The 61,510-nt window shown below is 38.6% G+C and overlaps 2 protein-coding genes across 2 annotated transcripts; both read right to left on the bottom strand.

Annotated features, from left to right (window-relative positions):
- Positions 1 to 43,056: 43,056 nt before the first annotated feature.
- On the bottom strand, positions 43,057 to 44,022 carry LOC145683103 (uncharacterized). Its single transcript, XM_081754463.1, has one exon. The coding sequence runs from the start codon at positions 44,020 to 44,022 to the stop codon at positions 43,057 to 43,059; it is 966 nt and encodes a 321-aa protein (XP_081610589.1).
- An 87-nt stretch (positions 44,023 to 44,109) lies between these two features.
- LOC145683102 (uncharacterized) lies at positions 44,110 to 45,327 on the bottom strand. The gene has a single exon (XM_081754462.1). The coding sequence runs from the start codon at positions 45,325 to 45,327 to the stop codon at positions 44,110 to 44,112; it is 1,218 nt and encodes a 405-aa protein (XP_081610588.1).
- Between the last annotated feature and the right edge of the window lie 16,183 nt (positions 45,328 to 61,510).

The raw sequence follows: 61,510 nt of genomic DNA, 5'->3' as shown, positions 1-61,510 counted from the left end.
CCGTTTCAGATTTATTGCTTTCTGGTGGAGTACTATCCATGCGCAAAATTTGAGCATAATAGCCGACATGCATCTTCGGTGCCTCTTATCTTTAGTACAATTTTAACCAGAGATGGTGTGGGTCAATGAAAATTTGATCCACGACCCACCATGACCCACTATGACCCACCACCCAAATGACCCATTGGCCCACTCTGACCCATCAACCATCGTGATCCACTCTGACCCACCACCAACTATGAACCACTCTGAACCATTGCGACCAACTCCGACCTACCAAAACCCATCGACATCAACTCTGACCGATGACCCACGTCCTCCTCTCCATTGACTAAAGAGATTACACTTGTAATAAAACAAGACTGTGAAATTATCACTTATTGGAGTTTGAATTTCTACCGTCATTGGCTCAAGCACCTCTTTGTTACAATACTGGTGGGTCTGACCTTTACGATATATAATGGCAAAGTGTTTCTCATCTTCCGAATTAAAATGAATTTAAATTTATCATATGTAATTATTTCTTTGTTGCCTTACAGACACATTTCAGTAGAAAATAGGGTGAAATTTAAATGTTTCGAATCAAGGAAAAGTAGACCAACGTAAAAAAAAAAAAAAAAAAAAAGAGAGAGAGAGAGAGAGAAACTAATTTTCTATATAATTAAGCATGCCGTACTAATTGGAAATGCCCATGTAATTAAGTTTAGAATACACATTTTATAGCCATTTTTCTCTAACTTTATGGCTTGATTGCCTTATGCTCGGAACGCTCCATATATTAAACACCAGCTTCAGCAATTATAAATAGAAAGCAGTGGGTATAAAATTCAAAAAGAACTTTAGTTTGCATTACTCAATTTTTTTCTCAACTAATATCAATCGTTTTCGATTATTTTTACAAATCAACCCACTACCAATTTCCAATATATAGAAAATGCACCCCCGTCCCCCCGCTCATAAAAGACAATTTTAAAAAAATGCCAGGGCATATTCTCTTTATTTTTAATAAAGAGTTATATGCTGAATTTCAGCTCTCAGTTGAACGGCTTGTGAGATACTAAATTTTTCGCAAAAATTCGGACTTCTACTCCCCCTAAGGATATGTATTATCATGAAAGTGACACGCGTATGATAACTTCCCAGTTGGGATTGGAGCCTGATTATATACCAAACGTCAATTCATTTGCCTTTGCAATTTGACCGTGATGATTACGCAGACATAGTTACTTTCAATTTTTTATGATACATATCCTTATTTCATATGTTACAGATGATTCAAAAATACTTTTTCAAGCAGTTAGCTCCTCTAGAATCTCACAGGCTGCATCCCAAAATCCAACTCCTACTATCCTATGACAATCCAAAAGTGACTGAACTTTTTTTATTAGGAACAAATGACAAAAGAAAAATGGAGATCTTGAAAATAAAATGTAGAAAAGCTCGGTGCCCCCAATAACTCCATATTTCTCCGCCCCTTCATTCCAAACTGAAAAATAAAACTTAATTCGAATATGGTTAATTAGTGAATTAATTACAGTTAAATTCCACTCACTACATGCTACAGCTACAACTATGTAAGAAAAAATAACAACTGTGAAACATGTTCTGAATTACTATTACATTTCTTACGCTATTATTAAACATATTAGAATAGTAAAAGAGGATTGCTCGTGAAATAGTATATTTGCTCATGATTTTTAACTTTTTCATACGGAAAAAATTAAAATATTATTCAAGTTTTAAAATTTGCACTCTGCAAATATTTTGCCCTCTAGGCAATGGGACTAATGTGGACTAATGGGAAATGCTGCACTGTTAGCGGCGCTGAAAACTTATGATTCGATTCTAATATCGGTTGATTTCGATATCTTTATGTCGCTACGTAACCACCCTGGGTGCTAATGGGAGCTTAATTGGACTTGAATTGAAAGTAGAGCTATTCACCTAAGCGACCACGAAACTATGGATTCAATAATAATATCGACCCGTTTCTAGCATTTTTTATATGTATCCCGACAGTACTCTTTTTCCAGACTGTAAGAAATATAGTTAAAATTGCTCTAGATATATCAGAATTATGTTGAAACACACACATAAATCCACTTTTATATTCTGTATAAATAGAGAGAGAGTGAGCGAGCGAGCGAGCGAGAGAGGGCGACTCAAGGCATCACCACTTCCACATTGCAAAAGCATATATCAGGAATTGAATTGAAAATCTATGTAAAGACTTTCTGCTGTGGCATGCTTCATAAGGACAATTCCAGTCTGCTCACGTGACCTTTGGGGTTCATGAATTTTTTTGCGAGCGTTCCGACTTTGGATTCTCTGTTTATACCCTCTGTTTATGCATCGAATAACTTTTCAAGAACATAAATGACATTCTATATTATGAATGTTGAGAATTACTCTCTATATGACAAATAGCTGCAAATAAATACACTACATGATTTATTTATTGCTATTGAACGAGTTTCTTAACTTGTATTTACATCCCCATATATAATACCGACCTACTGTGAAAATTATCTCAGATGTTATATTTTAAACATAATAATTACTATGTTCTGCAATTATTATGCTATATATAAACAACTTATGTATTTTAATATAATTATTTTATATAATTTTTCATGCATTGCGGAAAATATAATTTCAAAAAAAGTATTGACTCAGATTGGATTCGAACTCACAACCTTATGATTTGAAATCCGACAGCTTACCAATGAGCCAACACAACGACTTCTAGAACTAAGCTTCTAGCGATGTATAACGTATCTCAAGATAATTATGACATTCATATCCATTACAAACGCTGTTTCTGTTCTACTTTGACTTTTATTTTAGTACTCAGGCGATAATTACGTTCTATTTCTTAACTTTGAGCATTCTTTTACATATGGAAAGATTCTTTAACGTATTTAAATGTTCCATTACGTATAGAAAGCTAAATGACAAACAAGCATGTGCTCATATTAATAAAAGATTTCGAAATATTGTATCATTAAGTATTTCAATCAATGTTGCTTTTTTAAACACTTGGTAACAAGTCTTATTATATTTAAAAGAAGAAAAACACATCTGCAAACTTTTTCCCGATTGCAAAGGCTGGCTTGGAGGTTCGAACCTGGCTTACTTTTTCCCGAAGATACCCGAAGCTGGACTTAGAAAATTTTTGCCTCAAAACACCAATAAAGAATGCGCTCAACCTTTTTGAGACAAGGTGTACATGCTGCGCCGAGTGTGGGAAGAACTTGAATTTCGGCTTGATGTCTGTCGAATCACTAAGGATGCACATATCGAACATTTGTAATTGTTAGCAAAAACTTTTTGAGTTTTTCTATGTGTGATAAATCGCAATACATACATTAATAAAGCTATTACAGAGCTGTGAAATCTCTCATCATTTATAATAACCTTGTTCTTGAGTGTCGGCAAGTAGGAAGTAGTTACTAGTGGTCGACAATAGGACCTGTCAAATTTGATTTATGACCTTGTTGTGGTTAGATGGTTGACTAGGTGATGTAGCGTTTATTGCAAGACCGTTAGGTAGTCGGACTGGTTCCTGGAAGGTTGACCGTTAGGAGGGTCCGGGTTGGAGTGGTTCCTTGAAAGGTTGAATGACCTATATCACGTGATTTTTTATTTTTCTCGTAATTACTCGATGAACAATCTTTGGTTGTGATTATATTAATTATTTGTTCTTTCGCTTCGATATGAAGCTCGTTTACATAATGTAGAATGTAATGCTATGCTGAGATCATAATTAAATATTTAATTCTATAACATAATTTATATTAAAACTATGATCTCTGTAACCATGTAAAGAAGTCCCTGTAGAAACAGAGACTGGCCCCTGTAGCCCTTGCAGAAACAGAGAATGGTCTCCAGAAAAAGAGAATGTCCCTATAGAAGTTTCAATTTTTGCGTATTACTTTTTAAATTTAATTGCATTCTTTTAAATTTAATTCCATAATATTATTTATAATAATATTCATTGTTAAATATGATTGTGATCAAATTAAAATTTAAAAAAATGGGAGGGAATAAACTTTATTCATACGGGACATATCTTTTTAGTTCGATCATTTTTTAGCAACTTGTATTTTGATGGATTGTATGCCAAAGCATACTATAGCCTGACCAGCGAACGAGTGCGGGCGGCCGGTTTTGGAACTAAAATGCAAGCAGCAGTGTTCCTAACCGGATTACTTGTAATTAATCCATCACAGTTCTTTTTGTCCTGTTCGTAATAAACTACTTCACGTATATGCTCAAGTGAAGACAGTTTCAAAAGTTATTGAAGTTATAACACTAGGCTCCCAAGTTTCAAAATTATATTGTGTGTGAAAGCAGTTAGTAGATTAATTCTTTGTCACATGATAGCTAGAACCTGAGAGAAATTCAGAGGGAGTCCAGGAGAAATTTCTTTCCTCATAAATAAAAGTTGTGAACTCTACCAAAGGGCTGGATTTCTATAATGATCCTAAAAGAAGGATGCACTGAATCAAATTTTACAAATTAATCCCGAAAGGCAAGCTATCCAATCTCATAAATATTTAAAAAATGAAGGAAAAAATTTTCACCTCTTTTTTCCCCTAAAGGATTCACATTTCTCTAAAAAAAAAAAAAATCTTTATTTTAGCGTCCCATGATTGTTGTTTATGCTAAAGGACACAGGTGATTAATGAAAGTGAAGGATCGTAAATTAAATTTTGGTCTCTCACTGGGAGTCAAACCCAGAACCACGTACAGTATAAGTACATGCACTAGCCAATAGACCAACTGAGAGGACTTTCACAGTTCTCGAGAGGAAACGTATCGGAATTCCTCCCTGGCTAAAACTCGAAAAAAAATAATTTGTCAACCTATAATCACACACTTAGACAAACACAAGTATCGTGAGCCTTAACCTTAACTTGATTGAAACTTAGTTACAAGATATTTCGCAAATCTCCAAACTATCAACCTTAAATTAATCTTTTGGTCATTGACATTGTCATTCCTGCGTTCTACAGGCTGCTCCTGTTTTATAATGAAATCGAATCAATTTTTTCACAATTGCATAATACACGGTAAAAGCTCCCTGACTCGTCAATTATGCTATGTTGTTCTTAAATTGGTAATTTCCATTTATATATCACTATTCACAATACATCTGCATTACTGCAGGAATGGTTCACTACAACTACATAACTTATGGCTTTCTTTATTAAACGTAAACAGTTTAGGCTATGTATAACAAATAAACTGCAACTTTTAAAAACCGTTGGATACACTGCAGGGTGAAACTCTCCGTTCCCCTGTCCCACCGCGCTTGCCAAGGAACTGATGTAAACACAACAGCAGCGCCATCCTTCCAAAACCGCACTGCTATCCTGGTCAGGTATTAGATGTTAAGAACTGTGGAACTTCTCCTCCAGTATTACAAAGCAGCCCCTTAGAAGTAGGTGACAACTTCTTTGGAAGAAAGCCCCCTGGAGTGACATCTGTCGACGAGGCGGTGGACCTATTCACATCTGTTGTCCACTCAACTAATAAATACATCAAAATCGAAGAACTTTCCGGTCTGGTTTGACAGTGAGCTGCGTGATCTTAAAAACAAAAAGGTTGCCTAGAATCTATGGAAGTCACATCCGAGTGACTACACATACAAACAATTCGCTAAAATTAGAAGCTTTACGAAGTAGGTACAGCGACGTAAGTACTCTGAATACATGGACTCAATTGGTGATTTTACTGTTAGCAACCGTAAACTATTTTGGACTATAATTAAATCTCGATCGAAATCTCCCGACATACCAGCAACAATTCATGACGAGAATTTTGAAGCTAGTGATTGTCAGAGACCCGACCTTTTTAATAACTACTTCTGTAAAACATTTACCGCCTTTCCCCCGACAACCCATCTTCCCCCTCTCCGTCCCATTTGTACTAACTCCTTATCAGACGTCTTTACCACCACGCAGTTCAGTGAATCGGTAAAGAAGCCTCAGCATACGCTTTGATTTCTTAACTATTGAGGAGATGTGGTCAGAGAGCGAGAGTTTAGAATCAAGGATGACACCAAAATCATTATGACTGGCAGAATGTGTTATAGGGGAATTGTTAATATGGTATTTGGAGGGAACAGGAGACTTTCAGAGTAATTGTAATACTGTCACATTTCTTACTGTTAAGTTTCAATTGCCACATTTCACACCAGTCTACAAGATAATTTAGGGCAATTGTCTTCCTGTAGGGCAATTGTGTCATGGAAGCATGATATTTCTCTATATAATTTGCAACTGTCAGCAAAAAGCAAAAGACCACTAGGATTAACTGTTAGGTAAGAGTAGAGATCGTTCATATATAGGACAAATAGCAGGGGCCCTAGTACGCTTCCCTGAGGCACCCCCGAGATCACAGTTTGGGGGTTAGAAGTCGCCCCTGAAAGAACAACTTTCTGTTTACGGCCATTTAGATAGCTGGTGATTAAAGAGAGAAATTTACCACGTACATTAAACCTATTGGAAAGCTTGTGGGAAGAAGAATGTGACTGACAGAATCAAAGGCCTTTGAGACATCAAAATAAATGACATCTAATTGAGTATTGTTATTTATAAATTGAACTGCACAGGAAAGAAGAGTACTTAAGTTTGTGAGACTTGAGCTTTTCAGTAGAAAGCCATGCATTGAAGTGTGAATGTAAGGCGACGTGAATTTCAGAAGCCTGCCTTTGATTATTTTTCGAAGATAATAGATATTACAGAAAGAAGAGATATTGGCCTATAGGAGGATACTTGACTTTTTAGTCCTGATTTATATATTGGGGTCACGTGAGCTAGTTTCCAGCTGGCGGGATAACATCTTTCTCTGAAGCATCTATTGGATAGGATGGATAAAGGAACTAAAATAGCTGAAGCGGTTCTGTTTAGATAGACAGAAATGTTGTCGGGCCCAAGAGATCTATGTGGAGAAAGCGACTGAAAGAGAGCCAAAACCTCACCCGGGGCGGTAGAGGTCTGATAAGGTGTTAGCACAAATGGGACGGAGAGGGGGAAGATGGGTTGTCGGGGGAAAGGCTGTAAATGTTTTACAGAAGTAGTTATTAAAAAGGTCGGGTCTCTGACAATCACTAGCTTCAAAATTCTCGTCATGAGTTGTTGCTGGTATGCCGGGAGATTTCGATCGAGATTTAATTATAGTCCAAAATAGTTTACGGTTGCTAACAGTAAAATCACCAATTGAATCCATGTATTCAGAGTACTTACGTCGCCGTACCTACTTCGTAAAGCTTCTAATTTTAGCGAATTGTTTGTATGTGTAGTCACTCGGATGTGACTTCCATAGATTCTAGGCAACCTTTTTGTTTTTAAGATCACGCAGCTCACTGTCAAACCAGACCGGAAAGTTCTTCGATTTTGATGTATTTATTAGTTGAGTGGACAACAGATGTGAATAGGTCCACCGCCTCGTCGACAGATGTCACTCCAGGGGGCTTTCTTCCAAAGAAGTTGTCACCTACTTCTAAGGGGCTGCTTTGTAATACTGGAGGAGAAGTTCCACAGTTCTTAACATCTAGTATGCTTTGGCATACAATCCATCAAAATACAAGTTGCTAAAAATGATCGAATTAAAAAGATATGTCCCGTATGAATAAAGTTTATTCCCTCCCATTTTTTTAAATTTTAATTTGATCACAATCATATTTAACAATGAATATTATTATAAATAATATTATGGAATTAAATTAAAAAGAATGCAATTAAATTTAAAAAATAATACGCAAAAATTGAAACTTCTATAGGGACATTCTCTTTTTCTGGAGACCATTCTCTGTTTCTGCAAGGGCTACAGGGGCCAGTCTCTGTTTCTACAGGGACTTCTTTACATGGTTACAGAGATCATAGTTTTAATATAAATTATGTTATAGAATTAAATATTTAATTATGATCTCAGCATAGCATTACATTCTACATTATGTAAACGAGCTTCATATCGAAGCGAAAGAACAAATAATTAATATAATCACAACCAAAGATTGTTCATCGAGTAATTACGAGAAAAATAAAAAATCACGTGATATAGGTCATTCAACCTTTCAAGGAACCACTCCAACCCGGACCCTCCTAACGGTCAACCTTCCAGGAACCAGTCCGACTACCTAACGGTCTTGCAATAAACGCTACATCACCTAGTCAACCATCTAACCACAACAAGGTCATAAATCAAATTTGACAGGTCCTATTGTCGACCACTAGTAACTACTTCCTACTTGCCGACACTCAAGAACAAGGTTATTATAAATGATGAGAGATTTCACAGCTCTGTAATAGCTTTATTAATGTATGTATTGCGATTTATCACACATAGAAAAACTCAAAAAGTTTTTGCTAACAATTACAAATGTTCGATATGTGCATCCTTAGTGATTCGACAGACATCAAGCCGAAATTCAAGTTCTTCCCACACTCGGCGCAGCATGTACCTATCAATGAGTTCAAAAGCATTGTTGATGTGGGCTCGCAGTTCTGGTAGGTTTGCTAGTAGAGGAGGTGTGAACACTGAATCTTTCACATAACCGCACACAAAAAATCGCATGGGGTTAGGTCAGGAGTGCGTGGAGGCCATGGTATGAAATGCTTTCTCGGCACCTGTCGCCATCTTGCCTCACTGCTGACTGCTGGAATCTCGTGGCAGCAATTTAAAATATATCTGCAACAAACAAAACTTTTTGAGATTTTCTACGTTGCTGTTCAGTTTTGTTACAATATCTCAATTATTACAGCTACAGTGAATTTATGGAATCGCTTCAATCATTTATGATACCCCTGTATTGCCTTTTGAAATCGGGGCCTACGGTGGTTCTTTGGTAGAGAGCTCATTTTTGGTGCGTGAGATTCCTGGTTTGAGCCCAGCTTCCGCCAAGTGGTTCAGATTAGCCAAAGCGCTAGCTTTCTTCAAGCGTATTCTGTATTCAATTCCCAGTAGGGGTACTTGCCTCGAGCTAAAATAGTACGGAATCCTTCCTTGCAGCAGACCCGTCTGATATAGATATGGTGGTAAAGGGAAAAATGATACTTTAACCACAAATCAATCATTCAACCAGTGAGCGCAGGGTGGTAGAATGCTTGCCTCTGATGTGAGGGGTCACTGATTCGATCCCAGGTGATGTGAGTTTGTGGTGAACAACATCATGTTCGTGCATTTCCTTAAAAGTCTCCCGTTTCTTTCCACATGTTTAACCCACCAATTCTTTCATACTCATTTACTGTCATTAATCATCCGATTTCTTCATCCTACAGAACATAGCCATGAAACGTAAGATTCAAAGTTTCATTTAATTTCTTAACTGCTTATATTTAGACCACGAACACGAATTGCTTGGACAGATTTCAGTTAGGCGATGTACGTCAGCACACCAGCTTCATTATTGTTATTTCTGACATTGAAGTCTAATATATATATATATATATATATATATATATATATCGTGATAATTTTAGTGTGGCCCGGGTTAACTCCCTACGAGCTACGAAAGTCCGTTACTGCACCATACAACCGTTCATGCATGCATAAAGTAAGTTACAAGTATATTCGCAATACTTCTTTTTAGCCCCCTTCCACGGAGAGGAATCTGAAATCTGGGTCAATAGTTATCTAGTTATATTTCTTATTAGCCTTCTGAGTTGTTAAGTGTGAATATAACTGCAGTGTGTAATAAAATTCTAAAAGTACGGTTTCTTTGAAGGAAAGAAAAACTTATTTGTAGCTAGATGCTACCTTGGTTTGTTGTTTGAGCCAGTGGTAGGTAAATTGCAATTGAACTAACAATTAAAATTAATCTGTAAATTTAATTGTTAATTGCAATTAAGAATTGAAATAAGTAATGGTTAATTGTTAATTGCAGTTGGCCATTAATAATGGAGAATCAATTGCAATTAATCAATCGATTGAAAACAATTGCATTGGAAAGTAATTGCAATTGAATTCAGTCATTCAATTGCAATTGAAATTAATTGACAATTAATTCAATTGCAATTGATTTCCACAGCAATTACTTTCAATTGATTGATCAATTGCAATTGATTTTCACTCATTGATTTTCAATACTGTAGTTCAGAGAGGGCGTGGGGCAATGAAAACTTTAGCCACGACAAATTGACTCACCACCCATCGTGACCCAAGACCCACCATGACCCACTCTGACCCAACACCCACAAGAACTACTCTCACCCACTTTGACGCACAGACCCACAAAACCCATTGTCATCAACTCTGACCCATGATTGACGCCCTTTTCTCTACTGACTAAAAAGTTTAAACTTGTAATAAAACAAGCCTATGAAATTATCACTCTTCGGAATTTGAATTTCTACGATCAATCGCTCAAACAGCGCTCTACTACAATATCGGTGGATCTGACCTTTCTAATACAAATAAAATAAAGAGTTTGTTTGTGTCTGTCTGTCTATTTTTGTGCGGCTTGTGGACCAGACGAGTGGACCGAAAGTTTTCAAAATTTGGTCACGGGTAGTATGGTCTAGGCCCCAGATCAAGAGGAAGAGTTTTTTTTTTCAAATTTCGAACTAGGTGGGTCTCAATTGGGGACCAGATAAGGGACCGGTCTGGGGACCAGATAAGTCGACCGAGAGTTACTAAATTTTGGTCACGCATACCTTGGTCCAGGTCCCACACCAAGGCGAAGCGTTTTTGACAAAATTCGAACCAGGGGGTATCAGGGAGACGTTTGCCGAGATATGTAAAAGTAGTAGAAAATGATCGATATTAGTGTCGATTTCATAGTTTTTGCGGTTGCTGAGATCAATGGCGATACTTCCACAGGCGTTGACTTTCAAATACAGCCCCCATCGGCTGCGGGCCAGAGGCGTTGTTTTTTTCAAAATTGGAACCATTGGATCATAGGGGCTTTTACCGGGATATGTAAGAGGTAGTAGAAAATAGCAGATGTTAGTGTCACATCATAGTTTTCGCTGTATCGGCTGGGGGCCAGAGGAGATTTTTTCTTACAATTTGAAGCAAGGGGAATCTCAGGGGACGTTTGCTTGGACATGTAAAAGTAGTAGAAAATGACCAATATTTGTGTCGAATCCATATTTATCGTGGTTGCTCACATGTATATTGAAACTCCCAATAGCGTTTACGTCGAAATTCAGCCCCCATCGGCCTTCCCAATATGGCCCTAAAACGAAGGGCAAAAGTAAAAAATTACTGGGGGATTGTTGCCCGTAGTGCACAAACGGTTAATAGTCTTAAATTTAAACAAATAGAGCTTTAATTAAGCTCGAATTTAACTTATAATGCACAATGGGGAAGCCCCAGGAGTTCGATAGGATCGTTACAATATCGAACCCCGTGAAATGCACTGCAAACCTTTCCACAAGCACCCCGTAATGTTCAACAGATATTGTGTATTAATGCTCATTTCAATATAAACCTATATAATCATACGCACTTCAATACCCAATGAAGGTGCAGACTATTCATGAGTTGCAGTATTAAACTCTCTCACCCACTGTATTCTCCAAACATTTCTCCCAGCGATTACAACATTTTTTGTATCTCAATCACTTCCTAGTAGGATAGCTTTACCTAGAGACCACTGATTAACCTTGGATTGGATGTTTCGCTTTCTTACCTTTGGAGTTAACAGTCATCGGTTGGACAGTTCACACGCAAATATCTAATATTAACAACGTTTGTTCTATAATTTCGTAATATTGTATTATTTCTTTGTATTATTCATTAGCTTGGTTAGGCTTGTTTAAACACTTTTCTCTTTGCACTTACTTATTACCTATACCTTAACGTTGGATAAAGATACATTAGCTCTCACCGGAAATCAAGTCCAGAATCAATGCACTTGAACCATTTGGCCACAACAAGGCACATTTAAAAAGAAGTTTCGATTTTGTTAGGAAAATTGTGATTAGGTGTAACATTTAAAAATATATTTAAGGATGGGTACGGATGAAACGCACTGAATCTTCTTGCTCGAATTTCTTAATCTGACTCGTGTATGGCTGCAGCTATTACTGAAACATTTATTTGGGGAATGCGAATAAAATAGTGTGTTTTGGAAAACTTTGTTCGAAGCAACATAGTCCAAAACTAAAGTACCCATTGGCCATATTTCTATTAGAAATAACTTATGCCATATATTAGAATTATTAAGGAAATAATTGTATGTGAACTATGAGCAAAATACATCGCAAAGCATCTTAGTACTTTCTGAGAAAATCGTCAAAAAAAGACATCCACAAGAATAAAATATCCCTTGTATATCTTTTCAGGACAAACGAGTTATGCTATTTATGAAATACGAACAAAAATGCCTGAGTTGTTCTCGACAAAATCGTAGTGTAAAACTTGCTCCGAAAAGTAATATACCACTTCTAGCTTTTTAGGATGATGGAATTATACCATATCGTTAGGTTATTTATGTAACATTTATTTATGAAATAAGAACAATATTGCGTCAGGCGTTAATGGGAAAATCGTCGGAGAAGAGTAAACTACCCCTTCTGAATGTTTACAGGTCGAACGAGTTGTGTCATATGGTTACGTTATTAATGATACATTTTTTGTTGAAATGTGATTGAGAAAATTGTTCGAAAAAACGCTTCCCATACAGTAAATTACACCTTATGTATTTTTCAGAGCAATGATTCATACTGCGGTGAAGGGTTATTAATAAAATATAAACAAAATCTTTACAGCTGTTTTTCAGACAATTTAATTATTTTAAATTTTCATCCTTCAATAAACTACCATTGTTTTTAGGTGTCGGAAAATATAGAAATCGAAACGATAAAGTGTTATAAAAACTTTATGTCTTGAATTCGGCCCAGATACGTCGAACAGTATGGCCTCTATTTGAATGAATGTAAAAGCGGGACGAACCGACAGACGAACAGATGGACAGAAATCAAAATCACTTTTTCGATATGTGGGGGCGTGAAGCTTGAATTCATTGAAATCTCGAATTCGATTTTTATCACTATCACTAAAATTTCTTCTTTCGTCGCTCGAACGTGAAAACGAATAGGAATACAACGACACGTAAAGTGATAATTTGTAATCCCCAAAATTTAATGAGTTAGGTTTAATGTGTTGCCATGCTAGAAAAAAAGCTGATACCTGTTTGTTATATCATTTTTTCCCGCTGCTATATAATGTAGAAGTTTTTCCTTAAGATATGAATAGTCTACATCGCTTTCGTGCCAGGTAATGCCATATACATTCTAACTTAGATATTTGTTTGTAGTTATGATCGGTTCAGATAACTTATTTAAAGGAAAAGTGGTTTAAAATCCAGTTTTGGGAAAAGGAAACGTCAGGATTTACGATGGCTAGATCCTTTACAATAAACTCATTATCGTTATCGGGAAAAGCAGAGAAGTGTACAACAACCTTAATCATACTCAACTGAATAAATTATAAGGTGTTATGAGTATAAATACTTCTATCTTTGTCTACTTGTACTAAGAAATTAAATTGTGCATACACAATGCATGTAACAGGTTCAGTTAAGGTTTTTGAAAATAATACTTTTAAATTTACACGGGAATCATATACTACATCCCAAGTGTTACCATCTTAAGTTCCTGTCAAAGACAGAATAAAAGCATACAGAGCATATCCGTTTAGATATTCATCATGAGTAACAGTATATGAATAATTTTGATAATATATACCAGTACCTGAAATCAAAGTATAGTAACTTACAAGGTATAAATCGTTATTAAAATCAGGGGTGAGGGGGGTTGGGAGGAAATTATTTTGAGTTGACTTGTAATTGCAGTTTAACGTTAAAGTTTTGAAGGCATAAAGATGTGACTTCCCATTGAAGACTGTGTTGGAGATGAAACCAACAACCAGGCCTTAAGGAACATTACAACCAAGAAGAGATTATCAAGGTTGTAAGACTTTACTTGTGCAGGTATAGTATAAGAGTTTGTCTCTACTCTTGTTAGAGCTAACTTGGACGTTTTTGAAAGCATTTGCGTATTTCATTTCAAACCTCAATCTGCAGCTACATCAATGCGACGTACCCACATGCGTAAAAAATTGCGCGTATACTGCAACTCACGATTTTTCGCATTTATTCCATTTTCCTTACGTTTATGAGTAAAATTCAGTTATTAGTTATGTGGAGATAATAGAAAGCAATCATTTTAAGGAGATATTTCCAAAAAAATATAATAAAAGAATAAAAATGTAAGCAAAAAACAAAATTATGCTCGGTTTTGTGTATACTGGCAATCATGCTTTCGAGGGATTTTTCAGTAGCAGAGCGCGAAGGGAAATTGACAATAGGCAGTGAACGAGCTGGCGGAAGGTTCTGGAAAGTAAAGTAAAATATTTAATTTATTGGATGAAGCCTAGTGTCTAGATGGTTTGCCAAATATAAATTATCTCCTGTAACTAAGATATCGTACGAAAATTCAGAATTAAACAGAAAAGCTCTTATCTTAAGTTCCGAAGCGATACGCACCACGGTTATGAGCATTATTTAAGAAAAAGAAAGCAAACAAAACGTAGTATCTGTGGTTAGATGGATAGAGTGGCGGACTTGCAGTTATTTATTATTTTGACACAAGATCTAATCCCATCCCATCCCATATTCTTTTACAAAACATTATAGGAAGTGTATAATTTTGATGTTAATAAGAACCGAAACAATATTATAAGGAAATCACTTATTGATAGTATCCTTTAATGGAGGTATTTATTCAGTATTAAAATACGTGTCCTATTGGAAACAACCATTCTTTTCAGTTTGTGGTCTTGTATATTACACCTCCCCTGCCCGTTCTTGAACAGTAGACAACTCACTTCGGATTTGTGTGTCAGGAACAGGAAAAAGAACATACGCGAGCTTGACAGTCTTCCCAGTCTTACCCCTTGTTACATCGACATGACGTTATATCGAATGTTAGATTAGTTTGTTGTCATGAAAAAAAGGAAAGAGCTGATGTCAAATTATCGTTTGTGTTTGTATATATATGTGTGTACTTGACTTTTTTTCTTTTTAGAGCATTGACATTTAGAGCATTCTTTCTTTTTATGTCCATATGTGCAAGAATTGCAATAATAAGTCTTTGTAAGGTATAAAGAATGCTTTCGTTGAATGAAACTAAATTATACAGATCTATGTATGCGGAACACGAATATTTCCAAAAGATAGCATGAATATGAACGATAATTATACCATATTTCTACATTATATAGCAGCGGGAAAAAATGATATAACAAACAGGTATCAGCTTTTTTTCTAGTATGGCAACACATTAAACGTAACTCATTAAATTTTAGGGATTACAAATTATCACCTTACGTGTCGTTGTATTCCTATTCGTTTTCACGTTCGAGCGACGAAAGAAGAAATTTTAGTGATAGTGATAAAAATCGAATTCGAGATTTCAATGAATTCAAGCTTCACGCCCCCACATATCGAAAAAGTGATTTTGATCTCTGTCCATCTGTTCGTCTGTCGGTTCGTCCCGCTTTTACATTCATTCAAATAGAGGCCATACTGTTCGACGTATCTGGGCCGAATTCAAGACATAAAGTTTTTATAACACTTTATCGTTTCGATTTCTATATCTTCCGACACCTAAAAACAATGGTAGTTTATTGAAGGATGAAAATTTAAAATAATTAAATTGTCTGAAAAACAGTTGTAAAGATTTTGTTTATATTTTATTAATAACCCTTCACCGCAGTATGAATCATTGCTCTGAAAAATACATAAGGTGTAATTTACTGTATGGGAAGCGTTTTTTCGAACAATTTTCTCAATCACATTTCAACAAAAAATGTATCATTAATAACGTAACCATATGACACAACTCGTTCGACCTGTAAACATTCAGAAGGGGTAGTTTACTCTTCTCCGACGATTTTCCCATTAACGCCTGACGCAATATTGTTCTTATTTCATAAATAAATGTTACATAAATAACCTAACGATATGATATAATTTCATCATCCTAAAAAGCTAGAAGTGATATATTACTTTTCGGAGCAAGTTTTACGCTACGATTTTGTCGAGAACAACTCAGGCATTTATGTTCGTATTTCATAAATAGCATAACTCGTTTGTCCTGAAAAGATATACAAGGGATATTTTATTCTTGTGGATGTCTTTTTTTTGACGATTTTGTCAGAAAGTACTAAGATGCTTTTGCTCATAGTTCACATACAATTATTTCCTTAATAATTCTAATATATGGCATAAGTTATTTCTAACAGAAATATGGCCAATGGGTACTTTAGTTTTGGACTATGTTGCTTCGAACAAAGTTTTCCAAAACACACTATTTTATTCGCATTCCCCAAATAAATGTTTCAGTAATAGCTGCAGCCATACACGAGTCAGATTAAGAAATTCGAGCGAGAAGATTCAGTGTTTCATCCGTACCCATCCTTAAATATATTTTTAAATGTTACACCTAATCACAATTTTCCTAACAAAATCGAAACTTCTTTTTAAATGTGCCTTGTTGTGGCCAAATGGATCAAGTGCATTGATTCTGGACTTGATTTCCGGTAAGAGCTAATGTATCTTTATCCAACGTTAAGGTATAGGTAATAAGTAAGTGCAAAGAGAAAAGTGTTTAAACAAGCCTAACCAAGCTAATGAATAATACAAAGAAATAATAATACAATATTACGAAATTATAGAACAAACGTTGTTAATATTAGATATTTGCGTGTGAACTGTCCAACCGATGACTGTTAACTCCAAAGGTAAGAAAGCGAAACATCCAATCCCAGGTTAATCAGTGGTCTCTAGGTAAAGCTATCCAGTGTTGGGCAAATTTCAATTAAATTAACAATTAACAATTAATCTGTAAATTTAATTGTTAATTGCAATTAACAATTGAAATAAGTAATGGTTAATTGTTAATTGCAGTTGGCCATTAATAAAGGAGAATCAATTGCAATTGATCAATCGATTGAAAGTAATTGCAGTGGAAAGTAATTGCAATTGAATTCTGTAATTCAATTGCAATTGAAATTAATTGGCAATAGATTCAATTGCAGTTGATTTCCCCAGCAATTACTTTCAATTGATTGATCAATTGCAATTGATTTTCACTGATTAATTTTCAACACTGTAGTTAAGAGAGGGCGTGGGGCAATGAAAACTTTAGCCACGACCAATTGACTCACCACCTGTCGTGGCCCACGACCCACAGTGACCCACTGTGACCCACCACCCACCATAAACTACTCTTACCCACTGTGACCCACAGACCCACCAAAACCCATTGTCATCAACTCTGACCCATGATTTACGCCCTCTTCTCTACTGACTAAAGAGTTTAAACTTGTAATAAAACAAGCCTATGAAATTATCACTCATTGGAGTTTGAATTTCTACGATCAATCGCTCAAGCACCGCACTAATACAATAACGGCGGATCTGACCTTTCTAATATAAATAAAATAGAGTTTGTTCGTGTGTCTGTCTGTCTACCTTTGTGCGGCCTGTGGACGAGACGAGTGGACCGAAACTTTTCAAAATTTGGTCACGGGTAGCTTGGTCTAGCCACCAGACCAACATGAAGAGTTTTTTTTTAATTTCTTACTAGGGGGTCTCCAGGGGACGTTTACCGGGACCGGCCTGGGGACCAGAAAAGTCGACCGAGAGTTACCAAATTTTGGTCAAAGATACCTTGGTCCAGGTCCCACACCAAGGCAAAGCGTTTTTGACAAAATTCGAACCAGGGGGTCTCAGGGGGGCGTTTACCGGGACATGTAAAAGTAGTAGAAAATGAACGATATCAGTGTCGATTTCATAGTTTTCGCGGTCGCTGAGATCAATGGCGACACTACCATTAGCGATGATTTTCAAACTCATCCACCGTTGTATGCGGGCCTTGGGTCACAAGAGGGGGGAATTCCGAGACATGTGCAAATAATCGAAAATAACCTATATTAATGTCAAATCCATAGTTTTTGGGATAGCTGAGCTCAATGGTGAAACTCAAGACCGCGTTTACTTTCATATTTAGCCCCCATCAGCTAAGAAAGGGGGACATTATAAAGGGGATCACGAGACATGTAAAAATAATCCACAATAACCGATGTCAAAACCGTAGTTTTCGCGGTGGCTGAGATAAATGGTGGTACTTTCATTAGCGATGATTTTCAAATTTAGCCACCATTGTATGCGGGCCGGAAGTCACCGGGGGTGGGGAATTGCGAGACATGTAAAAATAATGGAAAGTGACCGATATTAGTGTCAAATCCATAGTTTTCGCTGTCGCTGAGATGAATGGTAATACCTCTACAGGCGTTGACTTCCAAATATAGCCCCCATCGGCTGTGGGCCAGAGGCATTGTTTTTTTTCAAAATTGAAACCAGAGGATTATAGGGACTTTTACCGGCACATGTAAAAAGTGGTAGAAAATAGCAGATTTTAGTGTCACATTCATAGTTTTCGCGGTATTGGTTGGGGGTTGGTGCGGGCCAGAGGAGATTTTTTCACAATACGAACCAAGGGGGTCTGAGGAGGGGTTCACCGGGACATGTAAAAGAAGTAGAATTTGTGTCGGATCCATATTTATTGGGGTTGCTCAGACGTATAGTGACACCCCCGATAGTGTTTACATTGAAATTCAGCCCCCATCGGCCTTCCCAATGAAAACACATGTACGTTGTTGGACATATATTCACACAAAATATATCCAATTTTAGAAATGTTTCTTAATTGTTCTCCCGTTGTTCAGTTTGTTTACATTGATATTTTATCTGATCCGTGCGAAGAACGGGCATAACAGCTAGTACGAAATGGTAAAGTGTTTGTTATGGAACAAATTACAATGATTCAATTATATAGGTAATAATTATAATTATAATTAATAATTATTTCCTTGTTGAATTATAGATACTTTTCAGTGGAAAACTGAATAAAATTTAAAAGTCCCAAATCAACGTAAAGTAGACCAACGTAAAGGAAAAATGTATAAAATTTTCCATATAATTAAGCTTACAAACTTAAATGGAAATTTAGCTTAATTACATGGAAATTTTTTGTGTCGTTTTGTGCGCCTATTTCCTCGTTTTCTGCGTCACCGGAAATGGGTCACGTTATCCTACAAATATGGCGGAACAAGTTAATGCTGTTCTGTCAGGAACGATTTCAAGATCATTTCCTTCACATCGTCTTGTGCGTGTTTTCTACCGTTTAGTAAGCCTATTTCCACGTTTTGTGAATCAATGGTAGTGGGTCAAAATGGGCATTCAATGTGGGAAGAAAAATGATCCACTCTCCCACCAGTATCGAATTTCAAGGTCGCTTTTTCGCATTGTTTAGTGCATGTTTTTACCGTTTCTGCGCATATTTTCACGTTTTGTAGGCCAACGAAAGTGGTTCAAAGACGACCTACAAATATGGCAGAAAAAGACATATTCATTTCACTTACAAGGTCCATTTTGACCCTCTCCCACTGATGCACAAAGCGACACAAATCATGCATAAAAAATGTGAAGGAAACGACCTCGACATTCGATGGTAACGGAACAGCATTAAGTTATTCCGCTATACTTGTAGGCCATTTTGACCCATTTTCGTTGTCGCACTAAAGTGGAAATAGGAGCACAAAACAGTACAAAGCAGGCACTATACGATGCGAAAGAAACGACCTCCAAATTCGATAGTGGAGGAACAATGGCTCTATTTCCTCACACATTGATGGACCATTTTCACGTATTTCTGGTGATGCTCAAAACATGGAAGTAGGCGAACAGAACGGTACAAAATACACACTAAACGATGCTAAAGATCCAACCCCGAAATTCGATAGTGGCGGAACAGTGAGCCATTTAACTCCCACTTTAAAGCCCCGTTTAACTCACCTCGCACAAGACGAGAAATAGGTGCAGAAAACTTTAAAAAAAGGCACTAAACGATGCGAAAGTAACGATCTAGAAATTCGATAGTGTCGGAACAGTGGGTCATTTTCGTCACACCTTGTAGGCTCATCTTGACACACTTCTGGCGACGAACAAAACGTGGAAATAGGGGCACAAAACGTAACAAAACAGGTACTAGTCAATGCGAAAAGAAGGACCTCGAAATTCGGTAGTGGCGGAGGAGTGAGTCATTTTCGTCACACTTTGGTGGTCAATTTTGACACACTTCTGGTGACGCGCAAAACGTCGAAATAAGGGCACGAAACGGCACGAAACATTCACTAGTCGATGCGAAAGGAAGGACCACGAAATTCGGTAGTGACGGAGAAGTGGGACATTTTCGTCACACTTTGGAAGCCCATTTTGACACACTTCTGGTGACGCACAAAACGTAAAAAAAAAACAGGCACTAAACGATGCGAAAGAACCGACCCCGAAATTCGATAGTGGCGGAACAGTGAGCCATTAACTCCCACTTTAAAGGCCTGTTTAACTCACTTCCGGTGACGCACAAGACGAGGAAGTAGGTACAGAAAACTTTTTTAAAAATAGGCACTAAACGATGCGAAAAAAACGACCTAGAAATTCGATATGTCGGAACAATGGGTCATTTTGGTCACACTTTGGAGGCCCATTTTGACATACTTCTGGTGACGCGCAAAACGTGGAAATAGACGCACAAATGGGTACGAAATGTGAAATTAACGACCTCGAAATTCGATAGTAGCCGAACTCTTGGTCATTTTCGTCCCATCTTAGAAGCCCATTTTGACCCACTTCCGATGACGCACAAAACGTGGAAATAAGGGCACGAAACGGCACGAAACATTCACTAGTCGATGCGAAAGGAAGGACTACGAAATTTGGTAGTGGCGGAGCAGTGGGTCATTTTCGTCCCACATTCGAGGCCCATTTTGACCGTCTTCCAGTGACGCACAAAACGTCGAAATAGACGCACAAAAGGGTACGCGATGTGAAATTAACGACCTCGAAATTCGATAGTAGCGGAACTCTTGGTCATTTTCGTCCCGTCTTAGAAGCCCATTTTGACCCACTTCCGATGACGCACAAAACGTGGAAATAAGGGTACGAAACGGCACGAAACATTCACTAGTCGATGCGAAAGGAAGAACCTCAAAATTCGGTAGTGGCGGAGCAGTGGGTCAATTTCGTCCCACCGTTGAGGCCCATTTTGACCGTCTTCCAGTGACGCACAAAACGTCGAAATAGACGCACAAAAGGGTACGCGATGTGAAATTAACGACCTCGAGATTCAATAGTGGCGGAACTCTTGGTCATTTTCGTCTCACCTTGGGGACTCATTTTAACCCACTTCCCATGACACAAAAAACGGAAGTAGACGCACAAAACGGAACAAAACGATGTGAAGGAAACGATCTCGAAATTCATTGGTGGTGGAAGAGCAATATAATTGTTACGCCATATTTGTAGGCCCATTTTGACCCACTTCCGGTGATGCACAAAATGTGGGAATAGGCACACAAATCAACACAAAACACGCACAAAACAAAGTACCTCGAAATTCGTTGGTGGTGGAACAAGTTAATGACGCCGTGAGCACCAATATAAGTATATACTGTAGTTCTTACCAGAGGGCGCGATGGGTCAGCGGTAGAGCGTTCACCTCCGGTGCTTGAGGTCCCTGGTTCGATCCCAGCTCGCGCAGTTTGGACTTTGTGGTGGACAAACACCGTGCTCGTGGATTTTCTCAGGGTTCTCCCGTTTCCTCCCACTTTCTTCATTTCATTCATTTCCCATCATCACCGTCTCCTTTAGCCTAACCGGCAAAAACGTGGGACGTAAAACTAAAGATTTCATATCATTTTTTGTAGTTCTTACCACCAAGGCTGAGAACTACACGGTCCAATTTTTTAGCCAAAGTAGAAGCCCAACCGGAATAGTGATGTTAGCCGGCCCGGCTCGGTTCAACTGAGCGTACAGCTTGAGCTGGCTTGGTTGGGATTACCCATCGACTGGGCTCAATTGAGCCAATTGCTTGAACCGGCTCGGTAAAGACGAGTTATCGACTCGGCTCGATTGGAGCCAATGGCTCGAACCAGCTCCGTTAAAACGAGTCCATAGGCTGGGTTCGAGTCAGCTTAACTGAGCCAATGGCTCGAACCGGCTCGGTTGGGGTAAGCAATCAGCTCGGTTCGGTTCGGCTCGTGTGAGCCATCGACTCGAGCTGGCTCGGTTGGATGAGCTGTTGGCTCGGCTCACTTCTCGGTTCGGCTCGATAAGTGAATGAGCTGTGAGCGAGCCGCTTGAGTCGTTGACAACCCTAAATCCGGGTCGAGCAGTTTTAAACATGTTTGGCTGGAGTCCCATAACTTCTAACTAGAGACCGGATGTTAGGCAAAATGCCTATTCTTTATTATTAAAGATATGATCAAAAATAACGTTTTAAAGTTTATATGGGGGCTTATACTTTCGATTTAAGTCAATTTTATTTTGCCTATTTTGCCTATTTTGACCTTTAGTGCCTAAATAATTGTTTTAGTGCCTAATATTGCCTATTCTATGCATTTTCTTCAAAATAAGCCTTCATTGGGAAAATTTATAATTTATATAAATAATACACACATATTAAGTGCTTGTAAACACAAGCGCGTGGTACGTTACGATATATATATATATATATATATATATATATATATATATATATATATATATATATATATATATATATATATATATATATATATATATATATATACATGGTGAACTTCAAAGAAGTTCACATGCTTCGGGAGGTGATTAGTAATATCAAAAGAAGACAAAATGTTTTCTTGTATTTTGTCGAATTTCGTGCCTTGTACGACTGACAGAGTGCCAATTTGGTGTTGAAAATTGAATCCTGACAATTGGAACGGAACCGAAAGATGTACACATACTTTGAGAGGTGATTCGTGACATGAAAAGAAGACAAAAAGTCCTCTTGGATGTCATGAATCACCTCCCGAAGTATGTGAACACCTTTATGTCTCATTAAAATTGTCAGGATTCGATTTTGGATTCCAAGTTGGCCCCCCTGTTACTCGTACACGGTGCAGAATTCGACAACATGCAACAGCACTTTTTGTCTTCTTTTGATGTCATGTCAGCTCCCAAAGTATGTGCACATCTTTCAGGTTCACCCAGTATGTATTTTATGAAATGCATAACAAGCTTCGTTTCTATATATACAATAAAAGAAGATATTAACAAACAAGTATGTTTCTATATTCTTTGAACATTATCTATGATTTGAATCTATTTTTTAATGGTATTGAGTATTTATCTTTAATATTTCGAGTTACATTTTAGTGCCTATTTTACTGCCTATTTTTAAAATTTTTAGTGCCTATTTGCCTGCCTATTTTCCAGGTTTTTAGTGCCTAAACATCCGGTCTCTACTTCTAACAATTTTTGGCTCGAGCCCGAATACTTGCTCCTCCTGAACTCAAACCAAGAACCTCGTGACCGATGTCCTTGCCTCCTGAAGATTTCTTGACGACCGAGATCGACAGTCAACTGATTTTTTGTATTCAGATACAAACCGCCTATATTCCATGTTTATACAGGTACACGGTGTTATAATAATAATTAGTTATAGTAGTAGTAGTAGTATCATTGATAATTATATTGTCTATGTAGGATAGTTGAAGATAGTAGTAGTTGGAACTACACAAAGGATTTAGCTCGAATTGGCTCGACTCGACTGGAAACTCGATCCGATTTCGAGTCGAGTTGGGGGAATTTTTTCGAGCCGAGGTCTCGAGTCGAACTCAAAAATGTCTGCTTCGAGTCGAGTCGAGTTTTAAAGAAAACTCGCTCTAACTCGCTCGTGCTCATTCCTATTGTATGCATGACGGGCATATAGAGTTCTTTTGAGGGGGATAGAACCATAAACATAATATATTTAAAAAATACTTAGTTTCACGGCTTTCTTCCCAGGGGGGGAACGGATGGTAGGTATCCAGCATTTCTTATAAGTACCTTATTTGAAATATGTAAAACAGTAACAAGTGGACAATACAATATACACACATCTTCTTATCTTCAGTTTTAATTGCTGATTTCAATTGCAATTAACAATTACAATTAACAATTACAAGTTTCAATTGCCAATTGCAATTAATAATTGAATGTTTCAATTGCACCCTTTGCAATTGACAATTAACAATTAAAAGTTTCAATTGCCTGGTGACCAATTAACAATTAACAATTGACGAAAATTTAATTGCAAATTTTATGATTGAATTCAATTGCAATTGAAATTAATTGTCAATTACAAATTGAAATCAATTGCAATTGATTTTCAGAGCAATTACTTTCAATTGATTGATCAATTGCAATTGATTTCAATTGATTTTGCCCAACACTGAAGCTATCCTCCTAAAAAGTGATTGAGATACCAAAAAATGTTGTAATCGCTGAGAGAAATGTTTGGAGAATATAGTGGGTGAGAGAGTTTAATACTGCAGCTCATGAATAGTCTGCACCTTCATTGGGTATTGAAGTGCGTATGATTATATAGGTTTACATTGAAATGAGCATTAATACACAATATCTGTTGAACATTACGGGGTGCTTGTGGAAAGGTTTGCAGTGCATTTCACGGGGTTCGATATTGTAACGATCCTATCGAACTCCTGAGACTTCCCCATTGTATAGACGATTCCAAAAGTGCATTACCACCTGCAATTCTACTTTTCCTGCAATAGTAGGCAACCCAAAAAGCTCGGCGGTTGGGTTGGTTGCAAATTAGAAAGGTGTTGGACTAAACCTCATTTTTTTCACAAATATATCAGTGTGGCAAACTCCAAATAAGAGAATAAAACAAACTGTTAAGAATGACAATTTTATTATTGTGACGGAGTTGGATGACATCAAAAGTTACAAAATGACTTACTTAAGCAGTTCAAACAAGATGAATGGTAAGCAACAGATATAAGAAGAAACCATTTCTCTCTTTCCCCCACCCCACCCAAAAAAGAAACTCATAGAAAGAAAAAGTTAGATAATAAAAAGGTTTCATATAAAAGCCTAACAACACAAAAACAAGTAGCTAAACGAAACGAAAAAGAGACAAACACAGAATAGGGGGACACCAGTGGCGTAGCGGCCCTCCCATGCAAGAAATGGGGCCCTAGTTGTAAACCCCATTTTTATAATAATAATAATAATAACAATAATAATAATAATAATAATAATTATTATTATTATTATTATTATTATTATTATTATTATTAAAGAGTCGTTTCCTTTTTAAAATCTCTGACTCTGCCTAAGAGCACGAATGCATATAGCGATCATGTGTGAACGTTTTGTCAATGAGCGGTTCCAAAGGCCAAAAGAGGTGGAAATCTCCAAGAGAGAGAAATAAAAAACTTTCCTATGGTAAACTCTAGTTCAAAGTTCGAAGCACTTGCTTTTGCACGTGATTTTTTGTTTCCTTTTTCAGGGAACAGAAAAGTTCTGGCGCCTAAGAAATTATACCATATAATATTGCAAATTTGCAAGTGGATGTATTTACATTGGAATTTTTGGTAATAAAGATATTATGATTAGAAAACAATATTGTAAAAAGTAAGTTTAATTTCTTCATCCATCGCAAGTTTTAGGGGCCCTTATACCTCGCCACCCCCGAATATCGATATCGAAAATTTAGAATGATATATTCATGTCCATATATTCGCGATATCAAATGTGATATATGATAATATAGATATCGACGATAGCCATTTATCGACATATCACAGGCCAGGTCCGAGAAGTGATGCTTGAAATATAGTGGAATCAACAATCAAATTCTAAATAAGTTCTCCATTTCCGTATTCAATGTTGAGGGGAAAGGGTGTGAACCCGAATAGAAATTTTAAAATAAAAGTAAGTTTTCTGTCTCCCCTTGAATACAAAAATTAACAGAAAACTATTCCTGTAATTTACCTTTTACTTCTGTTTCTGATTGTTATCACAAATCAGCGACAGTACACATACTTTACATAGTATACCAAAACACTCTATAACTTTTCACAATCAAGCAAGCCGGAAGATGAATTTCCTGTGATATTAAAGTGGAATGTTCTACAAAATAGTCATAATTCATTGGCCATATTTCTATCAGTACTTTGGTACGGACTAAGAGCTACAAGACTAACAGAACTAGAAATTAGGGATTTCATTCCTTTTTTCTCTCAAACTAAAAGACTTCTGCATTTTCCTGAGATTTTCATTTTCTTAATATAAGTCCCCTGTCCTGGGCTAATTCTGGATACCGCGGTTTCGAGGTAATTGGTAAACGAAAGAGTAAAATTTGTCGACTCTCAACTCTCGACAGTTTGTGAGAAGATATTTCACAGTTCGTGTTGTTATTTCTTCGTTACAAAAACACTTCTAGTTGACTCTATTCATGGTGAATTACTGAACTTATAAACATTTACAATTATTGAAAAATGAATAATTATTTTTAAACATAAAAGTCGTTACAGTTCAGTAGAATGCAGAAGTGAATGAAAATATTGTTTATTTTTTGAGATGCGCAAACTGAATGTGAATAATAAGTGTTTCCCATTCTCTTGCCCAGAGGCGGATCTACGATGGACTTCTGGGGGCTTGGTGGTTGGTAATACTCCTACTTAAAGCTACTTTTAAGAGCTCAAAACTCTGCAATGGGTTTTATTTATATACGAAATAAGAAATGTTCCCTTTCTGGGGGGCAATCGCCATGATCGCTCACTGGATCCAAACCCGCTCTTGTGTAGCAGACTTTGAAGATATTTAGCTCGTATATGCTCCTGACGATGCTGATTAGGGATGGCCACATCTGGATAATTTTTTATACTGATATCGGATAGAAACTTAAGTGGATTTGAAATATCCGGTTGACGGATAACAAAACGGATGACGGATAACGGATAATATCAGGATAACGGATGACGGATAATATCCGGCTGACGGATAATATCCGGATAACGAATGAAGGATAATATCCGGATAACGGATACTATCCGCATTGCCGATAACGGATAACATCCGGGTGACGCATAACGGATGATATCCGTGTGACGGATAACGGATATCCGGATAATGGATGACGGATAAGATCCGTATAACGGATGATATCCGGATGACGGATAACGGTTAATATCCGGATGTCGGATAATATTCGGATACTGGATTTATGCAGATAACTTATAATATTAAGATAACGGATAATATCTGGATAATTGAGCATTCGGATAATTAATTACATCCGGATGACGAATAAAGGATAATATCCGGATAACATATGTGGTTTGAAAAAGACAATATAGGAGAGGGACATATCAGTCCTTTCTGCTCATGGAGTTATTAGAAGACGATCATCGGGCAGTATTCTTTACCACTGAAAGATATTGCTTCCTAAAATGTTTCCTAGTAACTTCCAATTTTCTTATTCTTGTTGCGGGCCGCGGGTGCTCAATGATAAATCGCTTACTCTGGTGCGTGTGGCCTTAATTGTTTGGATCCCCGGCCAAGTAAGTTTGCGGTGGACAAGATCGTATCCGTAGGTTTTTTCAGGGTACTCCCGCTTCTTGCCACTTTTCTTTCTACCAATTCTTCTATTATCATTGACTTGCTGTAATGACTGGGCGCTGTGGTTGAGTGGAAGGGCGCTTTCTCTCGTTCTTGGGGACCTTATTGTTTCGTTCCCCAGCCAAGTAAGTTGTGTGGTGGGCAGGATCGTATCCGTGGGTTTTCTCAAGGTACTTCCGCTTTTTCTCACTTTTCATTCCACAAATTCCTCTATTATGATTGACTAGCCTTAATCGTTGGGAGCAGTGGGTCACTGGTAGAACACTTCCTCTGGTGTACCAAGTAAGTGTGTGCTGGACAAGTTCGTATCCGTGGGTTTTCTCAGGGTACTCCCGCTTCCTCCCACTTTTCATTCCACCAATTCTTCTATTCTCATTGACTTGCTTTAATCATTGGACGCAGTGGTTCAGTGGTAGACCGCTTCCTCTGCGGGGCCAAGTAAGTTTGTTGTGGACAATATCGCACCCGTGTGTTTTCTCTCGGTACTCTCGCTTCCTCCCACTTTCCATTAAACTAATTCTTCTATTCTCATTGACTTGCTTTAATCATTGGACGCATTGGCTCAGTGATAGAGCGCTTCCTCTGGTGCGTGGGTCCTTAATGTTTCTATCCCCATCCTGATAAGTTTGTGGTGGACAAGATTGTATCCGTGGGTTTTGTCAGGGTATTCCCGCTTCCTCCCACATTTCTTTCCACCAATTCTTCTATTATCGTTGACTTGCTTCAATCATTGCGCTCTGTGGCTCAGTGGTAGAGCGCTTCCTCTGGTGGGTGAAGTAAGTTTGTGGTGGACAAGATCGTATCCGTGGGTTTTGTCAGGGAACTTCCGCTTCCTCCCACATTTCACTCCACCAATTCTTCTATTATCATTGACTTGCTTCAATCAGTGGGTGCAGTGGCTCAGTGGTAGAGGGTTTCCTCTGGTGGTTCAGCTACATTTGCGGTTGACAAGATTGTATCCGTGGGTTTTCTCAGGATACTCCCGCTTCTTCCAACTTTTCATTCTACAAATTCATCTATTATCATTGACTTGATTCAATCATTGGGCATGGTGGCTCAATGGTAGAACGCTTCCTCTGGTGCGTGAGATCCTTACTGTTTCGATCCCCTGCGTGATAAATTTGTGGTGGACTAGATTGTATCCCTGGGTATTGTCAGGGTACTTCCTCTTCCTCCCACATTTCATTGCACCAATTCTTCTACTATGATTGACTCTCTTCAATCATGTGGCGCAGTGGCTCAATGGTAAAGCGTTTCCTGTGGTGAGGCAAGTAAGTTTGTGGTGGACAAGATCGTATCCGTGTGTTCTATGAGGGTACTTCCGCTTCCTCCCACATTTCATTACACCAATTCTTCTATTATCATTGACTTGCTTCAATCATTGGGCGCAGTGGCTCAATAGTAGAGCGTTTCCTCAGGTGGGCCAGCTACGTTTGCTGAGGACAAGATCGTATCCGTGGGTTTTCTCAGCGTACTCCCTCTTCCTCCCACACTTCATTCCACCAATTCTTCTATTATCAATGACACCTTAATTATTGGGAGCGGTGTCTCAATGGTAGAGCGCTTCCTCTGGTGGGCCAACTACGTTTGTGGTGGACAAGACCATATCCGTGGGTTTTCTCAGGGTACTCCTGCTTCTTCCCACTTTTCATTCCAGCAACTCCTCTATTATCATTGAATTGGTTTAATCATTTGGCGCGGTGGCTCAGTGGTTGAGCGCTTCTACTGCTGGGCCAAGTAAGTTTTTGGTGAACAAGATCGTATCCGTGTTTTTTTCAGGGTACTCGCGCTTCCTCCCACATTTCATTCAACCGATTCTTCTATTATCACTGACTTCCTTGAATCATTGGGCGCAGTGGTTCAGTGGTAGAGCGCTTCATCTGGTGGGCCAAGTAAGATTGTGGTGGACAAGATCGTATCCGTGAGTTCTCTCAGGGTACTCCTGCTTCTTCCCACTTTTCATTCCACAAAATCCTCCATTATCGTAGACTTGCTTCAATCATTGGGCACGGTGGCTCAGTAATAGAACGCTTCACCTGCTGCGTGGGGTCCTTACTTCCCGGCCTAGTAAGTTTGTGTTGGACAGGATCGTTATAGTGGGTTTTGTCAGGGTATTCCCGCTTCCTCCCACATATCATTCCACCATTTCGTCTATTATCACTGACTTACTTTAGTCATTGGTCGCACTGCCTCAGTGTAGAGCGCTTCTTCTGGTAGGCAAAGTAAGTTTGTGGTGGACAAGATCGTATACGTGTTTTTTGTCAGGGTACTCCTGCATCCTTCCACATTTCGTTTCACCAATTCCTCTTTTATCATTGACTTTCATTAATCATTGGGCGCAGTGCCTCAGTGGTGGAGCGCTTATTCTGGTGAGCCAAGTACGTTTGTGGTGGTCAAGATCATATCCGTGGATTTTCTAAGGTTACTCCCGCTTCTTCCCACTTATCATTCCATGAATTCTTCTTTGATCATTGAGCTACTTTAATGATTGGGCATAGTGGCTCAGTGGTAGAGCGATTCCTCTGGTGGGACAACGAAGTTTGTGGTGGACAAGATCGTATCCGTAGATTTTCTCATGGTACACCCCCTTCTTTCCACTTTTTATTCCAATAATTCCTGCTTTATCATTGATTTGCTTTAATCATTGGGCACGCTGGCTCAGTGGTAGAGTGCTTCCTCTGGTGGGCCAAGTAAGTTTGTGGTGGACAAGTTCGTATCCGTGGTTTATTTCACGTACTCCCGCTTCATCCCACATTTCATTCCATTAATTCCTCTACTATCGTTGACTTACTTTAACCATTACGGGGGGTTGCTCAGTGGTAGAGCGTTTCCTCTGGTGGTCCAAGTAAGTTTGTGACGGGCAAGATCGTATCCGTGGGTTTTCTAAGGGTACTCCCGTTACTTCCCACTTTTCATTTCACCAATTCCTCTATTATCATTTACTTGCTTTAATCATTGGGAGCGGTAGCTCAGTGGTAGAGAGCTTCCTCTGGAGCGTGGGTTCCTTATTTTTTCGATCCCCGGTCAAGTAAGTTTGTTGTGTACAATATCGTATTCGTGGGTTTTTTCAGGGTACTCCCGCTTCTTCCCACTTTTCTTTCCACCTAGTTCTGTATTATCATTGACCCTTTAATCATTGGCGCGGTAGCTTAGTGGTAGAGCCCTTCCTCTGGTGCATGAGGTCCTTATTGTTTCGATTCCCGGCCTAGTAAGTTTGTGGTGGACAAGGTCGTATACGTGGTTTTCTCATGGTACTCCCGCTTCCTCCCACATTTCATTCCACCAATTTTTCTATCATCATTGACTTGCTTTAATCATTGGAGAGGACTTGGTCCCTTGAGCATTGCGGTGATTTCAGAAATCAGATTCAGTCCCAAGCATTTGGGTTCTGATTTAGACCTATGCTGTGGTTCAATCTCAGTATTTAATTACGCGAGTTAAAGCCATACATACAGCTATAAATGTTGTTCTATCTTGCGCAACCAGGTATTAATATTGAGCCAATTTGGAACCTCACCTCTGGCGCTTTGAGACCAGGAACCGATTTCGGACATTACGCTGTCCTCAAACGACTAGGGTGTTTCCAATGTTACCATACGCGTCCAACAACCCCATGTTTAAAAGGGGAATAGAAAGGACTCGCGTCTAAAACTTCCGGGCCCAGTTTCTTGAGGTTCAAGGCTAGGGATCGATTGCTGACATCACAATTGTGTTCAAGGGATCAGAACCTTGAAAATGCCGCCAACGCCGTCCAACAACTTCATGTTTAATAGGTGAGTAGAAGGGACCCGAAGCCATAACGTCAGGACCCCATTCCTTGAGCTTCGTGGCCTAGGACAGACTTCTGACATTACTACTGCACTCAGGGGAACCGGACCTTTCCAACGCTACCACTCGCGTCCACCAATTCCATGTGTAACATGGTCGCTCTGACGTAGGAGAATCGGGCTCCATTCATTTTTCATAATTATTCTCCAAATGAATTTGTATAAAAGGTAGCTACGCAAGTTTAGCAGCAGGTCTAAAATAAGCCTCTTGATAGCGGCTCTTATTTGTTAAAGAATACATAACGATCGCTTTTCGCTGTTGCGAGGTCTGTCTAAGCGGCTTGGTAAAAAAAAACAGCGTAGCATAACAACAAAAAGCTGTTCCTCTTATGTGTTAAAAATAAAAGCACAGAAAGGAAAAGTCAAAGCTTGGTAAGGTGAGTGTCGGGGGACGCCGAATTCTACTTCGCCCCCGGCAACTAAATTTCTAGCTGCAGCTCTGAGCTCCAACACTTATCGGTCTTTCAGAGTCTCATCCTTTACCTACAACAACGTAGTTTGATTAACCTGTTATACCAAAACGTTTGGAAAGAACCTGTGAGTGTGACTTATTGATAGCTCTGCAATATATTGACAGAGTGCTAGTCTTCAGTTTAGCAACGAAGCCGCCCTTAGGTGAAATATCAAGTTGCTCTCTCCTTTGTCTGTGCCTTGTAAATCGTAACATTGTGTTTAAAGGCAAACAGAAACAAGGTCAGTTGTTTAGTTCTTTGTAGGACAACTGATAAGCTGTTTGTGCGCTTTTACACAAATACTTTTTGCCAGATTGCTGTTTGAAACCTTTTTGCATTATACAATATAAAACAACATATCCAGATTCAGAGAAGCCCACAGAAATTTTAAAGAAGAGTGAAAAATATCTTTATTATTAAGATGCTTTATTATTATTATTATTATTATTATTATTATTATTATTATTATTTTCTGGAGTACAGAGATACAAAGAACAAGAACTCCGTCACCATTAACATGGAAGCGAATATGACTTCGAATTGGAAATAATAGATCAATGCTTTTAATTTCGGGAGAGGCTATAGGGCAGACACGGATCCAGGGAGCGATCGGGGCAATGGCCCCTTCCTACGGAAGAGGAAACTTTCTTATTTTATATATAAATAAAACCATTCCATTGGATCTCTTAAAACTAGCTAAGTAGCAGTATTAGAATCCACGCACCCCCCCCAGAAATCCGTTCTGGATCCGCCCCTATTACAGGGGTACTTTAGGGTCCACTGCTTTTCCTTGCAATCCACGCACATTGTTGGATAAGTATTATATTTTATTATATTATTTGTCAAGTTGAGCGGAATAGTTTTACCACAGCGGCAAATTCAACTATTAGGTTTAGGAAAAACAACGCATTGGTTCAAACACACACAGAAAGAGAGAGTCCCTTTGTTCAGGATGTTTTTTAGCAAGGAAGGATGTTTTTTAGCAAGGAAGGATGTTTTTTAGCAAGGATTTAGCAAGGAACGTAAATGGGTATCCGGTATATCAGTACTTCAAATGAAAAGCAGAAAGAAAAAAGAGACAAAGATGAGTGTATTTTCCTATACTGTATTTTCTGCATTTAAGAATACCGTTACTGTTTTACTGATCTACTGTACGCACTTCTGCGTTTTACTAACCAAGCCCCAATCATGCTATATATACCATATATCGGCTAGGTCCAATCTGCTGCCAATGTGCCTTTTCTTCAAGGAAGTTTATTTTATTACTACACGCTCAGAAGCAAGGATAATGACCCGAAACCTGAGAAGATCTGGAGAATGACCCACTAACAATAAACTGACAAAAGGAAGGAAAGATAAGAGTGGATTGTAATCCAAAGTCGAGGCATTTTTTCTTGCAATAACCGACCCTTCAAGTCGGGAGAAGGTTCTTGAAATAATAGTAATATATTTTTAACTTGCTCCATATTTTAGCATACGTGGTAATTTAAGACACAAAGATGTATCGTAATTTGCAATAGATTTTCAATTTGCATTGCATTTCCATGTTTGCACTGCACTGCATTCCCATTAGCACTGTAAACTGCGATGCGATACTCCATTTAAAAAATGCAAGGTGATTCCTGACCAGTTGTTCTTTCATAAAAAAATGTTCCGGGGGGCATTGCTGGTACTATTCTATTTATTATTGTATTATAGACGTATTATTTTGGTCTCCTCCGGAGGGCACTCTCGGAGCTCCGGGGGGCAGTGCCCCAAAAACATATATGGAAGAAATACTGTTCCTGACACCAAGATAAGACAAAAGATATAGACCAACCTGGGTGCACAAATGCTTAATTTCGGAGTTATAGGCTGCCAAAAACATGAAGAAATGAACTTTAAAGGTCCATAGCTCCAAAACTAGGCGACCTACCGTAGTAGGATCAAGACTTTATTTAGGAACTAGTGCGTGCGCTATCCAAATATCCATGTTTGAATTCTGCCATACTTCTACAATTTTTATACAGGTATTTGGTGAGTACTTCAAATTATATGCACATAGCCAAAGTTCCTCTCTAAAAATTGTCGTGTGAGTGACTTTAGATTCTGAAACATTGTTTTTTTGGATAGCGCACATATTAGTCTCTAAGTGAAGTCTTAACCCGACTACGATAGGTCCCATAGTTTTAGAGCTATGGACCTTTAAAGCCGCGGATCCAGGATATGATCAAGGGAGCGACTAAATCACAGTTTGCCGCTTTATCCAGTGTAAAGCAGGATTGAAGCCCATTTTATCCAGTGTACACCTCAGTGTCAAGAGGGCTATAGCTCCTCTTGGATCCGCACCTGTACACACACACACACGCACACACACACACACACACACACATATATATATATATATATATATATATATATATATATCAACTGTGTCTGAGTAATTAGTTTCTTCAAAATTATTTTTAAAAATATGTGAAGAGTTTTGAGACATTCGAATCGAATCAAGACTTTTACGAGCAGTCTCGATTCGACTCGAATTTTACAAATTGTGTCTCGACTCGTGCGCATCCCTACTTCTTGGTTCGGCTTGATATTGAATAAGCTGTGAGACAAGTCGTTGACAACCCTAGACCCAGGCAGAGCAGTTTTAAACATGTTTGCCTGGCACGCTATAACTTTTAACAAATTTTGGCCCAAGCACGAATACTTGCTCCTCCGGAAATCAAACCCAGAACCTCGTGAACGATGTCCTTGTGTCCTAGATTTCACGACTACCGAAATCGGCAGTTAACTAGTTTTTAGTATTCAGACGCAAACCGCCTATCTTTCAACTTTTATTACAGAATTTAATAATAATAATGATAATAATAATAATAATAATAATAATAATAATAATAATAACAAGAAGTTGTAGTGGAAGTAGCAACATTGATAATAATTATATTGTCTATGTACAATAAGTGAAAAGGGAACTTGAAACTACACACAAGATTTGCCTCGATTTGGCTCGTTTTGGCTCGACCGATCCAAATTCGAGTCGAGTTTCGAATCGAGTTGGAAGAAATTTTTCGAGTCGAGTTGAGTTTCAAGGAAAACTACCTCGAACTCGCTCGTGCGCATCCCTAACCACTGCCCCTGAGTGCAGTAGTAATGTCAGAAATCTGGCCCAGGCAACGAAGCTCAAGGAATGGGGTCCTGACGTTATGGGTTCAGGTCCCTTATATTCACCTATTAAACATGAAGTTGTTGGACAGCGTTGGCGGCATTTGAGAGCTTTTGATCCGCTGAGCACAATTGTGATGTCAGAAATCGGTCCCTAGCATTGAACCTCTAGAAACTGGGTCCGGAAGTTTTAGACGGGGGTCCTTTCTATTCCCCTTTTAAACATGGGGTTGTTGGACGCGTATGGTAACATTGGAAAGATCCTAGTCGTTTGAGGACAGCGTAATGTCCGAAATGGGTTTCTGGTCTCAAAGCGCCAGAAATGAGGTTCCAAATTGGCTCAATATCAATACCTGGTTGCGCAAGATAGAACAACATTTATAGCTGTATGGATGGTTTTAACTAGGGATGCGCACGAGACAAGATTTGAGACTGTCTCGTCTCGAAAATATGCTGTAAAAGTGGTGTCTCGACTCGAAAAATGTATATTTTACTATTGGAAGGGCCGTGTCTCGGCTCGAATTTTGTCAGGAATATCCTGTCTCGACTCGTAGTGTGCGCATCCCAGGTTTTAACTCGCGTAATAAAATACTGAGATTGAACCACAGAAAAGGTTTACATCACAACCCAAATGCTTGGGACCGAATCTGATTTATGACATCACCGCAATGCTCAAGGGATCAAGACCTCTCCAATGATTAAAGCAAATCAATGATGATAGAAGAACTGGTTGAATGAAATGTGGGAGGAAGCGAGATAACCTGAGAAAATCCACAGATACGACCTTGTCCACCACACAACTTACTCGGCTGCGGATCGAAACAATAAAGACCCCACACAGAAAACGAAGCGATCTACCACAGAGCCACCGCGCCCAATGATTACAGCAAGTGAATGATAATACAAGAATTCATTAAATGAAACGTGGCAGGAAGCGGGACTACCCTGAGAAAACCCACGGATACAATATTCTCCACCACACACTTACTTTACCCACCAGAGGGAGTGCTCTACAACTTAACCATTGCGCCCAATGATTAAAGTGAGTCAATGATAATAGAGGTATTGGTGGAATGAAACGTGGGAGGAACCGGGAGCACCCTGACAAAACACACGGGTACAATCTTGTCCACTTCCAACTTACTTGGTCCAGAGGAAGCGCTCTACCACTGAGCCACTGCGCCCAAAGTTTGAACCAAGTCAATGATAATAGAAGAATTGGTGAAATGCAATCCTGGAGGAAGCGGGAGTACTCTGACAAAACCCAAGGATACGATCTTGTCCACCACAAATACACTAGCCCGGGAATCGAATGATAATAGAAGAATTCATTAAATGAAACGTGGCAAGAAGCGTGGCTACCCTGAGAAAACCCACGGATACGATATTCTCTACCACAAACTTACTTCACCCACCAGATGAAGCGTTCTACCACTGAGCTACCGTGCCCAATGATTGAAGCAAGTCAATGATAATTGAGGAATAGGTGGAATGAAATGTGGGAGGAAGCAGGAGTACCCTGAAAAAACCATGGATACTATCTTCTCCACTACAACCTTACTTGGTCCACTAGAGGAAGCGCTCTACCACTTAGCCACTGCGCCCAGTGTTTCAAGAAAGTGAATGGTAATAGAAGAATTGGTGGAATGAAATTTGGAGGCAGCGGGAGAACCCTGATAAAACCCACGGATACGATCTTGTACACCACAAACTTACTTAGCCCACCAGAGGAAGCGTTCTACCACTGACCCACTGCGCCCAATGATTGAACCAAGTCAATGATAATAGAAGAATTGGTAGAATGAAATGCTGGAGGAAGCAAGAGTACTCTGACAAAACCCACGGATACGATCATGTCCACTACAAATTCACTAGCCCGGGGATCGAAACAGTAAGGACACCACGCAGCAGATGAAGCGTTGTACCACTGAGCCACCGTGCCCAATGATTGAAGCAAATCAATGATAATAGAGGAATTGTTGGAATGAAAAGTGAGAAGAAACAGGAGTACCATGAGGAAACCCACGGATACGATCTTGTCCTCCACAAACTTACTTGACCCACCAGAGGAAGCGCTCTACCACTGAGCCACTACGCCCAATGATTGAAGCTTGTCAATGATTATAGAAGAATTGGTGGAATGAAATGTGGGAGGAAGCGGGAGTACCTTGACAAAAACCATGGATACGACCTTGTCCAACACAAACTTACTTGGCCCACCAGAGGAAGTGCTCTACCACTCAGCCAGCCAGCCCAATGATTAAAACAAGTCAATGAGAATAGAGGAGTTGTTCGAATGAATAGTGGGAAGAAGCTGAAGTACACTGAGAAAACCCACGAATACAATCTTGTTCACCACAAACTTACTTGGCCCACCAGAGGAAGCGCTCTACCACTGAGCCACTGCGATGAATGATTGAAGCAAGTTAATAATAATCGAAGAATTGGTGGATTGAAATGTGGGAGGAAGCAGGAGTACCTGACAAAACCCACGGATACGATCTTGTCCACCACAAACTTACTTGGGCCACTAGAGCAAGTACTCTACCACTGAGCCACTGAGCCCAATAATTCAAGCAAGACAATGAGAATAGAGGAGTTGCTGGAATGACTAGTGGGAAGAAGCTGAAGTACAGTGAGTAAACCCGCGAAAACGATCTTGTCCACCACAAACTTAATTATCCCGCCAGAGGAAGCGCTCTAGCACTGAGTCGCAGCGCCCAATGATTGCAGCAAGTCAATGATAATAGAAGAATTGTGGAATGAAATATGGGAGGCAGCGGGAGTACCGTGAAAATCCCATGGATACGATCTTGTTCACTACAAACTTAATTTGCCCATCAGAGGAACCACTCTACCACTGAGCCACCGCGCCCAATGATTAATGTAAGTCAATGATAATAGAGGAATTGGTGGAATGAAAAGTAGGAAGAAGCGGGAGTAACTACAGAAAACCCACGGATACGATCTTGTCCATCACTAACTTACTTGGCCCACCAGAGGAAGCGCCTTACTACTGACCCACTTCGCCCAATGATATAATCAAGTCAATGGTAAAAGAGGAATTAGTGGAGTGAAAAGTGGGAAGAAGCGGGAGTACCCTCAAAAAACACAGATATAATCTCATCCACCCAAAACTTAATTGGTCCACCAGAGGAAGCGCTTTACCACTGAGCCGCAGCGCCCAATGATTGCAGCAAGTCAATGATAATAGAAGAATTGTTGGAATGAAATATGGGAGGCAGCGGGAGTACCGTGAAAATCCCATGGATACGATCTTGTTCACTACAAACTTAATTTGCCCACCAGAGGAAGCACTCTACCACTGAGCCACCGCGCCCAATGATTAATGTAAGTCAATGATAATAGAGGAATTGGTGGAATGAAAAGTAGGAAGAAGCGGGAGTAACTACAGAAAACCCACGGATACGATCTTGTCCATCACTAACTTACTTGGCCCACCAGAGGAAGCGCCTTACTACTGACCCACTTCGCTCAATGATATAATCAAGTCAATGGTAAAAGAGGAATTAGTGGAGTGAAAAGTGGGAAGAAGCGGGAGTACCCTGAGAAAATACAGATATAATCTAATCCACCCAAAACTTAATTGGTCCACCACAGGAAGCGCTTTACCACTGAGCCAACGCGCCCAATGCTTAAAGCAATTCAATGATAATAGAGGAGTTGGTGGAATGAAAAGTGGGAAGAAGAGGGAGTACCCTAATAAAACAATTTTTTTGTTTTACGATTTTGTCCCCCACAAACTTACTTCGCCGGAGATCGAAACAATAAGAATCATCCGTTATCCGGATCATATCCATCATCCGTTATCCGGATATTATCCGTTATCCTTCATGCGATAGTATTCGTTATCTAAATATTATCCGTCATTCGTTATCCGGATATTATCCGTCAGCCGGATATCATCCGTCATCCGTTATCCTGATATTATCCGTTATCCGTCATCCGTTTTGTTATCCGTCAACCGGATATTGTTAATCCACTTAAGTTTCTATCCGATATCAGTATAAAAAATTATCCAGATGTGGCCATCCCTAATCAGCATCGTCAGGAGCATATACGAGCTAAATATCTTCAAAGTCTGTTACACAAGAGCGGGTTTGGATCCAGTGAGCGATCATGGCGATTGCCCCCCAGAAAGGGAACATTTCTTATTTCGTATATAAATAAAACCCATTGCAGAGTTTTGAGCTCTTAAAAGTAGCTTTAAGTAGGAGTATTACCAACCACCAAGCCCCCAGAAGTCCATCGTAGATCCGCCTCTGGGCAAGAGAATGGGAAACACTTATTATTCACATTCAGTTTGCGCATCTCAAAAAATAAACAATATTTTCATTCACTTCTGCATTCTACTGAACTGTAACGACTTTTTATGTTTAAAAATAATTATTCATTTTTCAATAATTGTAAATGTTTATAAGTTCAGTAATTCACCATGAAGAGAGTCAACTAGAAGTGTTTTTGTAACGAAGAAATAACAACACGAACTGTGAAATATCTTCTCACAAACTGTCGAGAGTTGAGAGTCGACAAATTTTACTCTTTCGTTTACCAATTACCTCGAAACCGCGGTATCCAGAATTAGCCCAGGACAGGGGACTTATATTAAGAAAATGAAAATCTCAGGAAAATGCAGAAGTCTTTTAGTTTGAGAGAAAAAAGAAATGAAATCTCTAATTTCTAGTTCTGTTAGTCTTGTAGCTCTTAGTCCGTACCAAAGTACTGATAGAAATATGGCCAATGAATTATGACTATTTTGTAGAACATTCCACTTTAATATCACAGGAAATTCATCTTCCGGCTTGCTTGATTGTGAAAAGTTATAGAGTGTTTTGGTATACTATGTAAAGTATGTGTACTGTCGCTGATTTGTGATAACAATCAGAAACAGAAGTAAAAGGTAAATTACAGGAATAGTTTTCTGTTAATTTTTGTATTCAAGGGGAGACAGAAAACTTACTTTTATTTTAAAATTTCTATTCGGGTTCACACCCTTTCCCCTCAACATTGAATACGGAAATGGAGAACTTATTTAGAATTTGATTGTTGATTCCACTATATTTCAAGCATCACTTCTCGGACCTGGCCTGTGATATGTCGATAAATGGCTATCGTCGATATCTATATTATCATATATCACATTTGATATCGCGAATATATGGACATAAATATATCATTCTAAATTTTCGATATCGATATTCGGGGGCGGTGAGGTATAAGGGGCCCCTAAAACTTGCGATGGATGAAGAAATTAAACTTACTTTTTACAATATTGTTTTCTAATCATAGTATCTTTATTACCACAAATTGCAATGTAAATACATCCCCTTGCAAATTTACAATATTATATGGTATAATTTCTTAGGCGCCAGAACTTTTCTGTTCCCTGAAAAAAGAAACAAAAAATCACGTGCAAAAGCAAGTGCTTCGAACTCTGAACTAGAGTTTACCATAGGAAAGTTTTTTATTTCTCTCTCTTGGAGATTTCCACCCCTTTTGGCCTGTGGGACTGCTCATTGACAAAACGTGCACACATGATCGCTATATGCATTCGTGCTCTTAGGCAGAGTCAGAGATTTTAAAAAGGAAACGACTTTTTAATAATAATAATAATAATAATAATAATAATAATAATAATAATAATTATTATTATTATTATTATTATTATTATTATTATTATTATTATTATTATTATTATTATTATTATTATAACAATGGGGTTTATAACTAGGTTTTCATTTCTTTATCTTGCATGGGAGGGCCGCTACGCCACTGGTGTCCCCTATTCTGTGTTTGTCTCTTTTTCGTTTCTTTTAGCTATTTGTTTTTGTGATGTTAGGCTTTTATATGAAATTTTTATATTATATAACTTTTTCTTTTTATGAGTTTCTTTTTTGGGTGGGATGGAGGAAAGAGAGAAATGCTTTCTTCTTATATCTGTTTCTTGCCATCTTGTTTGAACTGCTTAATAAGTCATTTGGTAACTTCTGATGTCATCCAACTCCGTCACAATAATAAAATTGTCATTCTTAACAATTTGTTTTATTATCTTATTTGCAGTTTGCCACACTGATATATTTGTGACAAAATTGAGGTTTAGTCCAACGCCTTTCGAATTTGCAACCAACCCAACCGCCGAGCTTTTTGGTTTGCCTGCTATTGCAGGAAAAGGAGAATTGCAGGTGGTAATGCACTTTTGGAGTCATGTATACATTCCAACACTACATAATTGTATTTAGGGGTTGCATATCTCCTAGACGTTTGTTCCATGTCCCAATTATAATGAAAAAAGGAGGATAACCATTTCTCCAGACTAAGTTGGATCTTTATTGTTCGAAGTGATTTGCCCAATGAACACCATATATCACTGACATTATAATTGTTGTATGTGTAATGTATTAGCTTATTTTAAAATATATAAAACGATAGTCATGCCTGTTGTTCTGTATGGTTGCGAAACATGGTCGCTTACTCGGAAGGAAGAACATAGATTGAAAGTATTTGAAAACAAGATCCTGAGACGAATATTCGGACCCAAGAGAAACGGGAATAGGGAATGGCGGAAACTTCATAACGAGGAAGTACATAATTTATACAGTTTACCCAACATTTGTTAGGGTCATCAAATCTAGGAGGCTCACGTGGGCAGGTCAGGTAACCGGGATGGAAGAAAGAATGAACGCTTTCAAAAGCTTAACAGGGAGATCAGCCGGAAAACGACCATTAGGAAGACCCAGGCGCTGATGGGAGGACAATATTAAGATGGATCTCGCAGAAATAAGAATAGAAAGTAGAAACTGGATCCAATTGGCTAAGGATAGAAGTCAGTGGAGAGCTTTTGTGAACGCGGCATTGAACCTCCGGGTTCCATAGACCATAGAGTTAGTTAATTTATGTGTTTGCTTATTATGTACTGTATGCAAGAAGAAAGAAAACACTGATTATACATGAATTAAAAACTCCAACGGGAGGAGGCTCAAATCTTGCAAACGGCGCGAGATATTGAAAAAGTAATCGAAAAAAGTCTCTCCTTTACGGTATCTCTTGCCGATATTTATCAAGATGTCTTTCACTTGTGTCTGCAAAGGGACATGTACAGGTGTGATGAATAACAAGATTCATGCTCATATATGAATGATGCGCTGTGTACAGAGCGCAGGCTCAGCTAGTCTATCTATTAAAGTGCTACAATAGCAATTAAAAGCGATTTTTTAAAACTGTTTTTCATTTCCATCTGACGATGGGCGGGCCGTAGAAGGTTACGCCTTCTCTTTGGCCAGTGATTTAGATGAATATTTGATAATTACTGTAGAGGTGATAGACAGGTTTCAATTATATGTGTAGAGCCTAGAATAAAAATATCAAATTTGATGCGCCACAGAAATCATAGGCTAAATTCGTGGCCTATGTGATCAAGTAATTATCGATATGGATATGAATGGGTTTGGTATATATTGAGCTCCGGGTTGTAGTCAGGTGAATTTGAATTTGTTGCTCTTCCGTAAATTGCGAGGAGATGGTCCAGAGGAGGATATCCAGAACGGGGGAGAACAGATGTCTGTTACAAGAGATCTGTGATTGTAATATGAAATGTAGCTATGTCTTTATGCTTATGTTCTTAAATGTTCGCGATTTACTAAACTGGTAATGGACTGTCTTCTAACAATGGAAACTTCCAATACTTGTTTTTAGTTTTTATTGTACCTTACTAATCGCTGGTTTTCAACTAATACTTCAAATAAACCACAAAGTACTACACAACAACCACAAGTTAATACATATAATAACTGCACTGTGTTCATTGCACTTAAATAACAAACTTAACTTTAAAATTCTGGAAGAAATGTTCGTGCCTCGTGCCTTATGCACCGTCTCTCTTCAACACTTTCCATCTTGAATAACAAATGAAATCTAAATTTCGTAGAAACAGTGTTTCCAGTTTTTAAAAAATATTACTACATAATATAAGACTTAACATGCCGCCCGCCAAAAAGTGCTAGCGACCTTTTTAAAAAAAACAAGAAAGAAAACAAACTTTACATTACAATAAATAAAATAGACTAAAACAGGAAATAAATATACATTAACATGAATGACATTACGTTTCATCATTATTTGGTAAAACACAAAGTCCTCTAATTGAGCGTTTATATAAACCATTGGAAGTTTTAACAGTAGCCACTCGTACCAAACCGTCAGGTCCAGAATGCACTTCAGTGATAACTCCCAATTTCCACGATAGAGGAGGTAGCTTATCTTCTTTGAGAACCACCAATTGACCTGGCTGTATGTTGGCACAGCTTCTTTTCCATTTATTTCTTCCTTGTAGTTGTGACAAATATTCCATATACCATCTTCTCCAAAACTGTTGAAATTGTTGATGGATCCTTTGCCATCTTTGAGTTGAACTAATCTTCTCCTGATATAAGTCACGTTCTGGTAGTGCTGTCAGTGGTTGACCAATAAGAAAATGACCAAGAGTTAATGCTACTGGATCATTAGGATCATTGGATAATACTACAAGAGGTCTCGAATTTAAGCAAGCTTCTATTTGTGTGATTAACGTTGTTAATTCTTCAAACGTGAGATATGACATTCCCATGACTCTTCTTAAGTGGTATTTAAAGGACTTAACTGCAGCCTCCCAAAGACCACCGAACTTGGGCAAATATGGCGGAATAAAATGGCATTGGATTCCTTCAGTAGTTGCAAAATTCTTAATCCTTTCTTGATTGTCAGCTGTATGCAAAAACTTTGCGACTTCTTGAAGTTCCTTGTTGGCACCAATGAACGTAGTTGCATTGTCGCTATAGATATGCTTGCATCTACCTCGACGAGATATGAATCTTCTCAAAGCAGCTAAAAATGCCTGACTAGTAAGATCACTCACAAGTTCGAGATGGATAGCCTTTGTTGCTAAACACACAAAAACTGCAATGTAGCACTTCGCCTTTGTTTTCGACTTTCTGGTACCAGATTTGATGTAAATAGGAACGGCAAAGTCAATTCCAGAATTTGTGAAAGGTCTTGTTAGTTCTACTCTATGTTTTGGTAGTTGTCCCATTAATTGTTTTGGTTCAGACGCCTTTAATCTTTGACATGTAAGACACCTTCTAATAATTTTCTTGATGGAATTTGTACCATTAAGTATTCAATACATTTGCCTTAGTGAGGCTAGCATTAACTGACATCCAGAATGTAGCAATCGCCTGTGTTCATGTTCTATAATTAGTCTTGTTAGGTGATGATCTGGTGGTAGAATAATTTGATGTTTAGCATCAAATTCAAGTTCAGACATCTTTAATCTTCCACCAACTTTTAGTAATTGTTGATCACATATGAAAGGATCGAGAGACAAGAGTTTGCTCTTATTGCTAACTCTTCCACTTTCTTTAAGATCAGCCATTTCCTTAGCATAAACTGAGTTTTGAACTTCTCGTATTAGTTTGATTAAAACTTCTTCAATTTCTTGCAAAGTAAGAGCGTCTGCATTTCTTGATGCTTTTACTTGAGCATTCTTGGAAAACCGCATGCAATAAGCCAAGACTCTCTGAATTTTGTTCAAAGTAGAGAATCTTCCGATCATACTATTATCTTGAGTTGTCACTAAGTGACTTGATTTTAGTTTCTTCTGTTCAGGAATCTCTCTGAGTGGGACAGGCTCCATCTTAGGCCAATCAAGTGAAGAGCACTGCAACCATTGAGGACCGTTCCACCACAAATTATTATGTATTAACTTGTCAGGACTTGTTCCCCTTGATATAATATCTGCAGGATTTTCACTTGAAGCGACGTGTCTCCATTCGGCTCTCACTTCTTGTACCTCAGCAACTCGATTGCCAACAAATGTTTTCCATCTATTTGGACTTGCTCTTAACCATGCTAAGACCACTATAGAACCTGTCCCCATATATACCTGGGATATTCGTTGTTTTAATGCCTTAGTTACCTTCTTGACAAGTTTTGATGATAACACTGCTGCACATAACTCTAAGCGATGCAGGGAAATCTTCTTTATGGACGCCACTTTGGACTTAGCACATAATAGCTTCGAAGTAACTTGACCATCCTTGTTGACGGATCTTAAATACACACATGTCCCATAAGCCTTTTCTGAAGCGTCTGAGAAAGCGTGAACTTGGATGTCTATCAAAGTACCCGACTGAAGAACCATTCTGTCTACACTGATATCTGATAATGAAGGAATGAATTCAAGTACTGTCTTGCATGTTTGCTGTAGTTTTTTAGGAAGTGTTTCATCCCACTCCAATCCTGCTTGCCACAGATCTTGAAGAATTATCTTACATACGATTGTTATTGGACTAACAATTCCCAACGGATCAAAGATTGAAGCAATTATACCCAACATTTTGCGTTTTGTTAAATTATTATTCGACGTTTGGTTTAGAGTGAATCCATTCATTACTTGAAGTTAATCAGTTGCTGGATGCCAAAGTAATCCTAATGTTTTCATTTGACCCTTATCGTCTAAGCGTAATGAAAGTTGTATTTCTCTCAATTCTTCAGAGATGGATTCCAATAACTCAGTAATGTTGGAACACCACTTTCTTAGCAAAAAAAAAAAAAAAAAAAAAAACACCCTTTTGTGTACATTCATTGTTTTCGTCCTTTAATTCAAGCTGTTTTTGCACTTCATCATATTCGTTGAATATATTGGGTAATCGTGCACACCTAACTTTAATTTGCATTACATCACCGCCTGCTCCAAATTGTTCAACAAATGTTTTCATTCTTGTAAGGGAAGCTTTCGCTAGGCCCCTGGCCTTTATAAGAGAATTTGTATTTGAATCCTTTGCTTGTGATATTTCTACCTGACGTCCTTGTAACAACAGACCTCTACATAAGTAAAAAGAAACTATATATCTATATATATATATATATATATATATATATATATATATATATATATATATATATATATATATATATATAGCTACGTGATTGGTATATATCGCCTTTGTTTTTCATTAGATTACAATGCACAGCTGAAGGCGTAGGCGCTTACGTGATAAATCCACTAGGTCAATTTTGCTTCTGATTCTTAACACTCACTGTCTTTACACACACATCGTCAATATGAATGTTTGAATGATTCATTTATTCTTTTTCTTGGCACAACACTTCCTCCATTGGGCACTGGGGGACCAAAAAACTGTTTATGCTTATTTCTTAAATGTTCGCGATTTACTTAACTGGTAATGGACTGTCTTCTAACAATGGAAACTTCCAATACTTGTTTTTAGTTTTTATTGTACCTTACTAACCGCTGGTTTTCAACTAACACTTCAAATAAATCACAAAGTACATATAATAACTGCACTGTGTTTATTGCACTTAAATAACAAACTTAACTTTAAAATTCTGGAAGAAATGTTCGTGCCTTGTGCCTTATGCAGCGTCTCTCAACTCTCTCTTCAACACTTTCCATCTTGAATAACAAATGAAATCTAAATTTCGTAGAAAGAGTGTTTCCAGTTCTTAAAAAATGTTACTACATAATATAAGACTTAACGCTATGTGATGTGTGTTATATCGGGTTCGGAGATTATATAGATGGTCCAAAATATGGGGCATGGTGGTATTTTGATAGAGTTCAGCGTTTGGGATTTGGTATGAAAGAGAGTAGGCGATGCGTAACGCCTTGCGCTCGAGACGTTGAAGGCGGTCATAAGAATGTGGTGATGTTGAAAGCCACACTAGATTGCCGTATGTCATATCTGGGCGGAAGGATGGTGGAAGCATGTTGTGTTGCGCCAGAAAGGATTTTTTTTAATTAGAATCCTTTCCAGTGTTTTGCTAAATACTGAAGCCAGGCTTATCGGTCTATATGAGGAAACGAAGCCGGATTCATTTGAGGTTTTAGAAAGACTACGAGTTTGGCAAACTTTCACAGGTTAGGGAAATATCCTGTTGAAAGGATGATGGTGCAAAGAAGAGCGAGTAATGTATGAAATATTGTGGTGCCTGTGAAAGTTGCTGGTAGCTGATAGAGTCTGGACCAGGCGCGGTATTAGGTCTTTTATGAAGAACATTCTCGATATCCTCTGGTGTAATTGGGGCTAGGAGGCCAGCGGCATCAGTAAGTGGAGCGCCAAACTGTGCTTGTATGGTATGCTGATTTGGATTACCCTCTGGTTCAATATGTCGGTGAGAAGGATGCGCAAATATTGGATCGGAGCGAGGGGTAAAGACGGTTTCAAAGTATGTTGCAAAGGCCGTTACCTTCTCGGTATCTGTAGTTGGAGCCGTATCATTTACGAGTAGAGACTATTGCGGATCATGTTTCTAAAAAGTCATGCGTTTAAATAGGTTCTAAAATTTTGTCGGATTGCGCTGTCTGGAGTTTGTCACAGGAATTCCGCCGAGAAAGACATTTTTTGGCTATGACAAAGGTTTATCATTCTCTGAAACTGCTTGTGGAGATAGAAAAAATATAGATCATGTGTTTTTCGGTACTCAGGGCCGCGGTGGCTCAGTGGTAGAGCGTTCACCTCTGGTGCTTGGGGTCCCGGGTTAGATCCCAGCCCCCGCCAAGTGAACTTTGTAGTGGACAAACGCCGTGTACTTGGGTTTTCTCGGGGTTCTCCCGTTTCCTCCCACTTTCTTCGTTCCACCATTTCATTCATTACTCATCATCACCGTCTCCTTTAGCCTAACCGGTATAATCGTCGGACGTAAAACAAAGATTTCATTTCAGTTTTTCTTCGATACTCAGTAAAGTAAGTGTGGGAGCGATTCAGAAGGGAAAGTGCATATGGAGGTAAATTAGGCCGGAGTAGGAGGGAAGTATGTTTAGGTATTGCATGTTCGGTGCCATCACTAATAGCTTCCGTGAGAGTCTCTGCTAATTAGTCTATAGATTCAAAAGTGGTAAGAGTGGGATTAGTTTCGCCGGGTCTGGTCGAGATGTGAGTTTGATACTTGGTCCAGTTGGCCTTATGGAAATTGTATTTCGGAGGTGGAGATACTAGAGTTTGGGTGCGAGCGGGTTGTTGTATCGTAAGTAGAATCGGAAGATGATCTCTTCCAATGGTGCCCTGAACTTCAATAGTAGAGGAAGTCAAAAGGTTATTTCAAAGTATTACTACACCGGGAGTGGTTCCACTTTCGGGGCGTGTGGGTTGCAGAGTGTTAATGAATGATGCATTGGTAGTTAGCAGGAAGTCTTGCAAGCGTTATTTTTGAGCTGCAGTACGATAATGGTAATTAAGGTCAGCCAGTAGAGCGTATGTCTTAAAATGGAGGTCCAGATATATAAGGAAACGATATGGCAATGGCTGGCTTGATCGGACATAAATAGTTGCGACTATGATAGCTCGGTTTGGAAAATAGACGTTGGCACAGACGTGTTCCGGATATTGTGCAGAGTCAGGTGGAATAATGGAACGTTTCGGTAGGGAGCACTTGAGACCTAATGCAGCATCGCCTCGAGCTACTACATTCTGCGGTAAATCGGCACGAAGTAAATGATAATTTGGTAGATAGAAGTGGTTGGATCTTTTCAGAAATGTTTCGTTAAGAACTATACAGTCAACATTGTGAGCTGCTGCCATTGTTTCCAAAAGTAATCGGTTTGTGGGTAGAGAGCATATGTTGTTGAACATAATGCGGATTGTACTTTTCCGCCGAGTTGGATAGTTCATACTGCTGTACCAGATGGAAATGAAAATAGGTATATAATCCGGAGTAAGTAGCTGTCAAATGTAGATGGAAAATATCAAAGGCCGCCTTCTGAATATGTTCGAGAATTCGCTGACGTTCAAATGGAAAGGGATTTTGTAGTACAAGAGTCGTAAAACGAAGTACGTTTTCGATAGTAGGTGGCTGAAGGATTGATGTTCGAGTACTGGTGGTTGTGGTTGTAGTAGTAGGATCATAATAAACACGGACTGGAACAACCGTTTCCGGTTTTGCAGGATTTGGTTTCGGTTTACTGGCGCATTTGTATGAATAAGTAGGGTGCGGGCCATCAGAAGTATTACAAGTAGGCTGTTGGTTGAGTACAGTTCTTAACTGCGTGAGGTCCTTTGCAGTGAGGACAAATAGCCTGGCTTGTACATCTATGTGTAGGGTGATCATTATATCGTAATCATTTTGCGCAGCGAAGAGATAGTGGAGGCGGTGTGTGAGAGGGTTGTACTCGGTGATAACGACGATAGATGCAAACCCCATTCTCCGAAAGATCATCTACCAATTCCGGATTGTCTGTCAGTAGTCGTATCATATATGAAGGACCAGCATTGTTCTTAATACGAAAGAGCTTCGTTGTATGGTTGTTATCAGCTTGCAGTTCTTCGAGAATTTCTTTCTCGGTATAAGCAGGATTGACGCCACGAATGACAGCTGATAGTAGAGGAGCTCGGCGTGGAGGCGGTTGCACTTTGGTTGTAGATGATTTTAACTTCTGCATTCGGGTAGTTGGACCAAAAGATGTCTCACCGACTTTAAAGCACAGATGGTTATACAAGGTTTGGTTTGTAGTTTTTAGTATGATGCCATTTTCTGTAGGAATAATATGATTGATATCCTCATCTTAGGATGTTTGAGATCTTGAGGTAAATTAGTGAAGAGTATGGCATCTATAGAAAGAGTCGTGTCGGTCGATTGGTAGTCCATAGCAGGATCAGCTGAAGTAGCCGGTGGAGCAGGACGGGTTTTGCCTGGAGATTTAATAGTATCGCAATATTTTGTTTTCTTGGGTTATCGGGAGCGATCACGAGAACCCTGCGAACTGGTCAAGGCTTTGGAATTACGACGTAATTGTGAGCGTGCTTTCATGTCACGTTCGGTAGAACTTCATGAGATGCCCGTGACAATTTTAGGATTTGTTTCCTGGCGGCCCGGGGGCCCTACATTCGGCGGTGGAGGCGGTTCCATCTCAACCCCTAAATGAGGTTGAACGTATAGATCAGTACTTTACCAGTTGTTAAGTTATACCAAACAAATTATAATTCTGATTTTTTGTTAGTAATAGTTCAGCGTACCGTTAACACTTAAGCGTTGCGCATCGCTTTACTTTTGAGCGGACCGACAAACCGTGTTAGTATGAAACAAAGCAAGATCACAAGGAATCATATGTAAACAATGTACAGATGATAAGCGCAAAATTTAAGTAACTCAATCCCTTTCGAAAGATGATCTTTCTCTGTCCTTGAAATAGAATGAGTGCATATGTCTCACAGATACGTATGCACTATCTGATCACTGTATTATGCACCGAAAGCTATAAGCAAAGCTAGGAATTGAAATAGTATCATTACAAGCGTTTTTTTAATAGTAAAAGGTTAGGGATTTAGGAAATTCTTTATTCATCATTTGTTGTCATGGGGACAATATTCCTAACCCTAGCCATTAGAGGGTTACGCCCTCTCTTTGGCACAGGTGTTATTACACACTAGTTTTATTGCATTGGTTAATGGACTATGTGCAATTGTGAAATTAAAAAGTTGAAAAAATATCTAAATGTGAAATCGCGTAGAAAAACATCAAATATGAGTGCAGAAATATATATATATATACAATAAACATACATATATAAGTGCTGCAAGTAGAAACACTTTTTTATGACTATTTAGAGAAAAGAGTGTATAAACAGAGAGTTGTGTTTTGAGGAATAAATATAATGCAGATGAAAGATGAAGTGCAGTGCATGCACGCCACAATCACAGACACAGTGTTAAGAAGACAAATGCAAATTAGTTCTTCTGTCTCGGGGCGGCTCGATACTGATGGTGACATGGGAAAAGCCCAGTGTTAGTGATGAAATTATACATGGTGCAAAGATGGAAACAAATGAGGAAGATGATCTAGTATATGATAAATATGGAAGATATCGCGCTCGTCGGCGGTAGGATGCTCAGTATTGAGATACAACATAAGGACATTTAATGGTGTGTGCAAGTACCTCTAGGGGACGTTAGTTTCAGCATTAGTCTGTAAAGTATCAAGAAAAATGGGTGTGAGACTCAGACGAGAGAGTATGTATTTCAAACGGATATCTGCGACATGTTGAGTCAGTTGAGAAAAATCGATATGCTCATAATTGAGAAAGTTGGGATATGGCACCCTTATGCGATGCGCAAGTCGAATGGCATGACGTTCGATTATTGACAACCGGTCATAGAATTTCGTAGGAGCGTTGCACCAAGTTACGTGTCCGAAAATTAAGATGGACCGAAGGAACATTTTTATATGTATTTAGTAGCAATGGCGCGTTTAGGCCCCATGTAGTTCCAGTTAGGCGACGTAGAAGATTGATAGTAGTCAGTATGTAGTAGTCTTTTGGGATAGTAGTCTTTTGGGATATTTTCTCAGGATGAGCCTTCCAATTTAGTTTCAAGTCGAATACAATCCCAAAATATGTAGCCGTTGAGGTAGGTTGAAGATTATGGTCATTAAGTGTGATTTGGAGGTTTCGCGGATTGCGATGAAGCTTGGAGCGGCGTTTCGGGGGTAAGAAGATCAATGCTTGTGTTTTCTCGCTATTGACAGTAAGCTTCCAAGTTTTGCACCACTGCATAAATTCGTTGAGAGTGGATTGCAATATCGTGCTGATCTGGTGCATAGTCTTGCCGAGAGCTAGAAAGGGCGTGTCATCGGCATATTTGAAATACAAACACGTTTTGTATTGGTTTAGGTATATCAGAGGCATACAGTATATATAAGAGCGCATTGAGGGCGGAACCCTGTGGAACGCCACAATATGGAAATATAGGGTGTGAAATAGCAGATCCTATGTAAATACATCCTATCAAATAGTTAAAAAGGAATATATAAAGCGTAAGTAGCAGATCGGGAGGTTTAGCTTCTGTAGCTTTTGAATAAGGCCATAATGCCATACTTTATCGAAAGCCTTTTCAAGATCCATTAAGAGGAGGCAAGATGGAAAAGCCTTGTTATATTGATTTGTGATGATTGTAGAGAGCCGAAGTAACTGATCGTTAATGGGAAAGGCTGGTCGAAAACTTGCCTTTTGTAAGGGTAGTAAGTTATGCTCTTGGATATGTAAATGAAGCTGCTGGACAAGAATTTTCTTAAACAGCTTACTGAAGACTGATGTCAGTTGTCACGGCGTGTGTAGGCTTAAGAAACATGCAGATTTTGGATACTTTCCAATCCACAGGGTAAAAGCCTGTACGGATTATATAGTTGTAGAGTGCAACAAGTAATGTCAGTAAAGAGGAAGGAGCTTCTTTAATTAGCCGGTACGAAATATGATCGATGCCGGGTGCAGTATTTTCTTTCTTATGAAGTGCACGTTGAAGTTCATGGGTAGTGATAGGTGCTGTAAAAGGATGGTCAATATCTATGACGTGTGAAAGTGATGGTTGTAAAGCTGGAATAGAAGACAAGTCTGTACGTTGACGAGGATTGTATGATATTGCAGGCGTAAAGACTGACAGTAATTGTGTTGCAAAAGCATTAGCCTTATCTCAGCCTGTAAATAGAGGAACAGCATTGTCCAAAAGAGGGTACGATATTTCAGTGCTTTTGCCCGTTAGTCTATGGAAGGTTTTCCAATAACGGCTTGGTGAGGCTTCATCGTTGAGTTTATTACAGGCACTGATCCAAATGCGACGTTTGTAGGCTGTGAGATAATTTGTAACAGTGCGTTGCCATTTTCTGTGTTGATGAAGACATTCTTTGTTGCCCGTTCGTTTATATTCTCGAAACTGTTGTCGTGATTTCTGTAGTAGAGAGAGATAGTGTGGAGCAATTTTGGCTTAGACGGATAAATTTTCTCTACAGATATAGCTTGTTGAGCACCGCTACGTACGGCGTCTGTGATATGGTTGACAACATTATACATTTCCGTTTCTGAAGTTAGTGGTTGAAAAGTGGAGATATGGATATTGACGGTGTGTCCAAATTGAGGCCAATCAGCTTTATCATATCGGTGGATAATATTAGGTTCTAATTTTTGTAGAGATAGACGAATCTTTTTGATGGTGAGTTTGATGGGACAGTGATCGCTCCCGATCGTCTCAAGAACCTTCACCTCACAGTCGTTCATAAGCGTGAGGGATGTGATTACTACATCCGTGGTTGTTTGGCTAGCTGGTCGAGTGGGACCAGGAAGATTATGAATATGAAGTTGTAATGTATTTGAAACAAAGTCCGTAAAACGTTGTTTGTCTCTAGTGCTTCTGCTATGAATATTTATGTCAGCCATGATTATTATATTTTTAAAATTGTGGGATATATAATCGAAGAAAGTAAATGGTATTGGATAACCAGGGCGTATATATATATATAGTAGCTACATTAACTGTAAGAGAAGAATAATATATGGAGAATATAGGTGTTCAGGAAGGCGTGCAAATACAGTAGGATTGTACTGTCTATAAGGACGTTTGGGAGAAAAACCAATTAACACTCTTCCTTGAGCATGTGCGTGTATATCGTGGTAATTACATCGTTGAAGTTGGTAGCCAGAAAGTCGTGTTGAAGAGCCTGGTTTTAAAGCTATTTCGTTAAGAGCTACGATATTGATTTGTTCTTCTAACAGAAGAGGCTCTAGAAGTACTTTATGCTGATGGAAAGATCTGGTGTTAAGAAAAAATATAGTCAGAGCCATAATATTTACTGCCAAATTGGTTTTAGACTACTGTTTCTAGAGGTGCGATGTGGAAGTGAACGAAAGGTCCTGAATATGTTGCAGTAAAGTTGAGGTTAAAGAAAGATTTGGCTGATGAAATGGCAACACGAAGTATGTGCTCACGCTGAAAACGAAAAACATTTTGTAACACATTTGTGATGTAACGAAGAAGATCTTCGACAGAGAGAGGTTGTGCGAGAGACTGTGAGGGTGGAGTTGCTTTGTCAAAGCTTTGTACTGGCACTGTTAGTTCTGGTCGTTCCGCTTCTGTGCGAGGTTTTCCCTTACAGTGGTATCTGTATGTTAGGTGATTTTCGTTACAGATGGAACAGTTTGATGGTTGTTGATTTTTACATGATTGTGTGTCGTGAGGTTGACCGCAATAGCCAAATTTAGATGGATTAGGGCATTGGTTTGTAAAATGAGCGTTATAGGTTTGACATTACTCACACCGAAGTGGCAACGGCCCTGGTGTCTTGGAAGGCTCAACACGATGAATTTTCTTATAAATAGGAGCATCATGAGCTAACAGATAGTCAAGAGAGGTCTGATTTTGGGACTAAACGCGTATCATATAAGTAGGGCAGTGTTATTTTTAATCCGAATGCATTTGTTAACCTCAAATCCTTCTTGTTTGAGTTCTTCAAGAACTTCATCGCTGATTTCAGGTATCACTCCCCAGATAACAACAGAAAACATGGGTGGTTTTCGAGGAGGAAGTGGTTGTTTTGTCTTCCGATCTACTTGTTTCGTTAATTTAGCTGTTTTACCAAATATTTTGTAGGACGCTTTGTTTCGGAGTGTTATACTGAAATTCGGGTCTTTAGAGCGAAGTATCCATTTCTAGTTTTAACAATGTTTTCCGTACTAGCTCGAGGCAGATACTTGATCATTTGTAAGAACACCATTTTAGGGTGAGTATACTTGGTATCGAAATCGGTGAGTAGAAAAGAATAGATGGGTTCTTTGGCTGTATAAAAAGAAGAAGTGCCAGAACCAGTGTCCATAGCAGAGTCCAGGTTAGAAGGCAGAACAGAAGACCGATATCTATCACGAGGTCGTTTACTTGATTGAACAGAATCACCTGAATCATTACGATCTCTGGGTCTAGTTGTTCGTAAATAGGGTTGACTGACCCATGAAAGATGCCTAGTACGACCGGAGGAGATACATTTTCACGGTCTACTGCAGAAGAGCTAGGAGCCGGTAGCCCCACAAACTGGGGTAGGTTCATGTGCATTGGTCCAAGGACCAGCACAACCTATCCGTGTGATTTGACAACAGTAGTGATGAAAATAATAATGAAGATGATGATATTCCAAAAATACAAGTGACCTTCCGAAAGTGTCAACTTTCGTCAATCCTCTAAATAACGTATGTCTGTGATGCTAACAAGTGCGTGTGCTACACCTGATCCTCGTTAACAGATTAACAGTTATAAGAGAGGCTGGGTTCTGTTCAAAAGTAAAGATAAAATTAAAAACTTTTTTTTCCTTTAGGTGAGAGAATAAAGGTATAAAATAGATATCTTTATTCATCATTTTAGAGCATCCATTTTGGGGAAGAGATGTTTCATTCCCAGCCATTAGAGGGTTACACCCTCTCCGTGGCACAGATTTTAAGACAAGTTAATTGAATTTAAAGGATTGTAGTTGGTCTAAGTGCGACTGTGAGTAGATTAATATTTAACACAAAAAACAAAATACGTTAATCTTGATGAGAATATATATATATATATATATATATATATATATATATATATATATATATATATATATATATATATATATAAGTGCAGGAATACATTCAAGGTACTAAGGTGCTGGATATGAAAAACAATACATATTTTGAAATTGTAAATAAATATAATGTGGATTAGGTGAAATGAAGTGTATTCCTGCCACAATCACAATGGGTAAGTTTGTTTAAAGACATGAGGGTTATCTCTTCTGTCTCGGGGCGACTCCAGATTGGTGTAGACAGGATGCAAGCCCAATGTTAATTATGAATTAAAAACAAGTGCTAAGATGGTAGAATGTGAGGTAAATGTTCGTGAATCATGTAAATGGCAAGGATTCTGCTGCGTCCAGATTCGATGTTTGAATATATATCGTTGTTAAAATGTTGAGTGGCGAGTGTAGAAATCTGTACGGTGCGTCGGTAGGGCATCAACTCGTAATGTATCGAGATATAAGGGATGAGAGGTAGTGATGCGAGTGCGTACATATCGTGCCCTAAAAGAAGAGAGATGGTTAATGATGTTGGGAAAATCAATGTGTTTATACGTGAGGTAATTTAGATATGGTAAATACGATATGCAAGGCGAGTAACATGACGTTCCAGAATTGCAAGCTTTTCGTATAGCGTAGGTAAAGCATGGCACCAGGCAATGTGACCAAATGTTAATATAGGCAGTAAGAATGCTTTATAGGTATTGAGTAGTAACTTTGCATTTATCTTCCAAGTTGTGCCAGTGAGATGATGGAAGAGATTTAATCTGCGCTTTGCTTGCTACGCCAGTTTTTGGAAATGTGGTTTCCACGAGAGTTTTGAATCAAAGACCACTCCTAAATATGTTGCAGAAACTGCTGGTCTAAGGAAATGACCATCTACTGACACGAAGATTTGCAGGATTTCTGTGTATTTTACTGTGTCGTTTTGAAGCGAGGAAAACAAGGGCTTGTGTTTTCGCAGTGTTAACAGTTAATTTCCATTTACTGCACCAAGTAAGAAAGTTGTTTAAGGTTATTTGTAGGTTTCTGCTGACCTGAAGGATTGTTGTCCCAAGAGACAAAAAGGCAGTGTCGTCTGCGTATTGAAAGCTGTACACATTAGGCGGTGGGCTCAGCATGTCGGAAGCATATAATATATACAATAATGAACTAAGAGCAGAACCCTGTGGTACACCTGTATGTGGGAAAATGGGCCTTGATAGTGCATCTCCTATTGAAACATATGCGATACGGTTACTTATAAAGGAGTATATGAGTCGAAGGTAACAAGTGGGCAGGCGGAGTGACTGTAGTTTACGTAGTAAACCATAATGCCACACTTTATCGAATGCTTTTTCTAAGTCCATGAGGACTAGACAGGATGGAAGACCCTTATTGTACTGATTTGTGATGACTGTAGTTAAACGAAGCAGTTGATCACTGATAGAAAATTTAGGCCGAAAACCTGCTTGATGTATTGGTAATAAATCATATGCCTTAAGATGTGCATGAAGTCGATTTACTAGAATCTTTTCGAATAGTTTACTAAATACAGAGGTCAACTGAATCGGCCGATATGAACTGACATCATGAATGGGCTTATTTTGTTTATGGAACATACATACTTTGAAACCTTCCACTGTAACGGATAATAACCAGTTGAGAGGATGAAATTAAAAACGGAAATTGACAAAGTGATAAAAGAGACCGGTGATTCTTTTATCATCCTATAAGAAATTGCCGTCCATGCCTGGTGCTGTGTTTTGTTTTCTGCTAAGAGCTGAATGAAATTCAGTCGATGTAATAGAACTTGTAAGATTATGATTGTGATCAATGTGATGTGATGTAGAAGGTTGTAGAGAACAGATGATGGAGAGATCAATCCGCTCATCACAGCAAGGCGATTCTGTTGGAGTAAAAATTGTCTGTAATTGGTCAGCGAAAGCATTTGCCTTATCGATATCAGTGTGAAGTGGCATACCATTAAGTTGTAGCAGATACGTATTTATTGTACTTTTATCCGTTAGTTGGTGAAATTTCTTCCAGTATTGGATTGGATATACTTCGTCTCGCAGTTTGTTGCAAGTACTAATCCAGTGCTTCCGTTTGTATGCAATAAGGTAGTTCCTAAGTGCGCTTTTTTGCCATTGACTGTGGTAAAGGAGCACTTCCCCATTACCAGTTTGGTGATATTCTCTAATGTGTTGACGTGAGCGCTTACAAGTGCAAAATATTAAGGTGGCAATTTTGGTTTGTATGCACATATTTTGTCTTCAGGAATATTTACACGTGAGTTTGTTGTTAAGGTGCCAGTAAGATGAGTGAGAGTATTGTATAATTCGTGTTCATTACTCGGTGCAGCAATATCCGTAATATCTCTGTCAATATTCTGCCTATATGTGCTCCAGTTTGCTCGATCATATCGTTTGACAGTACAGTATTCGGTTTTAGACTGTGGGCAACGGCCCCTAGTCAACGATAGCTTAATTGGTGCACGATCACTGCCTATAATGTCAACAGATTAAGAGACGTTACCACTACATCGGGTGTTGTTTGACTAATTGGTCGTGAATGACTAGGTAAACGATGTACATGTAAATTCAAATTTTGAGTTACATAGTCAAAAAAGTGTTGTTTCTCTCGGTCGCCTCGAATATGAATGTTCATATCGGCCAAGATTATGACATTTTGTAAGTTATGTGCTATGTAATGAAGAAAATCAAATGGGATCGGGTGTCGCGGCCGTATATAGATTGTAGCAATATTGATAACAAGTGATGGGTAATAAATTGACGAAAGATGCTCCGGATGATTGGCGAAAATCTGTTGATGATATTAACGAAACGATATCTTAGGGGATAACCCAATTGCGACCTCACCATGTGCTCTTGCATCATGCCCTGAATAGTCATGGCGATATATTTGACTATTCAAAACGTATTTTGGTGGTAGGTTTGAGTGCAGTTTCATTTAATGCAAATAGAGCAATGTGTTCCTCTAGCAGTAGCTGTTCCAGTAGACGTTTATGCTGTAGAAACGATCGTATATTAAGAAATAGAATATTGATAATTGCAAGAAATAGAATATTGATAATTGCCATAATGAGAAATACGAGTGCCATGGTTTTATACGGTTGTTTCAAGTGGTGCGATTTGAAAATGAGTATATTGTCTGGAGTAGGTAGCGGGGAGATTCATATTGAAGAGTGATTTAGCTGTGTCACTAATAATGCGAAGGATATGATCACGTTAAAGGCAGTATGTTTTGAAACACTATAGTCAAACAGACACAGAAGATCCTCAACACTGACAGGGTGTAAGATTGATTGCGCTGGTGGAGTTGGTTTGTCAGAACTTCGGAGGGGTGCTGTAAACTCTGGACAAGTAGGTTCTGCCTGAGGCTTTGCCTTGCAGCGATAGTTGTAAGTCGGGTGTGCGTCTCCGCACGTGGCACATTTTGGAGGTTGCTGTTGGTTTTTACACAACCTAGTGTTATGTTGTTCAAAGCAATAGCCACATTTAGGTTAATTAGGGCAGGAGTTTATAAAATGAAAACTATAAACTTGACATTCTTCACATCTGATAGGCACTGGTCCAGTAGTTTTTGACAGTTCTACCTTATGGATCTTTTTGTAAATTGGTGCACCGTAGGCTAATAAGTGGTCAATAGCTTGTTAGTTTTGGGATAATACCCGAACCATATAAGGAGGGCCTGAATTATTCTTGATACGAATGCATTTGTCAACATTTATGCCCTCTTAAATAAGTTCTTCACGAACTTCTTCATCTGTACATTCAGGTAGGACGCTACGAATGACCACAGACAGCATTGGTTTCTTCTTCGGAAGAGAAGGTTGTTTGATCCTAGAATCCTTTTTCTTAGCATGTTTGGCAGTTTTCTCAAAGATTTGGTAGGATGCCTTGTTTCTCAAGTAGGTGCCAAAATTAGGATCTTATGACTTGATGATATAGACATTTCTTGTGTGAACTATTTGCTCAACATTAGCACGTTGGACGTATTTAATGATATGCAGAAAGATAATCTTCGGATGTGTGTATTTAGAGTCAAAATCAGTAAGGAGAAAGTTATAAACCGGGTCTGGAATTCTGTCGAGAAAAGCTGCTGATGATTCTGAACATGGTGGTCCTGTGTCCATGGCGTTGTCAACATGAATTGCTTGAATGTTAGTAGAACGGGATCCACCGCGGAATCTTTTTGCAGACTGGGTAGAATCAGTGGATGGGTGTCTATACCTAGATGTACTCTCTACCGGTTGACTTTCCCATAAGAAATGTCTAGTGCAGCTGGAAGGTCCAACGGGTGCAGCTTGAGCAAGCGAAGTGCTTGCGTTTGTAGGAACTGAGGTACCGAGAACCGATTGCCCGTTAGTGATGCCAGAGTCCACCATCGTAAGAAGGCAACCTAGGGCCGAAGCCCAAATGAAGATGAATGTGAAAGAAAAGATGATGAAATGAAGTTCAAAAAGCAAGTTTACCCTCCGAAAGTGAAAACTTCTGTCAATCTAAGTCAGCGTTTCCCTGGTGTGCCGTGAATGGGCCGCTGGTGTGCCGTGAGGAATCGAAACAAAATTATTGATTTTATAGCAATCAAATTGCAAAACGTAGGAAAAATTTTATATTTCACATTACTATGTACCTACAATTTTAAGTTTCATACCGGGTTACTGTTCTATACATTTCTAATGTAAAAAGTATTTGTTATCATTGTTATGACCATTAGTGCTTCTTTATTGTTGCAGACTATTTCGTAACTTGAAAATTTAAAATATTATTCAATTCTTTCGACAAATTACTTACATTTGTGTTTTAAAAGTAGCTATAAAAGATTTGTTTGTTCGTTCGTAATTTAGTGACTTAAGGTTGGATACAGTTTTTAAAAAGAAAGCGCATTTTAAAAATCTGAGTGCAATGTTTCATTGCAATTGTTTTCTCCTTTTAAATTAGAATGAAAAATAAGCATAATGATTTACCGCGGGGGAAAACCAGTGATCTAGATTTCTCCTTTGTGAGAAGATCAATAATCACAGAAAACATACCACTGTGTTTTATATTTACAAATAATAATATCTATAAGTGTGTCGCGAGAATCCAAGTAACACTCGCAGTGTGTCGCAAGTTGAAAAAGGTTGGGAAACGCTGCTCTAAGTGTTGTATATGTGCTTTGCTCACAAATGCATATTGCAACACTTGGTCTTAGCTATCACATTAACTGACACAAGAGAGGTTAGGCTCCTTGATTCAGTATGCATTAAAAGCGACTGAGCTCCAACCTATAACTTTGGCTTTTAAATCTTTCATTTAAGGTTATATGTCATTTCACGGTTAGCAGAGACAAACATTTTGAGTATGTGTACTTTAAATAAGCTAGTTAACTAGATCTTTTTCATAAAATTTATGTTTTAAAATTATTGTTCAAAGCCTTTGTATTTTAATAAGTCTTCTCCAAAATCAATGCAATTGAATTGTGCTTCCATCTTCCGAGTTCTTTTTAACTATATGTTGTGGACGTTTATATGTTTGTGGTCAATCCTATCGACAATGAGATCTCGGAAACTACAGGCTCTACAAAGACGACTTTTTTACTGATCGATTGAAAATTTTGCGTAGATTGTCCAGTTTTAATTGAATATTTAAAAATACCTGGCCATTATTTCTTTTATTACATTTTTAAGAGTACACTGGAAGCGTTGAAATTTTTATTTAAAAAAACTAAAGCATCATATGGTAAGTATTATACATTCCAACATCACACTGTTGTATATAGTGGTTGCATATGCCTCAGGTAAGGTGAATATTTTTGGAGTGTTTTTCCCAATGAACACAATATATAACTACCATTATAATTAATTGTGTATATAATGTATTTACTTATTACATACTGCATGCAAGAAGAAAAAAACACTGGTCATGCATGAATTAGAAAGTCCAGCCGGAAGTACTTCAGTTCTTGCAAACGGTGCGAGATATTGAGAAAAAATAATCGAAAAATCTCTCCTTTATGATACCCCTTGCCGATTTTTTTTAAAATGAAGTCTTTCACTTGTGTCTGTAAAGGGACATTTACAGATGTGAGGAATGAGAAGGATATTTAAGCTCATATGTGAATGATGCGCTGTGTAGGGAGCATAGGTTCAGCTAGTTAAATATTAAAGTTATCTATCTATTAAAATGCTACAATAGCAATTAAAAACGATTTTGGGG

The sequence above is a fragment of the Thermobia domestica genome, chromosome 4, assembly GCF_964235325.1.
Source record: "Thermobia domestica chromosome 4, izTheDome1.hap1.1, whole genome shotgun sequence".
In the NCBI taxonomy this organism is placed as follows: domain Eukaryota; kingdom Metazoa; phylum Arthropoda; class Insecta; order Zygentoma; family Lepismatidae; genus Thermobia; species Thermobia domestica.
The sequence above is the reverse complement of the archived record's forward strand: the minus strand, read 5'-3'. Positions and strand labels throughout refer to the sequence as shown.

Coding starts and splice junctions, on each gene's coding strand:
- LOC145683103 (XM_081754463.1), bottom strand. CDS start 44,022: ATGGGACAACTACCAAAACATAGAGTAGAACTAACAAGACCTTTCACA.
- LOC145683102 (XM_081754462.1), bottom strand. CDS start 45,327: ATGTTGGGTATAATTGCTTCAATCTTTGATCCGTTGGGAATTGTTAGT.